Source organism: Martes martes, assembly GCF_963455335.1.
Source record: "Martes martes genome assembly, chromosome: 2".
Lineage (NCBI taxonomy): Eukaryota > Metazoa > Chordata > Mammalia > Carnivora > Mustelidae > Martes > Martes martes.
In genome coordinates, this window is record NC_137889.1 from 158,759,335 (window position 1) to 158,831,423 (window position 72,089).

The 72,089-nt window shown below is 45.2% G+C and overlaps 1 protein-coding gene across 1 annotated transcript; it reads right to left on the minus strand.

Moving 5' to 3' along the window:
* Positions 1 to 6,169: 6,169 nt before the first annotated feature.
* On the minus strand, positions 6,170 to 36,345 carry LGI2 (leucine rich repeat LGI family member 2). The gene is made up of 8 exons (XM_080797162.1): positions 35,878 to 36,345; positions 33,915 to 33,986; positions 32,096 to 32,167; positions 29,981 to 30,052; positions 24,501 to 24,572; positions 23,611 to 23,780; positions 17,741 to 17,905; positions 6,170 to 9,626 (listed from the first exon to the last, which is right to left on the minus strand). Exons 1-8 carry the CDS (start codon positions 36,072 to 36,074, stop codon positions 8,809 to 8,811), a joined length of 1,638 nt encoding a protein of 545 aa, XP_080653288.1. The 5' UTR covers positions 36,075 to 36,345; the 3' UTR covers positions 6,170 to 8,808.
* Between the last annotated feature and the right edge of the window lie 35,744 nt (positions 36,346 to 72,089).

Here is a 72,089-nt window from a genome sequence, read left to right on the forward strand (position 1 = left end):
GTGTGTGGTGGGTGTGGTAGGGGTATATGTGGTGTGTGGTATAGTGTGAGCTGTGGGGAGTGAAGGGGGTGTGTAGTGTGTGGTATAGTGTGTGTGTGGTAAGGGCTGTGGTAGGAGTGTGGTGTAGTGTAGGGTTTGTGTGGTGGGGAATGAAGGGGGTGTATAAGTGTGGTACATAGTATAGTGGTGTGTGTGTGTGTGTGTGTGTGTGGTAGAGGGCGTAGTGGCTGTGTGTACTGTGGGGTGTTGTGGGGGACATATGTGTGCACCTGTTGTGTAGAGTGTGTGTGTGATGTGGCTTATGTGCAGGGGGTGGGGAGTTGGTGCATGTTGGTTCCTAAACTTTCTCCAATTAAGGGTTCATTTGGCAGCAATCTCATTCCTACAAGACATTAAAGATGGTGTACAGGCCATTCATCACTGCACAACAAATCACTCCAAAACTAAGCAGCTTAAAACAGTAAACACTTATTATCTCAGCCTGTGTCCAGAAACCCATGAATGGCTTAGTGACACCGGGTTTCTCATAAGGCTATAGTCGAGATGCTGGCCGGAGATGCTGTCATCTGAAGGCCTGACTGGGGCTGACAGATTCACCTGTTAGATGGTTCACTCACGCGGTGCTGGTCTTTGGCATGAAGACTCAAGTCCTTCCATGTGGCCCTCTCAACAGCCTCACAGCTTGACGCTGGCCTCTCCCTGTGAGCTATATCTTTTTTTTTAAGATTTATTTATTTGTCAGAGAGAGAGAGTGTGAGCACAAACAGGGGGAGCAACAGGCAGAGGGAGAAGCAGGCTCCCGCTGAGCAAAGAGCCCTACATGGGGCTCAATCCCAGAACTCTGGGATCATGAACTGAGATGAAGTCAGTGCTTAAGCTACTGAGCTAACCAGGCACGCCTTCCAGTGAGCTATCTAAGAGAGAGCCAAGGGGAAGCCCCCTGCCTTTGAAGGCCTATTCTCAGAAGTTACCCAACATTTCTGCCACATTCTATTCCTTGGAAACAAGTCAGTGAATACAGCTTGCATTCATGGGAGGGAAATCAGTCTCCAACCTCCCGAAGACGGGGCCCCAAAGAATTTGTGAACATATTTTGAAACCACCATGGGTAAGACAGTTCAGAAAAAGAGAAGCAGAAGAATCTTAAAATTTACTGAAGGTACTAAGGCAGGAATAAAATATAGTAACAATTGAGGATTTAGACATTTTCCCCCTCCACTGTTTCTCCAGGAAAACTGATGTTGAGAGAAGGGACAGAGGCCAGGTAGCAGATGGAGTGGTGGCATATGGGAGGGGGTTTAGAACACTGGAGGATCAGGAGGGGCTGCTGCAGAATGTGAGATGTTAGAGAGCAGGAAGCTTGGGGGAAACTGGCTTTAAGAAGCATCCCAAGTCGGGGGGCACCTGGTGGCTTAGTAGATTAAGCAACAGCCTTCAGTTCAAGTCATGATGTCAGGGTCCTGGGATCAAGCCTGACGTGCTTTTCCCTCTCCCTCTGCCCCCCAACCCTGCTCGTTATCACTCTCTCGCTCTCAAAATAAAATCTTTAAAAAAAAATAGAAGCAACATGTGGAGGGTTATGACCAAGCTTTCTTCTTATTTCAGGGACCCAAGAAGAGACCAGAACTACTTGTAATTACTCCCTGGTTTAGGGGTTGTTTCATTAAACTCTACGCTGTGATGAAACTAGATCACCTGGGTCTTATTATTTATTCAGGCTACATTCACAGTCCCTGAGAATTTCCGCCACAAATGTAAAATAGCAAGGAAGCACTGTTTTTAAAACTTCTCAAATGCTTTTGTATCTTGAGACTTTTGTATTCTCAGGACCTAGCACAGCACTGTTCACACAGCGGGTACTGGAAAGAATCAAGCGAAAATACTAATTTGGATTTTCACATGATTTATGTGTCAAGAAGATGCTATGATCCAAAGGGATAGAGGAACTATGAGAACTTGTAATAAAGATATTTCGAGGTTGCCAAGTGTCCAGAATGCCTAGATGGGTTAGAAGAAACAAGTGCAGGAGATACAGGGTGATTCCACCAGGAATGAATAGAGTGGAGCCTGGGTTCCAGGACAAGTGTCAAGACTACTATTTTCTCTGGAGGCCCCAACCTTACTTTCACATGCTCTTCAGCCCACACAACCCTTGAAAGCAAACAGGGACTAAGTGGGCATCGTGACACAAGCAGGGATCTCTCAGCCCTACTGTTGGAGGTGCCAATGGGTCAGTTCTGGGGATGACACATGGGCTGAGGTGGGGCAAGGAAAGCTGGACAGGTTTCCCTCTGCCCTAACAATTGTTTCTTGCAAGATGAAAGAAGTTAGTTGTATTTTTCCCCTTGATTTCTGGTAGACTTCCTGGAATAGACACCTGGAGACATACGCAGGAGCCTGTTCTCCAGGGCTCACATACAGATTTCAGAAAGTGCTGGGAATTTGGGGGTAGCACTTAAAACCCTATAGGCCTCTCCCTGTGTTGCCTTGGTTTGTTGCCTGGCTGAAGGCAGAGGCTGAGGCTTAATGAGAGGCTGCTTGGAACCGAGGCCAAGAGGTGGGTCTTACCCCAGGCCTGGAGTCTCAGCTCTGCTACCAATTTGTTAGAAAAAGTCATCTGTGCCAATTAGGCTCTGGTTAGTAGAGGGTTGTCCCATCTGGAAGGCAGGTAGAGGAACCAATTGTAAGAACAGTTGATCAATGAAAGTGACACATTACTCATGCCTCCAATTCTTCCTAGACAGTCCTCAATTAGCTCTCCAAGAAATAGAGTGTACTTGCCTTGCTAATGACCACACGGTCAGGACTGAGCAATCTACCCACCATTTTAGCTGCAAGATGAAATGTGCTGAAATATTGGGATTAATGAGTTTCTGACTTGCAGGTCTGGAAAAATTCAGTTCTTTTCTGTACTTCTCCACAAATACAAAACAACAATTTAGTGGTAGAATGATAATGAAAAGGAACCAGGCCATTCTCCCCTCTCCTGGTCAAAAGAGTACTTGCTCTGACCTGAAGTGACCCTTCCTCCTATGAATTTATTATCGGTATTCACAGTTTGTATTTCACTGGAATGCACTGGGCGCAGGTCAATAGTTGTTTATGGTTAATACCTACCTGACCAGCTGGGCATCCATTCTCTTTGGTTGGTGCTTATGATGGACACACCATCATAAGGTGACCCCCTACCCCATGAGTCCTTTATCATCCCCTCCCCTTTAAAAAGTATTTTATTTATTTATTTGACAGTGAGAGAGGGAACACAAGCAGGGGGAGTGGGAGAGGGAGGAGCAGGCTTCCCGCTGAGCAGGGAGCCCGATGTGGAGCTCTATCCTAGGACCCTGGGACCATGAGCCGAAGGCAGATGCTTAACAACTGAGCCACCCAGGGGCCCCTATAATCCTCTCCCTTTGAGTGACTGCAAGACCTATGACTTTTCTTTTTAACTGGCTTTAAGTCTCTGGAGAGCAAGAACTCTGCTTTTGTACTTTTTAAGACTTTATTTATTTATTTATTTGAGAGAGAGAGCATGAGCCCTTGAGCAGGGGGAGGGACAGAGGGAGAGGGAGAATCAGGCTACCTGCTGAGCAAGGAGCCTGATGCAGGGATTCTATCCCAGGAGCCTGGGATCATGACATGAGCTGAAGGCAGAAGCTTAGCTGACCCAGGCGCCCCTCTGCTCTTGCACTTTTTCAAAAACTCCACAGCATATTAAAGTAATTGACACACAGTTAAGTACACAGTCAAATATGATTTGAGTTTTTGACCTCTCCTCTGTCCAATGAAACCAGATGGGTCTAAAGACATACATAGAGACACGAGCGGAGACATGCAAAGAACAAGACAAAAGTCTTGCCCTCAGTTTGTTCATGGTTCAGTTTGTTCATGGTTCAGCCCAATCGATGGGATCTTGTAACCTCATCTTCCCACCACGCAGAATCAGAGGATGCCCAAAGATCCCTAGAGTTTTTTTGTCAGTTTGTCAAGATTATGATTCTGCAGATCAGGTAGAGCTGTAAAGTCCCTCAGTGACTTTTTAGCGACTTTTTGATTTGCAAGTAGAAGCAAAAGTCCCCTACGGGGCTCAATTTCCATTTAAACTGGGAGTAAGCCACAAAGATAAATGGGCATACTCCGCCCTTCCACAATAGCCTGTGAGCCCTCAACTCCGTGACTCGAGTGGGCATATCCGTATTCAAGCAAACCAGAGATCAAAGCCACATTAGGCATGAGCTACTTTTTATTCATAGACTTACAGGATATATCGAATTAAGAGGCATGTTTTTTGTTAACTGTATTTACCAAAAGAGATCTAAATATATATTCAGCCTTAAAATGCATCCATTGTAGCTTGCATACTGCAAAATTTGCTTTCATATACATAGAAACTATTCTTATTTTACCTAAGTTATGCATCTCAGATACATAAAAATGGTACCAAATGGCATATTGGCTTATTTTATCACAGTTCTTATACATTCCTGATAGTCAAAGGGATTGATAGGGAATGCATAGTCTACTAGAAAAAAGGTAGATTCTGATACAAGTAATGGAATAACATTAAGGATAAGAGTGCCTCTCTAGGTTTAGATCTCAGTTAGCTTTACAACACAATTCTTATTTCAGTTAGCATTACAATGGGCTCTCTTCGCTATTAAATAATTGGCTGTAATTTGCCTCCTCTTTCCAACCTCTACTTGCCTGGCTGAGGCAAAGGAAGTCATGATGACCTTTTTCCTTCCAGTTTAGTTCTACTTTCCCAAAAGAGTTCCCTCCATGGCCATCGGCCCGGCTTTTCTGCCCATTCCCTTTAGACTGTCCTAAGTCTGGACCACCTTACAGCACCAACAGCTAGACGACTGCATTCTACTCCAGAGCCCTACTCAAAAGAATCTTTGGCCACTGCCTAATTAAAGAACTCTCTTCCAAAACTGTGGAGCGGAGGGAGGGGCTGATATCTGCAGAAGAATCTGGAAGCCTGGCTAAAGGATTTCCTTTAGGTGGCATGCAAACAGACTCCCCTCCAGCAGACCTTCATCTCTCTTTCATTAGACCCCCAGTCTGAGAAATTTCCATCCTGAGTGTTCCTGGCAGCCAAACCTCCGGCATCCCAAGCTGACTTCTTTCCTAAAAATACACAGCCTCTCACTCCGTTGGGGAAGAAAAATGCAACACTGGCATTTCCAGCATGCTCCCCAAAGGCTGATTATGACCTGGAGCAATTCATCATCACTCGTGCCTTCGAGTTTGTAGTTGTTCCCTCATAGAACTTCTTGTTTATCTTGTGGACGTTGTGACAAGAACCAGATGTGTCTCGACCTCAACATTGCCCCATCGCTATTGGAGGGGTCGGTGTGTGTGGAGAAGCAACCGTGCCAACTAGCAATCCTCTTTAGAACAGAAAATTATCTGAAACTTCTGGAAGACTTTCAAGAGTGGGGCCTCACGTGCAATAGGGGTCCCATAGCGTCTGATTGGAAAAGGGACCAGTTCATAAGATGGTGTCTATTCAGCTCTATTTTCCTCCTGGCTATGCATATGTTATTGTATTTTTTATTTTATCTCAAGGTGTTGCTACATTCTGAATCATGATTTAAAAAAAAAAAAAGTCTTTATTCAGAAGCCATGTCAGAGAGTCACAAATCACAGCCCGCTGTGCAGGGGTAAACTCTGCCTTCACCATTCACTACCAGATGATCTTGAGCAGGCGATCGACTTAGATCTTCGTACTGGTTTCATGCTCTCTGAAATTAGAATACCCGCCCACCAATAAACTGAAGAACTACTTATGGACAAATGAGATGGACACAAACGCACACTGAAAAAAAATCATAAAGGTCTGCTGAGATGCAGGATGGGCTTACTCTCCGTTGCCCGAGAACACCGTGCCATTCACATCTAAGGCTTGTTTTTAGTCTTTGTGAGAGATCTGTTCCAGATCCCATGCTTTAAGGCTGTGTGGCGTGGCCACTTGGCTACGTGGAGTGACCTAGCCTCACTACAGAGATTGCAAAGAAGAAACAAGCTGACAAGAAGGCAACCCATGGGTGATGGGAAGGAGTGGACAAGAGAAGCCCTTCCCAGAACTCTCTCCACAGTGGATGGTCCCACGTGTCTCTCAGCTTTTGGGTTTCTGTTACTGTTGTCTTTTTTTTTTTTTTTTGGTCTTACATTATTACTGGGAAAAAGCTTCTTGCAGAAATTGTTCAAAACTAGAGGGATTCTTGGGATGGAGCAGCGAGATTAATGAAGCAAAGCTTCCACAACCTCGTGCCAAGAACATCTCCGCTCCTTTAGCAAGTTGGCCAGAACAAATATCTCCTCCCTCAGAGCCGAGACTCTTGTAGGCTGCAGACTCTGCTCTTGTCTAATTTCTTAAAAAGAAAAAGAGAGCCTGACTGCAGCCTTGTGGACTACCCAACCTCTTGCCCTCGCCTCGCCCGTAATTCCTTAGATCTTTCTTCCACTGGCCAATGTCTCCCCTGGACCCGGAAAGCACCCCTGTCCCCAGCTCCACACCCCGGGTTTCCTGGTTTTCTGGATTCTAGGCAATGGTTACCAGCATGGTGAATGCAGATGGTTTCTACAGGCACTTTCCCCTCAGAGGGGAAGCTGGGGGGCTGGTGCCCCGTTCCCTAGAGGCAGCCCTGTGAAAAAATTCCCCAGTTGCCTTCCCAACAAGCGGCAGGACTCGGGAACATCATTTCAAACTGGCACGAGTGCTAAGACTGTCAAAATGTCCCCTACCTTGTTTGCTAAGGGCCCGTCTTTCCGCCCAGGCTTGTCTGAGGGGTTCCATGTGCCAGAGAGAATTTCTTGCCCATTCTAATAGAGGAAGAGCAGAGGTGTCCCACTTTCTGCTGCTGATGCGGGGATCTGGGCGTTTGTAGTCAATTCAAATCAACCAGGAAGGCAAAAGAACACGGAAGGGTGATTTTGTGCTTCAGAAATGAAAACAAACCACTTCTCCTGTTTGGTTGGCACCTAGCAGGAAAACTTCAAGCAGCAATGCTGTACTGCGTGTGGGTGACTGAGTTCACCAAACTCCCAGGTGTCCTAGGCTGGAAGCCCTCAGCCCGGGATGTACCCAGGAGTGCTGTTGCAACATCCATGCTATTTGTTGCCTTGACCTGCATCGCTTAAAGCAGAAACAGCACCGCACCCAAACATGTGGCAAAACCTCTACCTACTCATGACTCAGCAAACGATCATCAAAAAATAACGCTCCAGTACCACATGATTGTGCTGGTTTGGGGGCTCCCAGAGATGCTGTTGGGTGGCTCTTTGAGAGCCACTCCTAAAATCCATTTCAGGAGAACCCACTAAACAGGCAGAACACCCACTGGGAAGCTTCTGTAAAACCAGACCCCACGGGCTCCCTGATAATCCACACCAGAGAAGCCCAGTTTGAAATAGACCCTCCAGCCCCCTGAGCACAGACCTGGTCTGTGGGATGCAGTGGGTCAAGCTCCAAAGTGGATCCCCAATGATCGGTCTGAGCCCGGCCCACCCCCACCAGCCTATTCAGGATGAGCCCTCTGCCAGTACATGGTCCCATGTCACAGTGTGAGCCCTCCAGGGGGCTTTCCTTTGTTAAACTACTGGGAAAGGAAGAGGCACTAGCACCAAGGGCATCCCAGGTTCTGCCGTCTGGTGCCTCAGCCCCTCATTGGCAGCGGCGGCAATGGCATATCCGCAAAGCAAGACTGACATGGGAATAGGGAGGAAGGCAGGTGGGCAGGAAGGTAGGCTGGTATTCAATGACTCGAAATAGGAAGCTGCCCAGAGGGCACGGCCATGCACAAACCAAAGGGCCACCTCTAGGTATCAAAGTACAGCGAGACTTGTGTAAAGTCCTCTTTGATCCCACAAAATCTTGCTTCCGAAATCCTACCAAATGCTCATCGGATGGAAAGACCTGTTCTATTACTTTAAAGGATGGGATGAAAAGCACCGTTCAGTCTTTGGCCCGTCTGCTGACTACCCACAAACTCAAAGAGCGGGTTCAGGGAAGCAGCCGAACCATGGAGGGCATCTAACAAGCAATATTGTTCCGGCTGCCACAGGGTCGGCTCTGAACCACAAGGAAGAGGGGGAAATGCCTTTGTCTCACTCATGGGCCTACAGCCTGTGCAGGGCCTGGATGCGTGTCAGCAGAATATTTTCTTTGCGGCAAAGGAAGCGATGTCCAGCATTATTTTGTTAATATTCCCATGACGAGTATCCATAGGAGCCAATGGAATAGCCAACGTTCTGCTGGGAAGGGGGATTCAGGAAACTGAAAGGACTCAAAAATAGCATTGCTGAGTGTTATCAGATTTTAAAACGAATCATCAGCAAATCTTTTTAGCTTTCTTTGACTTTAAGAGTTCTTACCAAAAAAGATTGCTAAAATGGAATGAGAAGGGCCCATAGTTTGTTTGGTCTTTTTGTTTGTTTGTTTGTTTGTTTATTATTTCCATTATAAGAACTGTCCCATCTTATCCGATTTCCTCCTTTCTCACTTAAAAAAAAGAAAAAAGAAAAAAAGCACATTACTTTCCTAGATGGTAAGAGTTAATGCTGTACTCTTTTCTCAGAGATAACAGGCTTCAAGATGTCTTTTTAAATGGGAGAATGGACATGTCATGCAGTTAGCCAATAAATGCAATCCCTGACCAAAATGGGAGTTCTAACATGTTGAAAACTTCTAACTAGTTCCCCAGTGCATTTTTAATTGCAGAGCCCTGAACTTGGCTTTGTACCTGCTTCTTGGTCCTCTCTCGTGAAAGCTAGCTCTACGTGTCTTTAAATTCACCAATCACCCCCTCACAAACTTAAGTCAACGACTATATGTTCAAAAATCTTTGTTTTCCCTTTGAAACTGGATGCAAAAAAGAAATCTCTCCTGTCAGTGGAGACAGCTGTGAAGGAACGAGGTGCCTGAACGTAAATCTCCTTGAATTTTTTGAATAGCTGCTTTTCTTTATCCCACTGGTAGATCTGGGAGAACGTGTAGTCACTCCCCAGGGCCAGGTAGTGGTTATCTTTAAAAGAAAAGGGCTGCAGGGTCATGGCCCCCCGGGACGGAAGAGCCTGGATCTCCACAAATTGCTTATTGTTCCACCTCATGACCCTGGAGTCCCCGATGAAGCGGGTGAGGGAGAGATAGAGGGCGTTCTGCATCCTAAAGCTTTTCACGGCCAGTACGTCCTCCATGTTGGGGATATCACTGTGGGGGACAAACTTCTTAGAGCTTTTATTCCACTGGAGGATGATGGGGACCTGGGAGCGGCTGGACAGAATGAGATGTGACTTCCCGTCTATGTCAACAAACTCCGCATCCGTGTCCCTGAACCACTCATGCAGAGACTGGTAGGAGTAGAACCCTTTGCTGTTCCATTTATATACCGTGGACAGACCAGCTTTGGAGCTGTCTGCGATGATGAAGAACGTCTCGTCCTCGATCTGAAACAGCTCGATGTCGTTGGGCTTGGAAATGCGAGAGACTTCGATGTCCTGGAATTTGACGAATTTGGTCCAGCTCTCGTCGTATTTGTAGATGTGAGAGCCGCCGAAGAGCTGGGCCACCACCACGAAAACCTGGTCGTCGATGAGGATGGCCTTACAGCCCACAATGGACTGACCTGCGCCCCAAGAGAAATGAGAGGGGATTAAGGCACGCAGGTGGAAATGCCCCTCTGTAGCAAAACTGGAACCCCGGTGAACTGGAAAACGGGGACAGATGTAAAGAAATGTGAGAAACGGGGCAGCCGATGTGGGGAACAGCATGGCGGCTTCTGGACAAATTGAACATAGAAATACCATATGATCGAGCAATTCCACTTCCCAAAAGTACCGAAAGTACCCAAAAGTACCAAAAGAGGGTCTCTAAGAGAATTTGCACATGCATGTTCATAGCAGCATTATTCACAATAGCCAAGAGGTAGAAGTGACCCCTTTCCACTGATGGATGGATAACCAAAATGTGGTGTAGACACAATGGAACATTCCTCAGCCCTAAAAAGGAAGGAAATCCTCACAGAGGACACATGACAACATGGATGAACATTGAGGGCATTATCCTAAGTGAAATAAGGTCACAAAAAGATAAATAATACATGACTCCACTTATATGAGGTCCCTAAAGTAGATTCATCAAGACAGAAAACAGAATGATGGGGACGAGGGGCTGGGGGAGAATGGGGAGTTAGTATTTGATGGATACAGAGTTTTAGTTTTTCAAGATGACGAGTTCCAGAGATTGTTTGCACAACACTGTGAACGCACTTAACGCTACTGAACTTAAAAATGGTTAAGATCGTTAAGTTTCATGTTCTGCATATCTTCCCACAATTAAAACATATTTAAAAACTTTTAAAAAATGTGTCTCCATTACATGCTGGTCTCCTAGCCTCTGGTATCTTTAGAGGCAGAAGCACAATTCAGGAAAGGCACAAACACCAAAGGAACTGTCTTCAGCCTATTCAAAAAAGTTGTTTCCCAACTCCCAATGAAACCGATGGGCTTCTGTTTGGGGTGCTGGGTGTAAGGGAGGGTAAAAAGGTAGGAGTCAGGTCTGAGACAGGAGGAAAAGAATGTAATGAGGGGCTCGTGAAGACATTCGGCCCCTTCTGGTTTCCGGAGACAAAAGAAACTAAACAGAGGCGGAAGTTGAACAGAGGAGAGTTAAGCTGTTTAACTCTAGACCAGGTGGCCCAGGAGTTGAAATGCAGCCTGTACCTTATAAGCTTTCTGATCCTGAGCCAGTTAACTGTCTGTGCTCAGGCTCCCCATCTATAAAGTGAGGATGCTATGAGCACTAACCTCCCAGGGTTAGTAAAGACTAAGCGAGAAAATTCATGGTGTTTTTAGAACAGAGCACCCCGAAACAGGAAGTAGTCAACAATAAGTAGCTACCATTACTGGAGAATTGAAACAACTGTCTTGATAGTGAAAAGACCTCGTCCCTTTAAAATCTTCCGCAGCAGCCGCAGTGTAAACACCTGTAGAATGGTCAACGACGGGAATGATCCAGCTCAGGCAGCTTGGAACCGGAACTCTGCTGGACGACGGGAACTCTCCTGTCTGGACCACCTCCTACTGTCTTCCCCCACACCACACCCGGACCCCCAGACTGTCCCCCAACCTCCTCAGCCCACCAGCAAGCAGTAGGATCACCTACAACACAAAACATATTGACCCTCCATGTAGGTCATTGGATGAAAAGTTCTTTCTTCCCCCCGGTTTCCTAGGCGATTTGGACCAAAGTGAATTTGGTCTGTAAATTACAAGGATAATTATTCAATTCCTGTCTTCACTTTTAATTTTGGGGGCAACCAGTGGGTAGTTTTTAGAGTGATACTTACTTTTCTCTTTCACTATTTTGGCCTCTTGCAAGAACTTGGTTTCTTTCTTTTGTTTAAAACTAACTATTCCTTTTTTCTGAGTATAAAAAGTTTTCAATGTTTCCCAAAGCAAATTTTAAAAATAACAGGTCACATTTCTAGTGTGTACTATGACTATGACCAGCACTATACTAAGCATTTTACATGTATTCACTCGTTTAATCCTTACAACAACCCGATGAGACCAGTACCATCATCACCATCACCACCATCATCCCCATTTTATAAAGGGTAAAATTGAGGCACAGAGAAGTGAAGGAACTTATACAAAGCCACACAGCTAGTATGTGGTGGAGGCTGGGATCTAAATCTGGGTAGTCTGGCTCCAGTCTACACTCAACTGCCAACATGCCAAAAAGCACAAGAGGAAAATCAAAATGACTTGTACCACAAAGCTGAAATAACACTTAACGTCTTGATATATTTCCTTAATCGTTATTCTACACACATACTCAAATGTGCTTTTTTTTTTTTTTTTTTTTTTAAATTTTATTTATTTGTCAGAGAGAGAGTGGGAGAGAGAGTGAGCGAGCAGAGGCAGAGGGAGAAGCAGGCTCCCTGCCACGCAAGGAGCCCGATGTGGGACTCGATCCCAGGACACTGGGATCATGACCTGAGCCGAAGGCAGCTGCTTAACCAACTGAGCCACCCAGGCGTCCCTCAAATGTGCTTTTTTTTTTAAGCAGTTCTCAGACTTTTTTTCTTTTAATATTTTATTTATTTATTTGACAGACAGAGATCACAAGCAGGCAGAGAGGCAGGTAGAGAGAGAGGAGGAAGCAGGCTCCCCGCTGAGCAGAAAGCCCGATGCGGGGCTCGATCCCAGGACCCTGAGATCATGACCTGAGCCAAAGGCAGAGGCTTTAACCCACTAAGCCACCCAGGCGCTCCTCAAATGTGCTTTTTAAAAATAAAATTGGAGGCAGGGGGCACTTGGGTGGCTCAGTCGGTTAAGTTAACCTGCCTTCGGCTCAGGTCATGGTCCTGGGGTCCTGGGATTGAACCCCACATGGGGCTCCCTGCACTGCTCGTCCCTCTTCCTCTAACCTCTCACCCCCCCAACTCATGCTCTCTCTCAAATAATGAAATAAAATCTTTAAAAGTAAATAAATAAATAAATAAATAAATAAATAAATAAAGCTGGGCTTATAGGATACATGAGCTTTTTATGACCTACTTTTCTTTTCGTTTGACCATTACCTTGTAAACATCTCCCCCACCCCCCGTTTACTGCACCTTCTACAACTTGATTTTTAAATACTATCAGACATTTTGTTGTATGGGTGTATCCTATTTTTAACAAATCCCCTATTGTTGGACATTGCGGTTATTTCTAGCTTTTCATTATTTTGCGTAACATGTTTCCTTGTAGAGAAATCTTTTTTGAAAACCATCTGGCAGTGTTCTTAAATGTAGGCGTTGCCGGGGTAAACGTTGTGCACACTTCGAAGGCTTCTGGATTTAAACTACCAAACTGCTCTTTGGAAGCCGCACTGCCTCCCTCCCTGCCAATGCTAAGTGCCAGTGGATATTCCGGGTCCCCTTCCTCAGTGGTCTAGCTAGGGAGGCCCATGCCACCCAGGAGTGTCCTACAGGCCTGCCTGCCAGTCTCAGAGGAGGGGTTGTGTAAGACAGAGATGTGCCAGAACACCTCCATCCAGCTAAACAATTTTAGTCTATAGAACTGTCAGTAGCAACAGAGATCATCGCGGGTGTGCATGTGTGTGTGTGTGTGTGTGTGTGTGTGCATGTTTTAATGCAGGAAGAGAGATTATAGGCTGGAACACACCTGGCATGGAGAAATCAAAAGCAAACAAAATAAAACCCAAAATAAAACAGGAGAGCTTAGAAGAGGAAAGAAAGGAGATGGGAAATGCAAACCCTCAGGGTGACCCTGATCAGGGCTTTCCCTCTCCTCACAGAAGCGCAGAAGCAGAGGCATGGCTGGAGCTGTCCCTTCGGCACCACACTCCTGGCTCCTCCGAAAGGCAAAGGAAGACGCACGTCTGTGCCCCTTCCATGGCTCAGAGCCCTGGTCTTGCCGGGTATGGGTTGCCTCAGGCTCTCCTTCACACGGGGCTCAATCCCAGCCAGCTACACTCTCTTCTGTGCAGAGGGATCCTTGTGGCTTCTATGAACACCCTCTTCCCTTGCTCCCTTGCTGGGGGTGGGGGGTGGGGTGGTGGAGGGGGTAGTGTGCTTTCCGTGCTGGTCCCTCCTTTCCTGTGCTGATGAGAGTTGTTGAGAAGTTTACCTGAAGTGAAAGATTTAGGGACTGGGAGTGGGGAGAAAGAGGGTTGCTCCTTTATTTATCCCCAGGTGATAAAACTGACATTTGTTGCGGATTTACTATATACCCGGCCCTGTGCGAAGCCTTATACACATGATCCCCGTTAAACTCTCATGGGTCTGAAAGGATGACGATCCCATTTTACAGATGAAATGAGATTTCATGATACTTCCGTTTTATAGATGAAAGGGGCTTGTGGAACGTAACTAACTTGGCCAAGGTCACCAGCTAGAAAGAGCTGGAGCCAGTTCTATCAAAAACCAGCCTGATGTTTTTGGAACTCACAGGCTGAACTACCCCACTATTGTAACTCTTTCTCAGGCTTGGTTGTGAAGAGGATCTAGGTGGGCGTCATGGGAAGCTTCCCACGACTCAGAAGATTGAGAACGAGTCACTAGAAGCTAGCAAGGCCCAGCCTCGGCTCTGGCCCTGGCCACACCCAGTGCTCCCTCACTGCAGGCTTCCTACACACCGTGGCGGTAGCCTTCCCAGGGCCCTTGCCATCACTGCTTGCTCGGAACCCCTATGAGCTTCTCAGCTAGTCGCTCTGCTTTGGCCTTTGTCCCCTGTCCCCAACTCAGGCTGCTCACAGCCCAGCACCTGTGCCAGGCCCCTGCCTCATCCTGGGCAACCCTGCTGACCTTGGGACAAAGCCTGCTATGGTTCCATAGAGCACTCAGATTAAAAACCCATGTCCTTCCCAGGACCTGCAAGGTCCCTTGCTCAGCCCTCCCTACCTCTCTGACTTTGTCCCTTGCAGCTTTCCCTCTGGAGCATTTTGTTCAGGCCAAAATGGCCCCCTGGAAGAGCCAGACAGGAAAGATAGCTTTCTGCCACAGGACCTTTACACTTACTGTTGCCTCTGTCTGGAACGTTTCCTCCCCAAACTGTCGCCATGGATCAACCCCTCATGTCCCACTCAGCTTCTCCAAACAACCTTCCTCATGAGGACTTTACCAGATACAGTCTAAAATGTCAACTATGGCCCGCTCTTCAAAATTCCCATGCCCCCTTCCTTTCCCTTCTTAGCGTGTTTCTATCTGATGTGTTAGCTGTATTAGAATTATCTTTTTTTTGTTGTCTCTCACTCCCATTATAATGCAAACCCGTTGAGGGTGAAGGTTTTCATCTGGCCTGGGCACAGCAATGGCCCCAGCACCAACACTATGCCTAGCACTGAGTAAGGGCTCAAGAAACCCTTGTGAATGAATGAATGAATGAATGAACGAAGAACTTGATAAACATCGAATGCGATCAGCTGTAGTCAGTCGGAAGGGCAAGGGGAGGGCAGTGCCGTCCCTTCCTACCGAGGTCAACCCGAGAGAGGAAAGGGGTGCCATGCAGCAGCGACAGGCCCTGGGCTCTGCCTCTGAAGTGATTCAGCACACCTGGGCCTTGGTCGCTCCGTCTGTAAAGGTGGGAGAAGGGAGCCAGCATTCATTAAGAACTGCTCACTCGGTGCCTGGCACTCCCTGACTCCTCACAGCAGCCATATAAAGTACATGCAATGCCCATTCTGCAGATGAGGAAACTGAGCCCCAGGGGCCACAGTCCATATTATATCTTGGTGCCTGGCAGAGTCCGGAGTACAATCCATGTTCATCAGTTTCCATAACCCGAGCTCTTTATCATCTCTCTGCCCATTTCCCTCGCACAGAGCTTCTGTGTTCTACCTGCGGGCAGGCACCCCATGCTGAGATCTCCAGCACGAGATAAACCAGTATCCAGGACCTCACCAGCCTTGGCAACTGGACCTGGTGTGGACCCCCTCCCCCGCCTGGCACAAAGCAAAGCTTCCCTCTGGTCCCACCACCCAGCATGGGGTGGGAGGAGGGGAGGCCGAGGGGCTAGCCCAATCATCCCTCACCCATCTCCCAGGTCTGGAAAAAGAGGGAAGCAAAGAGTACGTGGATAGTGGGTCTTCCCTTCCTTGTCCCCTTTAATATGCACCGGGTTTAGGGTAAAAAGGCCTGGGCTTCCTCGCCAGGTTCACCTGAGGTGCTCTGTACTGCATGTGTGCTTGATGGGGGCGGGGTTGCTTGCGGGAGTGTGAGCTCAGCACTAGGAGGCCAGGGGGCCACACATCCGAGGGACATCTGACAGGGCATCTTCAGGGCTTCCGGGGTGTCTGTCCGCCTCACAGAGCTCCCTGTACTGCTGAGATCAGGCTCCATGAGCATCTCTGCTCTGGGAGTGCCCAAACCACACTCTCCTTGCCTCCCCCCACCCCTGCACCTGCTGCAAAACTTTGTGCCTGCGAGCTTCCTAGGAGCTTCCCGATCCAGAATGTTGACCTGACACACTTCTCATTGCAATAGCACAGTACTGCTCTAACTCCAAATCGGGACCCACCGCGGGAAATCCTCTCATGTGGTCACAGTTAGGCTACCGTGGTGCTGTCTCTGAAGTCAATAATACTATCAGATTGCACTTGATAAATGAGAAGTCTTTAAAAGGTTATTGACTTTACCCACTTATTTAAAAAGCAAGTAAAAAAAAGTTAGAAAAATAAAAACCAAGTAGACAGCCCATTTTTAGTAGCATTGAGACACTGGGTTCCTGACAGTGTTGAGAAGCATTAACTAGGTCTTAACCCAAAGGCATGAATTTAGAGAGCCATTTATTCTTACATTTTTTGTATTTATTTAAAGGAAACAGTGATCACCAGGACCTGGCAAGAGGATAGCCGAAACAAGTCATAGAGTGTGCCTGTGTGTACATGCATGAATGTGTGCCTGTGTGTGCATGTATGGACGTGTGTCTGTATGTGCATACATGCTTGGATGTGTGTCTCTGAGTGCATGCATACATGTGTGTACATGTGTGCCTTGTGTGCTTGCATGGATATGTGTCTGTGTGTGAGTGCATGAATGTGTGTCTGTGTGTGAGTGCATGGATGTGTGTCTGTGTGTGCATACATGCATGGACATATGTCTATGTGTGTGTACATGCATGGATGCGTGCATGTGAATGCATGCATGGATGTGTGCCTGTGTGTATGTGTGCATGCATGAATGTGTGCCTGTGTGTGAGTGCATGAATGTGTGCCTGTGTGTGCGTGCATGGATGTGTGTCTCTGTGTGCATGCATACATGTGTGTCTGTGTGTGCGTGCATGGATGTATGCCTGTGTGTGAGAGCATGGACATATGTCTGTGTGTGTGTACATGCATGGATATACGCCTATGTGTGCACGCATGGACGTGTGTCTGTATGTGCATGCATGCATGGATGTGTGCCTGTGCATGCGTGCATGGATGGATGCGTGCCTCTGTGTGGTACATGGATGGATGTGTGCCTGTGTGTGCTTGCATGCATGAATGCATGTCTGTGCATGAGTGCATGGATGTGTGGCTGTGTGTGCATGCATGCATGTGTGTCTGTGTGTATGTGCATAGACGTGTTTTTCCGTGTGTGTGCATGGATGGATGTGTGTCTGTGTGTGCTTTCATGCATGTGTCTCTGTGTATGTGCATGGATGTCTGTGTATGTGTACATTCATGGATGTGTGCCTGTGTGTGCTTGCATGCATGTGTCTATGTGTGTATGTGCATGGACGTGTGTCTATGTGCATGGATGTGTGTCTGTGTGTGCATGGATGGATGTGTGTCTGTGCATGCATGTGTGTGCACGAGCACGTGCACATGAGCACAAGTTAGCATTTTAGTTAACTATCAGCATAGCAAAAGTCTAAGGTATCATTTAGCTACTAAAATGCTGTTGCTGTCGTAGGCTTCCTGAAGTGTTCAGGATTAAGGCATTCTCAGGTGACTTCTCACCACTACTGGAAAATGCCCCCCACTATATCCAACCCATCCTCTCTCCCTCTTCAAAGGATCACCAAGGATAAATAAGATCACCACCCCCAGTTTCTGTTCTCACCAATAACTGACCAAGCTGAGAAGGAATTGGAGAGAAGAGGGTGGGTTGGAACGTGACTCCCAACTCAAAACACGTCCGAGAGCCACACCTTCCCTCCCTGGGATGCCAGAATGCTGCTTCTCTCACCAGCTTGAGACCATAATGAAACGAGGTCAAGACATCTGATCGAAGTCACAACACACCTGTAATGTTGTCATAGCTCCGGAAATTCATTTCAATGTGGTCCCATTCCAGTACCATGCAGTTCTCCATGCTGGGCTGAGCAATGGCCACGTACACGTCATTCTTGGAGTTGAACGTATCCACTGACACCGACTGGTAGGGCAAAGTCTGATGAACAACAAAATCTGGGAATGGGTATTGAAAAAAAAGAAAAGTTTCCATGAGATCCCTTGCGGGAATTATCACCCACCATTACCCTTCTACCCTTTGTAGCATTGGATTGGAAGAGGACTGGGGAGGAGGGAGGATCAGAGAGAAGCAACACACACATCACAGCATGTTTTACTCTGGATGATTCCAGAAGGGTCCTGCCTTGGACAGGATAATGAACGCACAGCTTCGAACGCAGCTTCTTTGAGACCAATAGCTCACGGCTTGGCTACCGGATCTCAACATTTTAAACAAATTTGGTGAAACCTGGCTTTCAAAAACACCAGCGAAAAGATGCCATGGAACAACGTTCCAGAAACAATCATGAAAATCACTCTGGGAGAAGCGCTGTGGAGGTCTCGTTGGTTTGGGAGATGCTGTTATTTCTAGCCATCTCGGGATGGCCCTGGAAGCAAAAAGCCTGTCTGGGTTTGCTTACTGGGGCGCTTCTCAAGCTTACCTGCCCAGGCGATTGTTTAAGTAGCTGTGAAACTCTCACGCTCCCCTACTCCAGGTTCAAAACCAAAAGTAAACTCCCCGCAGGGCACACTGCACTTGTGGGAACCAAACCAAGCCCTCTGATACAGACCCAGAGATTTATGCAGCCCTGAGAGCAGAGAAGTTAACTGAAGCACGTTTATTGGTTGTCGGACTCAGGGGTGAACAACAGCTATGTCTGTGATCTGGACAGTGTCCCGTGGCTCCATGAATAATTACAGTTCTGCGGGATTGTCATGCCACGTGGGACCGTCCCATCCGAGCATGTGTTCTACTCCTACGCTTAACGTTAAGTCAACACTCCTCATCCAAAGGCCCCCTGAGCTACCGCTGACTCACTGTGTTCTCTTGGTAAGGAGGTATCATTTTATCAAGGAACTGGGTGAGCAGTGCCCTGGGATGCAAGGGGAGTTAGTGTGGGGGGGAGCTGGAGAAACAATGAAGAAGGAATTAAAAAAAAAAAAAACCAAAACCAAACACTAAGAAAGTTTGAGGTAAGTGATTTCTAGGGCTAGAAATTCTTCAATGTGCCCGGTTTCTTGGCAAGCTGAACGCACCCAGGGTCAAATGGTGGTGGGCATCTGGCTAAGGGAAGTTGCTCCTCTGAGAAAACCCTGGTGAGCAGAGGCAGGATAAGGCAGATGGGGCAGATGCAGGAACAGAGGGGAGAGACCGAGAGACACTGAGAGGTGAGACGAGTAGAGCGGGGGTGAGAAGAGCAGGTATCCCTGATGATCCCTGATGATATCAGGGACGGGGGAAAAGGGAGCAGGGCTGAGGGAATGAGGGCAGCATGAGACACAGGAAAGAGCCCTGTTCCTGGATTCAGACCCCCTGAAACCTCTCCCTGCACTTGAGGCCCTGGGCTGTGCTGTTTCCCTGACAAGGCCTCAGTTTACTTCAGTAACATGGGGATGATTCTTACCTACCAAGTTTGATGGCAGGGCTGTACCGGTAATGTTGGTGGAAATGCCCATCTCAGGGCTTGGCATGAAGTAGATGCTTCATAAATATGGAATTGAAGTCTGAGAAAGGACAGCCTGCCTCCCCTGTCCCACCCAACCCTGTGCCGTCTCTTGAGGAAATGTCCATCCTAAAGGCATCTAAAACAACATGGCAGAGCTGTGACTACAGTGTCTTGCTGAGTGACCCTGGAGAAGTTATCCCACCTCTGTCTGGCTTAGTGTCCTCATGGGATAGTTTAATTCTACTCGGAGTTGTCTGTCGCACACAGTGAGGGCTCAATACATGTTCACTTTTGGAGCCATCCCTATCCCTATTCTGAGTACACAGTAGGTGCTTAATAAATACTCTGAAGACGGTGTGGGAAGGAGGTTGGGGATGAGCGAATGATGCACGCAGGTACGTGCAGGGACAAGAGGGAGAAGCAAAGAAGAGGCCGCCTCTGCACCTGACAGCAAGACGTGGCCAAGGGAGAGCAGGGACAAGTGACAGTAGTGGATGGGGATCCCCTCACCCCCACAGCCAGGAGCAGAGCATCCTCAAGTGCTGAGGCTTTAGGTAAGACCTGCTGGGCTTCTGGTTCCGCTTCTATTTGCAGCTCTGTGCCCTTGGGCAAGAAACTCTCGAGCCTCAGGGTCTGCATCAGTAAGGGTGACACCTATGTCGTGAGGTTGCCCTAGAGACTAAGTAAGAGAGCGTCAAGTGTTAGCAGCAGAGCCTCGTGTATGGGGAGTCTGATACCATAGCTTTATGTGCTAGCTTTGTATGCTGTTGAACAATGGCCGTGTTGAGTTGGAGCGTGAACACTTAGGATCACAAAGGCTCCCAGCCCCACCCCTTTGTCAACACCACCTCCACCCCCAGCTGCTGCTCCATCAAAGAGTAAACTCAACCAGTAGATAAACAGAAAAAGGGAAATTTTAGCCATCATCGTCTGCTTCCCTTTTCTGGAGACAGAAAAGGACTCTGAGAATACGGCTGCATTCTTTTAATTCTGAGACAGCCACACGCCCCTTCTACTGCTCGGCTGCCTTCTGCTAACGCAAGCCTGGAAGGGTCCGAACACTCCTGCCTTGCCTCCGACCCGCGTCTCCCGCCTGCACGCTGACATCTCAGAAACACGAGCATTCCCTGACAAACGCAGGCTGTTTAAAGGGCAGACCAGAAAGTTTCCATTTTTTATTAAAAAAAATCCCAGAACGAAAGAGAGCTGCCAAAATTAGACAGCATTTTACAAATCTAGCTTTTAACGGTTCTATTTTCATTTGTTTTCCCAAAACATTGGTTTCATAATATTTTCTATATACTGACTGTCTGGTACAACACAGACTGTTAAATCATTTGAATTATAAATCTAATTCTTAATAGGAGAGTCCTTCTCCCCGTCCTCCACCCCCACCCCCAAAAGGGTGGAGAAGGAGGAGGAGAAGGAGGAAGAAATGTCTAAAAGAAAATGATGGATCACTATGTATTGGGTGGGGTGTGCGAGGGGAGGTGCTGGAGGAATTTAAGATACTCTACCGTCTCCATTTTAATTCATCTTTCACAACCAGCAAAAGCACATTTGTTCATGCAAAGATCTCCAACAATATACATATTGATATGACATCAATTTACAAGTGTTAAAATATTAATGGCATTCTCCGCACAAAGCTTGGCCACTTCCATTCACGTTGGATTAAGTTCATGATGTCAGTGGGACGCTTACAATTTAGGCCTTGCTCCCACTGGAATCAACAGATTTTTACATAGCTATTTATAGCCCTTGCAGAAAATAAATTATACATGACGCGGATCCTATTGGGAGAGAAACTGCACATTAATGCATTATTTCTCTTTGCATTTCATCAGCCCAGCAATAGGGAGGCTAACAGGACAATTAGGATGCAAAATTCTCTCCCTCTAAGGAATTTAGCGAATTATCCACCTAACACAGGGAATCATGAGTAGGTAACAAGGATTTTTGAGGTGGTTAAAAATAGACTTGAAAGCGGAGGGTTATGGAAGGACGGTGATTAATCTAGAAGCTGAAACAGTCCGGCGGTGGTTCTGCCTTGTTAATTATACCCGGACGCCAGAACACAATGGCAAGAGAGTCTCCCTCTCTCTGGGAAGAATAAGATTTTCCTCTACCTGAAGGATTTACGCCTTTCCTGAAACTCTGAGCTAAGAGAAAAATAATGCCCTCAGAGAGTGTACTTCTTACCAAAAATGTAGGAAGGATGCCGTCCTCACTAGTCCCCAGGCTTTTACATTGGACTTTCTAGCTGCCATACATCCTCATGCGTTCCCCTCCCAGCTTTTAATAAGGCACCAAAGGACGAGGCTTGATATGAGCGGAAGACTGGAACCAAAAAGACTCAGAATTTATTGACTTTGTTCTTCCAGACTACATCTGGGGGTAGGTCCCGCTGGGGCACACCATTTATTCTTCATGGAGGAAACCATGTGCAAAAGCGAATTTGTTCGTCAGTCTTAAAGGGAGAAGATGGTAGCAAAGATAGAGTCATCACCTGCCTATTACCAGGGAGAAGTGCTGACGATCTAAATTTTAGTAGGAAGGTTTCTAGCAAAGCCAAATATATATAAGAGAGGGAGGATGCCCTAAAATGTTAGCAGGTTCATGCTGCCCCATGGGTTAGGACAGGTTTCCAGACGTGGCTACCTTGGTTCCAAGCCCCCTTTCCTCTCGTGACAATTCTGACAGCCCAGATCATTTTCATGACCATCCCCAGGGTGCAAAAATCAGAAATCATGTTTTCTCATATAAATTATTCCCTGTTCCAGGCCCTGGATAGCCCATGGCATGTCTCCCAGAGACTGGCCAAATTTTCAGCCACTCTGGCCAGGCGTGAAGAGAACAATGAAAAAGCGGCTCACCTCACCCGGGGCTTAGATAGAGAACTCTCTAGAAAAACTGGAGCAGAGACAGAAAGGCGCCCCAGTGAGCTGTGATTTGGCATTTCACACCAAATGGCCTTGAATGCCACCTTCCGGTGCAAATGTCATTAACTATGACCTCTGATTTATTGCACTGCTCTGCGATATAATAAATATCCGGCTCATGGCCTCTGCTGGCCAATGGGCACTGGCCAATTACACAGCTGAATAAGGCCCTACCCAATGCTGGGAGGCAAGGGCAGCCACACATCTGCACCTTTGCTCCTGGTAAAGACAGAACTTGTCAGGTCCCTTATTTACTCAGATATCTAGAAATAGTTTTTACTCTGTGAGTTCTTGTTTGTTTATTTGTTTGGAGGGCAGCCGTAAGACTGGCCTAAATGTCACAGTTTGTTCTTGGAGGTTCATTTTGTTTTTGCCTTTTGAGTCTCTGTCGCTGTTTTCTGAGTTCTCATGCCTGCTGTTCCCACTGACATGCCTTGAGGCTTTGCAGATATCAGCTCTCAGCTGAAATGTTTATTTTTATAAGTTTGGTAAGCAGGTTTCATACTGGGGATTGATCTGCTTTCCTTTAAACCTGGCTTTAGAACCTGGAGAGACTTCACCAAGGCCTTTCGGACGGAGACACTCCCCTGCTCCCCCACGAGATGTGACAGGGGAGGCCGTTAGTATTCTAATTTTGTCTTATAACCTGTAAAATGCATAAATGGAAACCTTGAGGCAGGCTGTGGAAAAATGCAAAATCAAAATTTCTTTACATTTTTCCTCAACAGGAGTGGTTTTCTTTAGATAGCTAGTTGTTCCCTTACATTTCTATTTTGCCATTGGTTCTAATTCACCAAGTTATCTCTTGGTACGTAGAACCACAAAAGGAATTTATGGATGTTAAAGGCTGGCATTTACTAGCTGGATGGTCAGTAAACTTCACATAATTCAATCAGGAGAAGTGTGACCACAACGGACCCGAGAGCAGGAGCGCGGGCCTCTCTGTGCTCCACCTGACTTGTACATGTACTTATCCCCAACTTGCCAGTTTATACTTTGACCCTTAAAAAAGCAAAAAAACAAAAAAACTTCAGAGAAATTGGAATTTTGTAAGGAACCAAAATTAAGGCAAGGGCAGTTAACAAAAATCCTTGCAAACTTCTGAGATACTTTTCTGACCACACCATTTCTTTTAGAATGTTTAAACGTCGCCTAAAATAATTTGGGTAGAATGCCTCTACACCCACTTTTCTCCATTCCCCGTGGATGACCTAGAAGAAAAACAGAGCGATTATCCTCCATAACGGTCTTCAGTGACAGAGGTTCGGAATACCTGTAGTGGTACATTCATAGTCGAAGCTGGGCACATCATTTAGCTTCTTTTCCTGATACTCTGGTGGACCAATACAGAGGACATCGGAGACTGTGGAATTGGTCATCTTCAACCACAGATACAACCATTTGGCTTTGCAGTCACATTCAAATTTATTGCCCCTTAAATCGCTAAAAAACAAAACAAAATGCAAACACGTAGATGGAGAAACAGACAGGCCTAACATGTTTCAGCAGTCGTATGAAACTCCAGCATGATTTAACATCCTCATGTATTAAATACCCCCAAAAAGTGATATTTTAAAAAAAATGTTTTTAATGCATCCTATTTCTTGTACTTATCACTGACTGTATTTAATGATCTTCGGTGCCCATGGTTTTAACTAGAGCGCGCACAGAGCTCACAGAGCTAACCTATCACCATATCCCCAAACTCTTCTGAAACTGTCACCAGCCATGCTGGAAATGGGGAAGAGGGGACAGGGTTGACAGAAGAATACCAAGCCCCAAGATGCAGGTCCTCAAAAACAAAATCAGAGCATTCTAAGAAGATAGTTTTCATGAACATGATTGAAACGTTAAGATCTTGTTAAACAATGTCCAGTAAGAAGTGACAGACACTCGAAGATAAAGCAGAGGGATCCGCCATCTTGAGAAGGGAAACCTCACACCAGCAATCCTACCTTGCCAGTGGCCTAACGCCACTAAGTGTATTCCAATAGGGCAAGACCTAACGAATACAATATCAACTGTATGCTGTTTCCCACCATGCACTCTTTGTCACCGATTTCTAACCACAACATAAAAGAAATGCAGCTTAAAGGGGGCTTAAAGACAAGATTAACTGAGGCACAATGACAGGCACACATAAACTTAATTTTCCTTACTTACAGTTCAATCAGAGAGTCTAAATCACTGAAGACGTCCCTTGGGAGTGCTTTTATGTGGTTATTGGCCAAAGAACTAGAACAAGAAAGTCATATTTTAATGTGGTTATTATCCTCATGCCCTGTCATTCTGAAGTCCCTGAAACAAAGCTAATGATTTAAAACAAAGCTCTAACCCCCTTCGGCACAACACGGTTCAATTTCTGGCTTGGGTGCATTGGTACTGAGATAAGGAAATGAGTTTTGTTGTACAAAGACAGTATTAGAGATGCTAGAGTACAATGTAAGTTTTTTTCTTTGTTTTCTAAGGAAGCATTTATTAAGCTCTTTGTTTATATACATTTCTGAAACTTTGGATGGCATCTTGTGTTTCTCAGAATAAAAGCCAAATCTCTTTGATGGCATACAAGACTCTCCATTGTCAAGTTACCCTGATTCCCACTTACTGATGGACTAAATCTCTGACTTCTCAGAACACCCACACTGGCCCCCTGCTACAGCTCAAATGTTCAAGGCACGCTCCCACCCCAAGGCCTCCGAACTTGTGATTCGTCTGCCTGAACATTTTTCCTCCAGCTACCCACACAGCTCATTCCAACACACAGCTCGCTCTCCTTTAGGTCCGCCCTCAGCAATCACCCATTCCCTGACCTCTACCATCTCCCTTCCCTGTTCTGTTGATCCTCACTGCACAGCTGTCCCTTGGCATACTACCTATTTTAATGATCTATTCGTTTATTGGCTGTGTGTTCTCCCTGTACATAAGCAACACAGGGACAGAGATTTTTGGGTTTGTCCACATTTGCATCCCTAGCATCTAAACAGTGCCTGGCACATAGCTGGTGCTCACTAAGTTTTTGTTGAGTGAATGAAGGAAACACTCAAGTGAGAAAGATAAAAGAAAGGTGTACAGTCTTGTCCAAGAAGCTCCCTCACAGTCTAAGTGAATTCTATGACTTGTGACTCCATAAAGGATTCAGTAAATTACTCTTTGACATAAAGATGCTCAGCTGTAACCTCATGATAAGATAAAAATTGCAATGAACTAAAATGTTTAGAGAACAGCTGACTGTGATCAATTTCATCTTCTCACTAAGGTAGACCAGAAGCCATTTTGCATTTTTGCTCTTTGTGTTGAAGATCTTTCCAAAACGTCCTAGTCTGTTCTCCCTCTCCAGGAAGAACAAATATCATCAACCCTTTTTTCTGATGATTCAGGATCATGCAGTGCCCTGTCATCATCCTGCTGAAGACGGATGTCCGTGGTGCTGGGCTGTTGATGTAGAGAGGCGTTGGGTGTTGAAAGACACACATCAAATCTGTGCTTTCCCCCCTGGGCATCGTGTTCTAACGGGAATCAGCCAGGAAACCGATGCCTGCTTTTGTTTTCTTTTATATGGGTGAGTGCAAACAGCAAGACACATAAATCATAAACACACAGGCAAGTCAGCGCCAACCTCTTTAAAATATATGTATGAAATTAGCCTTTTGTAGCTTCATAGTGATCCACGGCAGAAAGAGAAATTACAGAAATGGGCCTTCTTCTCTCCTTAGCATCAGCTCGCAGAGAAAGCTCTGAGCCCATTTTAACCCGAACATGCTTTCTACAAGATACCAAGAGACTCTGGGGAGACCTAATCATTTCAGAATTATGTGCCTTCCCACCTAGGTAACCACAAATGGATTAAAATACAATTTCATCTACTCTTTTATCTTCCTTTCCTAAATGATTTATTGGTACATTTTTAAAGATATTGGAAAATAGGCTGAATATGGAATCAGACTGAACATGTCCTAGAAGTAGCTTTCTAAAATTCAAAAAAAAAAAAAAAGTTTGTTTTGCTTTTTTGTTGGTTGATGGTCACTTCTTCTTGAAAGCCCAAACAGCTTTTTTAGCTAATTAAAGGTTAATTATTCAGCTAAACATCTTTAGTTAACTGAAACGTATTGTACTGAAGTGACAAGAATAGATGGGCTGGTCAAAGCTAAAAAAAGCGGTATATTTAGCAACCTTTCCAAGTGTTCAATTTAGATTTCAGAAAGCCAAATTATTTAGATGGACTATTCACTGCACTCACGCTAAGTGCATAACATCTCACTTTCCACTTCATTTTGTCTACAAATTTATGGCACTTACTTCATTTCTAAAACTACTTAACGGCAACCTGTCCCTTGGGCTTCATAGGACTGCTGGAAAACAAATGGCCTAGATTTTAGTTACCGATTGGGATTGCTTCTTCAATGCTTTGAAACCTGATATGTGTTTCTTGAGAACAAGAATGTGAGCCTGTAGGTGTTGGAAAAAGCCTTAAAAGATAAAAACCAGATAATTATACAAGCAAATTCCAGATAGTGACTTCTTGCTCTCTTTGCTTAGAAGTTTACATAAACTGGGATGAAGTGGGGAGGACTGGTTCGTTCTTTAAATAGTGTATTAAATGCTTTAATTACTATCTATACCTCCAACCTGAGGAGTTAATTTTGAAAGTCCCTTAGCTTGCCCAGAAGCACAGTACATAAAGAAAATCCAGCTCAGTAAGGAACCCATTGATCAACCAGGGAATCAGAAAGAATGTCTTGCTGGCTTTCAGCCCTGAGCTAGATGCCGGGGAAGAGCAGCGCTAATGAACCATCTGCCTGGGCCCTGCCCTCAGGGAACTTTCAGTGCAGCCAGAGGGGGATCAAACTGACATCATGAAACAGTACCAACGGGTACAGCCCCTGCCATGGTCAGGGGTTGGGGGTGTGGAGTCACAGCAAGGGCTACAGGAAGGGCAGAGGGGAGATCAAGAATGGCTCCGGGGGGAGACAGAACTTAAACTGGACTTTGAAGGAAAAGCGGATTACAGGAGGTGGAGGGTAGAAGAAATAACATCTGGGGCGAGGGAGGGATGGGAGTAATAGGATGAGTTGGGTGTGCACAGGGGTCCACAGAGAGATCAGTGTTCTGCAGACATTTCAGGAAATGAGGCCGGAGAGCTGGGGAGAGGCGGGTTCCGTAGGCTTGACTGTAGGATGGCACTGCACACTGGGACAGGTGTATTATTGCATTGGAAGTACTCTGGACCTGGGGCGCCTGGGTGGCTCAGTCAGTTAAGCATCTGACTCTTGATTTCAGCTCAGGTTATGATCTCAGGGTCATGGGATCGAGCCCTGTGTCGAGCTCAGCACTGGGCATGGAGCCTGCTTGAGTCCTCTCTCCCTCTCCCATTATCTCTCCCCCCATCCCACAATGCACGTACCCTCCACCTCAAAAAAAAAAAAAAGTACCCAAAGGACTCTTGCTTTCTACATGTCACACAGAATAGGAGATGCCTCTACATATGCACACATTACATACACATGGGGTCGTGTGGACAGATAACAAGCACGCACATAGTTATGTACACACACAGTATATACACATATCTACCCATGTATCAGAGTCCATGCATCAGAGCAAATGTGTGCAAAGATATGCAATTATACATGCACAATACCTGCACAGTCACACCTCTGTTCAGACCAAGGACCTATAGTCAACTGGTCAAATAAAAATTGGGTTAACTCAGCCAGTCACACGGTCTTTGCTCAGGTTCATGATCTGCCCAGAGCTATTGCTCAAAAACAAAGCCCCTCATTCCTGACTTCTGGCAACCAGATCTATCTAGCCACAGCTGTTCCTCTCCAGACACCCCCAGCTGTCTTCTTAGCAGACCCTGTCTGGCAACTCTCACTGCCAAAGGTCCTCAGCAGTCCATGAAGAAAGTAGAGACTGCTTAATGAGTGAAGGGAGGCAATGATGTTGCTGTTGATGATGATGGTAACAACCCCAACCATACCTTGAGTCCTTGAGCATTTACCAAGGATAATGGTCCAGATGATGGCAGGCAAGCATTAACCCACCATGTACAATAGTCCTGTGGGGTCAGTATAATCACCCACATCGTTGGGATAAGGAAACTGTGGCTCAGAAAGCCTAAGCCATGTTAATACATGATGGCCTTGAGATTTGAACCCAAGTCTACATGACTCCAAATCCATTATCTTAACCTTTACAGGAATATGGGGATTTGGTATCTGGGTTCAATCTGAAAACAAAACAAAACAACAACAACAACAACAACAAAAAAGCAAGACTTTTCCAGAAAGGAAGGAAAACCTGCAGCTATAATGGCAACAAGAGGCTGATACTTCCTGGCATCGATGGTGCCAGTCCAGATGTTCGGACCTCCCTCCCACGCGCCTCCCTCATCTCCTTAGTCTGCAAGCTTTATTTAACTCCGATAGGACTTCTGCTTGGTAGGATTCCAGAATCAAGGGCTCCCTGAGCCTGCTGACAGACACCTTTGGCTGTATCAAGACTGAAATGTTTATCTCCTTAGACGTATGCAGTCAAGGCTGCACCTGCTGAAGTTTCTAGCACCCCTGCCCCAACCCCACCCAACATTGTCCGATTCTCCCAATTTTCTTCTTCTTTTTTTTTTAATATTTTATTTGTTTATTTGACAGAGATAGCAAGAGAGGGAACACAAGCAGGGGGAGTAGAAGAGGAAGAAGCAGGCTTCCCACTGAGCAGTGAGCCTGATGTGGGGCTCGAGCCCAGGACCCTGGGATCGTGACCTGAGCCAAAGGCAGACACTTAACGACTGAGCCACCCAGGCGCCCCCAGTTTTCTTTTTATTACCAAAATGAGACACGTTATCTTACTCAATCACAAAGTATCTCTCATGCACATGGGACCGGCTCCTGGCTAATAAACTGCTCCTACCAAGACAATAACTATTTTTGCATTTTCCTAAACACAGTCACAATTTTTTCCGGTTTCCTAAGTTTTCCAAGTGTGTGCACTTGCTTCATTCTGATATGCCAATTCAAATCAATTTGTTTAATTTTTTTTTCCCTCCAGAAAGCTATTAAAGAAGCCAGAGAGCTTAGCTTAAGCTGCAGATTAATCCAACATAAAAGAAAAAAAGCTATTTGCATTCAAATTAGAGCCGCCACAGAAATGTCTCTATTCCACCTCTTCCTAATTTTGATCCCGCATTCAACACCCTTCAGTGAGTCATGGAAGCCTCAGTTCCCAAATCTGTAAAATGGAAATTTTCTAAGTATCATGAGAGATAAAGAAAAGAAGCCTCACGAAGCACGCACGCCTGTGCCCGGGAAGGCAGCAGAAGTAGGTGTGTGAAGGTTTCCTCCCTGTCTCCTCCCTAAGCTGCCCCCCAATCCCTAGCAGCTCAGCGGGTTCCTTATGGCCCATACAGGCACGTGGTCCACACCAGCCAATCAGGATGATCGAAAAGATCATAAAGCCAAGTGCATGAGTAATGACACTGGGCTGCTGCCCATCACCAACACAGAAAACTTTGGGGCCACCTGGAAAGTAGTTTCCTTGAGAGAATGTTACCAACATGGACAGCGCAGTCAAGAAAGAGCAAGGCACCGGGAAGTGGACTTTATTCCACCCATGAAAGGGCCTGCAACATGTTTCACGGGACTTACAGGTGAGTCAGGTCACGGAGGCCACGAAAGGCATTTCTTGAAATGGTTTCTATTTTGTTCCCTTCAATGAACCTAAAGAGAAGAGCAGTAGCATTCAAGTGAATTTTTCTCGACTTGGTATCTCTAAAAAATGATATTCAAAACAAAATCTGAAAGCATGCATGAATTTGAAACATTCGTCTCTGAGGGTTAGGTCAGCCGCAGCGGCTGCCAAGTGGGAGCTGGGTTTGTGTGCAAGAATGCGTGCACACAAGCGTATGTTCGGCGCTCCTTCCAGAAGTGGTATGGAAGGCTTCACATTCAGAGCTGGCAACGCGGGTAAAAACATCTTGGGGGAAAAGGGAGGAAAAAAAAAAAAGCCCTATACAAAGGCAAGGAAGTCTTAAACCTCTGCAAGACTGGAATGCTTCCAGACATCTTCCCCACTCCAACCTTCTTACATTTCACAGTCCCTGGCTATTAATACTTTCATTAATATCGTTGTCTCTTGGGGGGAGCCCATTGTTTTACATCTCTGCCTTCAAGTTTTTGCCGAAGGAGAATTCCATTAAGCTCAGCTTCTGGCAAACTTGACTTCAGCATGTCCTACACAGTCTAATCTCCGAACAAATGGATAACAAGGCAAGGATTCTCTCAAGATCTCTAAGCCACTAGAAAATAGGAAATATAATGAAGTTGAGCATGGGCCAGACTTCTTGCTCTGTGCTAACATGGCTCAGGGCTAGCACACAGGACCTTGCAGTAATAACTCTGACCATGCTTCAAGACTTTACGGGAAATACATGAAGTGAATTCACTCCCAACTATTCTCTAGGACCCCAGGGAGCTACATTTTAGTTTAGGGCATCTCATGACAGCAAATGTAAGAGGGCCTTTGATGAGATAGTCCAGGGGAAAGGCTTTGCAACACAACACAATGCCACTCGTTAGTGAAATAGTTCTTGATTCTCGTGCTGACATTTTTTGATGTCTGTTTTTTGTTTTGTTTTGTTTTTTTTTAATCGGGGGTCTATTCGGTAATAGAATTCAGAATAGACTGATAAGCGAACTTCCCCTCAATAACCTTGGCAGTAAGATGAACTGCTCACGAGAGAAAACTGATAGCTTTACATTTGCTACCACCATCGGCTGTTCCCGTGTTTTGATAGAACCCAGTAGGGCTTAGAATTTCAGTCATACCCCACTTTCCATATTACATATAATATCAGGCTGTTGTGAAAGTATACATATTATGTGTACACAGGAGGAAGAATTCCTTCAGGGACCTCCGTCCTAAGGACATAAAATCAGCAGAGTTTTCTTAGACCCAGGATGCATTTAGAATTCAAACATCTACCTGTTAACCTCAGATAAGAAAGCAGAGAGGAGGCTTTAAAAATCCTTCTGAAGGCTAAGTAAGGAAATCCCATCTGATAGTGGGATTAATATTATTACAAAGTTACAAAAGACAAGGATGAAAGCATTTAAGGGGGAAACGGACAAGAAGGGGGCAGGGAGGGGCAAATCGGAAAGGAAATCAGGAAACGAAATCAGAACACAGGCAAAGCTCATTGCTAAGGGAAGAAAACTGCACACCTGAAAAGGAAACAAAACAAAACAAAACAAAGCACCCTCTTCTTTTAAAGAAGAAAAAATAAAATTAGACTCTCATCAGCAGCTCACAGGAGATACTGCAAATGGGATAGAGGAGAGTCAAATTAAAAACATGAAGGTGTATCCCCATATAGGGAGACTTTCCTTAAAAATAAGTAACGCTCAGAATCCTTCAGCTTTATTTCTGGCTGATCAGCAAATTCATGCCTAGTTATGAGAGGTAAAAATATCCAATGCAATTTCCAATTGTGCTTACTACATGCCAAATTAAATGTCAGCAGAGAATGAATGAATATCTTTCCTTCTTTGTTTGCTTTCACCCGCTTTGTCTCCAACATCCTACTGTCCCAGCATGTTTATACACAAGTAAACTATAAAAGGTCAGTGCTGAAAAGAGAAGGGGGTTTTCTCCATTTTCTCCACCCCTAAGATCTCTGGGAGATGCTGTTCTGCTTGGCAAGCAATACAGAGACTCTATGGACATACCAGATGCTCAGCAAAGAGACAAAGCACTGAACTTACAGGTATTCAAGATGGAAAAGTCCAGCAAAAGCATCATCCCGGATGACGGTAAATGAGTTAGAATTCAGCAATCTGAAAGGAGAGGACAGATCTCAGCGCAGAGATGGATACCTTAAGCAAAATAGCGAAACCCTTTCTGTTTCTTTTGTTGTGTTCTGATCCAGGGCAAACATGGGCTCTTCTGAGCCTAAGACTGCCTCCTTTCCCCGAACTCACAGACACTGATGGACAGTGGCAAGTGGATTCCTTTTGGCTAGATTTTCTGGTCACCCCCTGCTTCACTCTTTCTCCCCTGTGGGTCTCAGTAAATAAGACCTGATAGCTGTTCTCTCAAAACATTCCAATGCTCAGCACAACTGACCAGCCAGTGAATGCTTTATCATGCACAAGTAACCATGAGATGGAAAAGAACCTAATCCAACTCTGGGAAATTTGTGCCCAGAGAAGTTAAGTGACTTGACCAAAGTCACACAGCTGAGATCAAAACAATAAAAATTTAAAAAATTAAAAAATCCTTTCTTCCATATTATACGTTCCTATGGGAAAAATTAAAAAGCTTAAGAAATCTTCAGAAGACTCCTTATCAGCACACAGGTTTCTATTAGTCACCACTTAAGTCTATTTGGTGAGATACCTAAAATTGTATTTCCAGCATATGGAAAATATGTTTTAATAGAACTACAATTACCAAGACATTACAGATTTTAAAATGTTAAGTACATGTTATAAGTAGGTCCATAACATTTCAAGAACAAAAATATCAACACTAAGTTTAGTTAGGAGGAGAAGTGACCTCCTGATGGCTATTTCCTCATCTTTTTCTATAGTGCATTGCTGATTTTTAATCTCATCTCCAATTTAAGAAACAGGACAAACAGAATGAGCTATGTACTCATGGCGTTGCCTATCACTGACTTGCTTTTGAAAACTGCTTTTTGGACATTTCTTTTCTTCAGCAAACAATCACTGAACTGGGATACCAGGCATGACAGGAGTACTAGCCAAGAGTGGCTAGATGCGGAGCAGCTATGAGTGTGGGGAGAGGGGTGCCTGGGTGGCCCAGTTTGTTGAGCGGTTGAGTGTCTGACTCTTGATTTCCTTGATTTTGTTTGGCTCAAATCATGATCTCAGGGTCCTGACATGGAGGCCTGTGAGGCGCTCCGAGCTCAGTGGGGAGACTTCTTGACATTCTCTCTTTCCCTCTCCCTATGCCCCTCCCCCAACTCATGTGTCTGTGCGCGCACTCTCTCTTTTTCTCAAATAAATAAATAAATCTTAAAAAAAAAAAAGAATTCTAGCTGGGATTTTGGAAAAGTTACTCAACTTCTCTGCGCCTTAGTCTTCTTGTCTGTCAAGGGGGAAATAAAAGGACTCTTGCAGGGATGATTAAATAAAATTTTCCATATAAACCTATAGTATGCTGCCCAATCGTTTATATACTCAGTCAACTACAAATGCTTCTATTTCCAAAGACACATAAAGAGTTTAAAATGTAGGTTTTCTTTTAGAGTGAGGTGTCTGGGAAACACTTCATTTAGGTGAAATTCAGGCCATCGCTCAGTGTAATCACATCCCCCAGTTGCCAAATACAAGTGTTGGGATCTATGATAAAGTCCTTGAGGAAAACGTGTGTCAGAAGAAGGAGGGGACACTGAGCAAAGAGCCTGAGACTCAGTTAGGTGGGGACACCACAGGACAGTTAACACCAAGAGTTTATTGGGGTATGTAAGGAAGGACTGACACGAAAGAGGCAGAGATGGCTTCTCCCAGGACTGCACCTTCAGGATCCCCATTTTCAGAGAGAACGTCCCATACTCACAGCAGCTGCAGGGAAGGCAGATGGGAAAACATTCGGTCCTTGATTTCCGAAAATGTTCCATTTACCAGGCTCCTATAGGCAAGACAGAAACAAAACAAGGCCTGGGGTTTTTTTTAGAAGGGATTGCAGGCTGGGCAACCAGTATTATCCTCCACCTGTATTTCAAACTCCTCCATGCAGGATGAGGCTTAAAATAGTCAACCAGGAGCTTCTCAGGGGTAGAAATGAGAAGAGTCAAGCCTTCTTCCAATGAACTGGATCAATATGAAAACTAGTCTGAATAATAGAAACCTTTACCATCAGCCTAGCTTCTTCCACAGACATTATCTCAGCAAGTTTAAATCAATCCCCTCACTTCCTTTTCTTAACTACAGGAGGCCCTGGTCGAAAATGGATAATTGCCTCACCTCTGGCCATGATTCTGTTTGTGTAGACACAGCATTAATGTTGGCAGGGGAAACTCCGGGGTAGGATTAAGCATTCCCCTTGGGAGCACATCTCTGAAAGACGCTCAGAGCACTTCTGATTAAATGTACTGTGAAAGCCTTGGGGGAAAACTCAAGAGACACCTGAACTTGAATGTGCGATGGGAGGCAATGCCATCTGCCAGATATAATGGTCAATGCGGGGGGCAAGCTGCTTGACTATTTTTGTGACCAGGTCCACTATCCTTTCTGGCCACAGCAGGACCTCCATACATTAGTTCGAAATTATTTCAGTTAACATGCAGATCAATTAAGCAGCTGCTGTTCTAAAGGATTTAACCAGGGGAATTCCAGTTTCTGGAATCCTCCATGTCACAGGACTTAGCAACATTAGGAATAAAAAAGGCCCTCCTTTCCTGCCAGCCAGGTCATCCAGAGTTTTTATAGTGCAAATGGGAAACCCTTCACTCCTGGACCTTGCCCTGGGTGGGAAGGAGGGGATTTGTAGTACAGGGACCTGAGCAACTTCACCCCTGGGATTCCCTGTCTCTGACTGAGTGGGCATCACCCCAGCACCCAGCCCTGGAAGGAGGAAGTTCTTTCAGCAGGAAACATTTCCCAGCAGTAAAGCTACGGCCCCGTTGCCCCTTCCACTGCCATTAGGAGAGCCCACTGTAGGGCCTGAATGGTTGTTTGAGGGCAGGTGGAAAGCATCTCTTAGCACGTGAAGAAGTAAGGTGGAACCCTTCCTGTCAATTCCTTCAGCGCTGAAAAAGCAACCACTCTAATGTGTGGTGGGGAGAGGGGCGAGGAGCTTGTGAACTCCCGGCAAGAAGTCAGGCTGCGTTCCAGAGCTTGACCGGTGGCCTGGGTGCCCCACATGCCCCAAAGCTCTGCCAGCCCTGTGCTCCCCTCTTCCAGGCCTCAGGAGGTGGCCCCCCACTTCCAGAGGCTGCCTGCCTTTACTCGGGTTCCTCCCAACCTGCTGGGTGGACGGGTCGGGAGGAGGCCACGGTGTAAACCACCGCCCCAGGAGCGAGGTGGGACGGTGAGGCCTCATCCCTCCCCTGTTTACGCTCATTCCACTTACGCTGGGCCGCACATTCACGCCCCTACCCAACCACCCTTACCACACACCCCTCCTCTCAAACTTTAATACGTCCCCAGAATCACCTGGGACGCCAAATGCAGACTCCAAGGCTCCACTCCTAAGAGCCCCGCTTCATTTAACGCGGGCCCGGGAATCTGCATTGGCACGAGCTCCCCTAGATGGGTCTGAGGCGGGTGGCCCGCAGGCCACACTTTAAGAAACACTGCCACGGGGACTTGTCTGGGTTCTCAGGCTCTGGGGCTCGGGTTCCCTCTACCCTCCCCGGGGCCCGAGACTCCACCCACGTCCCACAGCGCGCCCCCACCCAAACGCCGAAAAGAGGCTTGGAAGTGGGGGGTCAGGGTCGCGAGGTCCAGCGCCAGAGGCAACTCCCCAGCGGCGCCGGGCGCCGGGTGGGGCGGGGACTGGAGGGGTCCCACTCACTCACAGGGAGCTGATGTCGCCCGGCACGATCCTGGGCACCCAGGAGGAGCCCACGCAGATGATGGACTCCTTGGTACAGCTGCAAGTGGCGGGGCAGCGCGCCAGCCGCCTCACCTGCGCGCCCGGCGGGATCAGGCACGCGGCGCTGAGCAGCAGCAGCAGCCACCCCAGTGCCCCGCCGCCGCCCCGCCGCAGCGCCATGCCGGGTCCCCGCCGCCCGCTCCCCGCCCGGGCGCCCGCCGCCGCCGCCGCGCCGCGCGCTCGGACCCCGCGCCGCTGCAGACGCGGCCGCCGCTCGCTGCTCCGCCGCCGCCGCCGCTGCTGGCTAGGACGAGGGCGCCGCGGGTATGGGAGGCCGAGCCGCAGCCGAGCAGCATGCTGGCCGCCACCCCCACTCGCGCCCCCCCACCCGAGCCCGGGCTGCTGGGCGGCCGCCGCCGCTGCGCCCGCCGCACTCGCGCCCGCCTGACATCAGCACTCGTGCCCGCAGCCCGCTCTGGCCAATGAATATTGCCGGGCGGGTGCCCGCCCCCGCCGCGCCCCGCCCGGACCCTCCCGACCCTCCTGGGAGCCGCGGACCCGGGGGGGTTGGGGGAAGTTGGGTGACCTTGGGGGAGGGGCTGCCCTGGACGGAGACACCCCCCCGCCCACTCTCCCGGGGGCCTGGCTGGGCGGCGGGGGGCTCAGATCTCCGCAGTCCTTCCTAGGGCTGCAAATGATTTGGGGGAGAAGACACTGGGCTCCTTTCAGCTTGGGACAAAGTGTGAAGCCAAAAAAAAAAAAAAAAAAAAAGAAGTAGCACCGGGGGACCGTCCTTGATGGCTGGGTGCTTTGAAGAGTACAGAATTTTGAGCAGCCTTCACTAATTTTTAGAGACGAAATGAAGTGAATTTTTGCCCTTGAGTTCGGCGGGATCTGGCGCGGGTTCCCGCAGCACCCGGGGGTGACTGAAGGCAGCCACCTTTCCCAGCTGGAGGAACGCAGGATCTAAGAGCGGCTGCAGCAGTGCACGCCCCTGCCTGCTGCTCCGGGGCCGGCCTCTGGCTTGCTACAGAGCAAGAGAGGCTGGGAAAGTTTTCCATCGCTCAGCGGGCTCAGGGGCAGCGCACCGACCCCAGTGAAAGGATTACTGGAGATTGACGGGCCCATACATCCGAGGCGCCGTGCATTTCGTCTTCTGCTAACTTTTTGAGGCAGGTCCTGTTCATCTCCCCAATTCACTGATGTGGAAACCAAGGCACAGTGGCTGACCGGAGGTGGAGGATTGAATGGCTGGGCAGGGATGGGGATCAGAGCAGGATGGGGACTGGGACCCTACGGAGCCCCTCTTTCCACTCAGCACGTTTGATACACTGAGCTTGAATCTTACCACAAGGTGGTGTGACCCCAGGAAAGCAAAGAAAATGGCCAAAGCAGAACCAAAAATAATGGCGAAGAGCCCAAACTGCTGGGGCTAAAGAATCAAGGGCACCATACGGGCTACTAGCCAAGGAAAATCATTTTGTATGTTAAGATGTACCCGGAGGGGTACCTGGGTGGCTTAGTGGACTGAGCTTGGGACTCTGGGTTTTGCCCCAGGTCCTTGTCTCAGGCGGGTGAGATCCAGCCCTGCATCCGGCTCAGTGTGGAGCATAGAGCCTGCTTAAGATTCTCTCTCTCCCTCGTCCTCTACCCTTCCCTGTTCTTTAAAATCAAATAAAGAAACAAAATCTTTAAAAAGAGAGAGAGAGAGATACCCAGAAAAGGCGGTACCTAATGGAAAAGGTTATTACTATTGGAATCATCAATTATCAATCCCTCACAAATATTTTGAGCGCAAACTGGGCTGGCCACTGTGGGAGGAGACAAGAGGACCAGCCCTTGGGATCCCCAAGGAGCTTGAAGTCCAGCAGGGCAAAGAGCCCTAAAGAAGTCACTCCACACGATGCCTGGGGGTTCCAGGCTGACCAGGAGAAGTTTGGGAGCTGAGAGCGGGTTTGTTATGGGCAGCTTCACAGAGGGAGTTGGACGTTCATTGGAGGGCATTGTTTCTCCAGCACCAGCATCCCTGTCCATCAGTTTCCATTCATCACCATCTCACTGTGACATGTACTCCAGGAAGGGGGTCTTCCCATTTAAAAGATGGGAAAACGGAGCTCCGAGACAGTCTTCTCGTGGCCAAGCTCCACAGGACACAGCCAGAAGGTGTCTCCTCTGCTGTGTCAGGCCCTCACTGCCATATTGGCAGACCTTGGATGGAGACTTTCCTCAGCAGCGTCCAGTGCTGGGAGCTGAGGACACAGACTCTCAGAAAGGCAACAGGCACATGGACCCACCATCACGGATGTTTGTCCTGCACATCTGAAAGACACCAGGCTTGGGAGGGATGGGCTACTGCTTTATGGAGAGGAGGGATGAGGCTTTCCTAGCACAGGGTCTTCCTGCTCTCCCAGGAGAAGAAACTTGGGTTCTCAGTCCTGTAGAGTGGAGCGAGGTGGAAGGGTCGAGAAGGTAAACCCTCTATCACCAACTTGCCCTGCATGGGGTGTAACTGTGGGCAAGTGATAGCCTCTCTAAGCCTCAATTTCCTCACCTGTAAAAAGGGAGCTGGTATCTACCTTTGGGAGTGAATGGTGACCAAGAATGCGCAGCACCCAATTCCGCACAGGAGGGACTGGATGTTTGTTCAGGAATCTCTGTGATCTTGTGGGAGCAGTGCAGTTCTCAGCAAAACCCTGGGTCTGGAGGTGAGAGACAGAGGCCAAGAGGGGCTTTAAAAGGAGAGGAATTTTCCTGACTTTTGTGCCTCCATTTTAATCAGGGACAAGGACACGGTCTGGCACTGTGGTTCTCAGTCAGTAGTGACACTTGGCCATTCTGGGTTGTCACAGTGGGGAGGGTGCCACTGGTAGCTAATGCGTCGAGGCCAGAGATACTAGTAAACATCCCATAATGCACAGCAAAGAATGATCCAGACCAAAATATTACTGGTACTGAGGTGGAGAGACCCTCGCCTAGTGTCCTGGAAAGACCCTTGGCATGAGGAATTCTGGAAATTAAGATTCTGGACCTGACTTCACTATCCTAAGCAAGCCTTTTCTATCTTTCTATCTTTCTATCTTTTCATTTGTAAAATGGGGTGGTGGTGGTGGTGGTAATCAGACCTTCTCTCTTTCTTAAGTAAATGTGACATATCATCATTATTATTGTCCTTCCTTTCCCTAACCTGAAAAACTAGAAAGTTCCTGAGAGGAAGAGTGCAGAGAGAAGACTCGGGTAGGGTAGCAGAGCTGGCACGGTAAGAATTTGTTTCGGCTCTGTTAGAGACACCAAATGAAAGCTTGTAAATTATAAGGTGCAGTTTATAAATTAAGATATAAAAATGGAAATGCAGATTACTTTGGTTTGGTTCCAAGATCTTCAGCAGTTAAAAAAACAAAACAAAACAAAAAAAACCTAACAGACAATCAGAGAGACACAGTCTGTTTCCAGGAAATAGCAAGAGTTTTTCAAAATGTAAAAATCCTTGTTCAGATGTACACTTACTCAAGCTGTGGCTTCCTGACATGAGAGATTCCTGCGGGGGTTGGAATGGCAGGTGTAGGCAGCTCAAGGCATTGTTCATTCATTCCCCTTCTCATTCAACCACCTGTCAGTTCCTTTGGTCAATGTTGATTGAGAGCCCCCTACATGCTGGGCTGGATTTAGGCATAGAGTCGAAGAAATGTCAAGAATGCCTCCCAGGTTCTAGCTTGAGCCAGTGGTGGATGGAAGGCACCATTTCTTGAGATGAGAAAGCCAAGAAGAGAGCTTGGCTGGGAGAGTGATACCAGCAGTTTAGTATTGGAGATGTTGACTCTGAAACGTCCAGCGGATACCCACGTTTGGCTAAATTGGCAGCTCACTGACCAGTGGGGATAGCAAGGAAATGAAGGGGGAGCGGGGATGGGAAATCTTCATACCCTGGATGAAACATTGATTCCATCTCAGCAAGCATCCAACATAAAATTGGTTGATTGGATGAGGGAGTGGATGAATGACATTTTGCACATACTGACATTCAAGAGAAAAATATCTCTCAGGTACAATCAGCAAGGAGCACGAGAAATCTTACAGAGGGTGTGAATCTAAGAATATTGCTGTTTGGGGATCTATTTTTAGACTCAAAATGATCTTCAAATCCTAAGCCGAACTGTAAATCTTGTAAGAATCTCAGAGACCTCATCATGCTTCTAATCCTCCTCCCCTATTTCCAACCAAACCCTACCCCCACCCCCAGCTGGTCTTCCCCAGAACCCTAAGCTTTGGAAAGGCTTCCCTAATGTCAAACATTTCTGGCTCGGAGGCTTGCTGTCAGCAAAGGAAGAAAAATTATTCATCCAAACCTCAAAAGCACTTGGTTTGAATGGCTACAAATTGGATTCCCTGGAGTAAAAATTTTAAAAAGTCTCATCCATCTTTTTTTTTTTTAATCAAAGAGTGTGCCAATCCCTCTTTGACCACATCACCCCAATATACCACTCTTGTGGTTGGCTGCTGGTCAAATGTGGATGCCGTTTCTGCCTTTCGCCATTTCCTCTTTTCATAAACTCAGTAGGTGTTACAAGTCTGGAATTCATTCCAAATTTGCCCCAACTGGCCTCTTGAATTCTGTCATGTTCTTGAAGGGCTGCCTGTGGATTTCTCATTCAACTTCCTAAATAAGAGGAAAGGCCCTCAAGACCCTGCCCGTGGTGTCTGGTGACCCTTGCCACCTCTGCCCCAACACCAGTGTGGGATGTTTCTCACCCAGCACCAATTGCTCCTTCTTCTGACAGTAGGTCATGATTTTGCTTTGGAGGAAATGACTCCTTCTCAACATTCAATCCATGTGACTTATTTGATAAATACTTCCATCTCCTGTTGCAAATGTCAGGACTAGAGCTTTCCAGAACATTCCATCCTTCCAGCTTCACTGACTGGCTTAGTGAACACATTACAGCTGGAGCAATCAGGGCTAACAAAAATCCCTTGTCAGGGTTTTTGCTTGAAACATCAGGAAGGAGCCTCGCTTTCCCACTTGCCCAGGAATTGTGGTCACAAGCCTAAGAACTGAACCTGAGAACCTGCCTATCCTGAGAAAGACATCCACTTGGGCGAGAGATTTCTATGGCTTTGTTTGGGCCTCCTGTCAAACTACCCCGTTCAACTCTGCAATGAGGTAGAACCGTAAATTCCCTTACTTGCTTCATTAGTCACAGTATGGGTTTTGCTCTGTTGCAACCAATCTTAACTAGCCCATCAGACATCAGGCCTCATGCTGTCAAGCTAGGATAAAACCAGGAAGCAGGTAAATCTCCATTTCCCTAGGTGTGTCCTTCAATGCTCTTTGCTCTCATTCCCCAACTTTGTGATGTCCTTTTTCTTTCCCTTTGCAAGGAAAATTTTTAATTTTTGCATCGTTTGGGTCATTTTTCTTCTTGCTCAATACTGCCAGAGTTTTGTCTGTTTTTTTTTTTTTTCGTTTTCTCCAGGAATCAAGTTATGCCTCTGTTGATTCTCTCTACTCTGTCTTCGTTTTCTCCCTCATTACTATATGTTCTCATCTTCATCATCTGTTTTCTTCTACTTATTATGCAATGTTATGCCTTTTTTTATACAAAGTTAATGAGTTAGAGTAAATTTATTTTACAAGTCACTTTATTTGACAAGAGTCACTTGTAAGGGCTAACTTTTTGTGCTAACTTGACTGGGCCATGAAATGGCAGATAATTGGTAAAATATTTCTGGGTGTGTCTGTCCAAAGGATGGACAAAGGATGTCCAAGGATGTCTGTCCGAAGGATGTGAACTGGTTGAATGAGTAAAGATCACCCTCACCAATGCTTGTGGGCTTCATCCACTGATGGCCTGGATACAACAGAAGGAGGAGGAGGGATGAATTGGGAAATTGGCTGTCTTGTTTCTCAGGCTTGTGGACTCAAATCGGGACTTACCCCTGTGTGCTGGTGTCCCTCTCCTACTCCCCATCCCCACCCGCAATTCTTGGGCCTTCAGACAAAGCTGAATTACAGTTTTCCTGGGTCTCTGGCTTGCAGACAGCAGATCATGGGACTTCTCAGCCTCCAAAACTGTGTCAGCCAATTTCTATAATAAATCTTCTCGTATGTATATTATTGGTCCTGTTTCTCTAGAGAACACTGACTAATATATCTCTTTGTTTACATTTACAAGACAAACTGCCTGAAACTCCATTTCTAGTTCCAGGAGCGTGAGTCCATCTATGAGTTTTGTTGAGCTGATTAGAAGTACATCTGTGAGTCACAGACAGTGGATCTGTACATGAAGTCTATCCCCTAAGACAAGGACAGTTTTTTGTGTAACAAACTTTCATGATCTCAAGTGTATAAGTCAGTATGATAATTTTACAGGAAATCTCTTTGCTCTTCTTAACAAACAGACTAGACAGAAATTCTACTTTAAGAGGACGAGTTACCAAATGAGTACAGATTTAACTAAAATGTTTAATAATGGATCTGTAAATATCCTCTAAGCTCTTCTGTTATCCATTAACAATGGTTAATTCAATGCTTCGTACTCTCAGGGAAAGGATATATCCTTTCCAGATTCCTGCTATTGAAGCCTGTGGCCTCTCATCTCAACTTAATTTTAGTCAAGACTAAATTAAAGATATTTGGGGCTTATAATTTTCCCATTCCATAGTATCTGAGTTAATCTGTGGTCTCCTACCTCTCTGCTCAACTGGCCTAGCCCACATCAAAATGTGTTCTGATGGAAGTACCTGAAATGCATCCACATTTCATCTCAATGGCTGTTTATTCATTGGGCTGTCAATCCCAGGGACCTTTGTGTTTGAGTGTAGCTCGGAGGCATAGGCTAAACACCAAGGGGGAAATTTCAGACAGAGTCCGGAACTGAGAAAATGGGCTAAGGCTTCCCCCGGTATCCACAGGCCTAGCTATGGGCCTCCTCTTCACCCCACCCATGTCTTCCAGGAAGAGCGGTTCCAAGGAAAAGTGTCCAGAACTTGTCTTCAGAGCCCTCCCCATGCCTCCTTTCTCACACTCTTCAGAATCCGGTGCTAAGAAGCAGGGAGGCAGTGGGAGGCATCATGGAATGTGTCGTTGGAGGGCCTGTTTAGAATCCCAGCTTCATCATTTATCACCAAAGAGACCTTATCTGGTCACCTTTGAGAGCTGTGATTTCCTCTCTGTAAACAGGAAAGGACAGGGGACATCACCCTGGGTGGCTTGAATCATGGAATCAGTTGAAGAATGTGAAAATTCTTCTAAGTAGTACAAGTTTGTTAATTAAGCATTTCGCTCCTTGGTCTCTATCTGTTCACTGAGGACCATATCTGTGGCTACAGATATGGCTACAGGTATAAATAGATCCTCTTCAGGAAGCTTAAAATGTACCCCAAGAAATAAGACGTTTCTATGTCAAGAAAGCCTGCTAGTACCTTAGAAATGTCTTGGTTCTTCCCCAATACTTTCTCTCCATAGCCCCCAAGAAACAGAATCCACGCATTTATCCAAAAGCTGGAAAGACTGGTTTAATTGTTCAGGGAATATTTACTCTGTGCCTCCCATGGGCCAGGCTCTGTGCTAGGCTCTGGAAATACAATGACAGCCATGGAAACTATGGTCTAGCTGTGGATTCCTGCTGCCGTTGGTCTGCCCTGTGCATGCAGCAAATCCAGGTGACATCCTATGCCCTTGGATTAGCAGCCCCACTCCCCCCCCCGCCCCCGCAACTGGGCAGGATCTCAGGCTCCTCACCAAGGGGTGAGAGGGTGGTATCTCCAGTCCAGTCCCCTCTCAGAGTACTCCCCTTACACCAGGGCAAGACCAGCTCCAGGCTCATGCTAGGACAAATATCCATCCTTTAAACCAATCTCATGCCTCCTTGTTCTTGATCGTTAAGAGTTTAGAATTTGTGTGGCTCCTAGAGACTGCTAGTTCAATAGGAGAATGGATGATCCATCATTTAAGGAAGGGAAAGAGGGTTTGTCCACCTGAATGCTGACACTCAGGCGTGGTTATTTCAGGAGAAGGGCAGTTGTAAACCCCGCGATTGCCCTCAGCAGGCAGTCTTGGTTCATGTCAGGCAAAAGCCCAGAAACAAAGTCTGGGGAGGGTTTCTATCTCAAGCATCCCTGCTGGGATATTTCTCTTCCCTGGCAGAAGAACTGAAGCAGTTCTGAAGGGTGCCATGATGAGGTCTGACGTTCACGCAGAGGTTTCACGGTTAACAAGGCCTTTTCACTCCCATGATCTCAGCTGCAGCCCCCCGATAACCCTGCAACAGAAGACATTTTCAGAAGGAGAAACTGAGGCCCTGACAGGTTACACAGCCTACCCAAGATCAAGCAGCCAATGTCCATGTGTCAAAGACTGCACTGAATAGAACTGTCCTACCCCATCCCAATCCTGCTGGAGGAGTTGGGGCAGGGATTAGGGATGAGTTGGAAATAAACGGATCAATGCTTTCCATGAGAGTCTAGAAAGCAGAAGCCATGATATCCCTTCCTCTATCTTGCCCAAGTTATTTGAAGACATCTTCCCCCCCTCCTTTTCCACTATTGGTGGGAATATAAATTGGTACAGCTATTATGGAAAACAGCCGTCCCACTAGTGGGCGTATAGCCAAGGAAAATGAAATCAGAATCTCAAAGAGATATCTGCACTCCCATGTTTATTGTCATATTATTCACCATAGCCAAGATATGGAAACTACCTAGGTGTCTTTGATGCAATCTTCTCTCTCATGTTGGACAATTGTCCAAGAGCTGTAGTGAATAGGACCATTCTTCAAGCCTTCAAGAGGCAGGTCTAGATGATTTCTAGATGATATATGTGACATTATATGATGAACCTCTCCAAATATCCCCAGAAACACTAGCTGAGGGCAAAAGAGCAGCGGGCAGAATGAAGGCCCCCTACAAAAGTCCTCTTGTTGCCAAGGAGGCCTGGCTTGTGGCAAGAATTCCCAGGAACCGGGGCACCTAGGTGGCTCAGTGGGTTAAGTCTCTGCCTTCAGCTCAGGTCATGATTTCAGGGTCCTGGGATCGAGCCCTGCATCGGGCTCTCTGCTTAGCAGGGAACCTGTTCCCCCTGCACCCCCACCTGCCTCTCTGCCTATTTGTGATCTCTGTCTGTCAAATAAATAAATAAAATCTTAAAAAAAAAAATTCCCAGGAACCGTGAGAGAGCTGCTGAAGGGAGACAAGGGCAGAGGGAGGAACAGACATAGTCACTCTTGAAGAGCAGGGTAAGTCATGGAGACTGCAGACCACCCCACGGCCAGCTGGAAAAGCCACCCCTTGCCAGCCTCTGCATCCTTCCCCAACCCGCAGGTCCCCGGGGGTGGACACTCCAAGACAGCACTATTTATTTTTATCTATATCTCATCTGAGAGGAATAATGGGATTCATCAATAATGTCTTGTTTCTGGACTCATTTGGGAAATCAGAAAATTTTCCACAAGAATAGCGTACTTTCTGATCGATTTTACTATAATATTCTGGACAATGTAATTACAGCTGGATCTCCCCATAAAAACCAAAGGACTGCTGCTGTCCTTCCTGGTATATGGACAGGCCACTGGACAGGCTTCCAAAGGCTGAAATTGGTGCTGTCGTCTCCCCTCAGGATTCTGTATCTCCTCACGTGCCATAAATGCTCATGGCTCCCGGAAAATGAGGTCAGCCTCCCTTCTGGCTCCTTCTAAACTCTCTTGGGATGCTGGTCTGCAGTGGTGTGCTATTTGGAATCTTTGCAAAGCAGAAGCTGAGCTGGAATAGAAAAGAGTGCAAAGGCTTTTTTTTTTGGTGGTGGTGGTGGGGGTGGGTAATGCCGTAAAAGAAAAGATAGGGAACAGGCTGGGGCCGGAGAGCCATTAGATTGTGATGTAGACCCCACAAAGATCAGCCAACCCCTGGCAGGGGGCTCTGAAACAGAGCTAGCTGTTACTGGAGTCTCCCAGAGGCAGAAATGGCCAGCCCTCCTACCACCGCCCTGCCCAGCCAAATCCAGGAGTTTCTGGAGGGAGGAGTGACCTGGCTTGCAAGCCGAGGAGGATCCCAAAGGACCTAACAGCTGCAGACCCGTCAGCAAAGCACACTCCTGGCCTTTCACAAGGAGAGACCTGGGCTGTGATTCTCGGGGTCAGCTAAAAATAGTAAAAGAGACATCTGGGCTTTGACAGTTGACATGAGCCAAGGGGGGGAATGTGGCACAAAGTTGTTACAGAAGATCTCTAGGCCTTTCTGGATGCAAGAGAATATTAGCAGTGATTGCTTCCTAGAAATTTGTTGCCTAGCAGGGGCTGATGTCTGCCGCTTATTAGATTCCATTCTTTCATACGTCATCAGTTGATTCAATAAACGTACATGGGGCAACTTTCAGCGTCTATCTATTGAGCTGCTTGCATATGGCAAAGCCTGGGTAAAGGACTAAGGCTATGAAGTTTGCTGACACTGAAGCCCCGCCCTCCAAGAGCTGGTACTTAGGGGCACCTGGGTGACTCCGCCAATTCAGCGGCTGACTTCTGATTTCTGTTCCGGTCATGAGGTCATGATCTCAGGGTCATCATCTCAGGCGTCTTGAGACTGAGATCGAGCCCCATGTTGGGCTCTGCACTCAGTGCTGAGTCTGCGTGTCCCTCTCCCTCCCCCTTGGCTCCTCCCCCCAGGGTGCTCTCTCCCACTCTCTGGCTCTCTCATGCTCTCTTCTCTTTCGCTCTCAAATAAATAAATAAATAAAATCTTTAAAAAAAAGAGCTGACACTTAAGCAACAGATAAATAATGGGAGAAATGAAAGAAATCATATGACAATTGCTATTGAAAGGAATGACATTTGGGCTTGATCAGTTAACAAAAACTGAAAGGAATTCCAGAAAAATTGCTATAGGAGATCTTCAAATCTTTCTGAACCCAAGAAACTATTATCAGTGATTTCTTCTTATACATTCACTGCTTAACAGGAGTTAATAACACAGAGAGCTGGAAACGCGCAGAAGAGGGAGTGATTTCTTCTAACTTCCCAGGACGGGCTTCCCTGGGCCACGATCGCCGGAGCTAGGCCATGACGAATGGGTAGGATCTGAACAGACAGATATGAAGAAAGGGACATTCTCCCTGGAGGGAATAGAATGAGCAAAGCCACTTATAATTAACAAAAGCAGGAATAACAGCTAGCACTATTCTAATGCCTATTTACACCAGGCACTTCATATAAGTTTATCTTACTTAAGACTTGATGTATCTCCACTGAGGAGGTGTTGGGATCCCCAACATGCAGAGGGAGAGTCTGAGGCTCAGACAGCCTCTCAGAGAGACCCTCTGAGGGTCTAGCACTGGAACATCTGGGTGGATGTGCCCAAGGGCCAGGTGGAAATTTGCATCTGAAATGCAGGGAAGACAGTTGGGTCAGGGAGAGGTTTGGAAGAGATGAAGAAGAGATCACTGCTGTGTGGAGGTGGACATCTAGGGGTTTTCCATGGAGAACAATGGGTCTGCCTGCAAAAATAGTATGAGTATGAGACTACAGAGGTTGGCTAAATGCCTTATGGGAGGAGAGGAGCAGAATATGTTTTGCTGGGGTTAAAGCAGGCTAGAGAAGGAAGGATGGAGACAGAGAGATGAGGAAGTTCCTGCTAACTAGGAGCCCTTCCTCAAAACTCCTTGATCTTTGGAATAACTACCCAAAATACACAGGTTTCAGATGAGTGATTTAATTTTAATTTTAATTTTAATTTTTTTGGTAAAAGGCAACAGAAGAAGCTTTCATGTCACCCACACTGGGTGACACAGAGACTCTGGCTCAGAGCAGGGACCCAAGATGGAGAGACCTTGACAACCCAAGCCCTGGGAACTGGCAGCAATCGTGGGGAGAGCTCTGGCCTTTCATGAGCTGCAGGTTCAAGTCAGACGTACCAAATTCTCTATGGAACAGGGAGGCCTTGCTTGAGCAAGAACTGGCTGAGAATGGAACTGTAGTTACCCCTAAGGAGCTATAACAGGGGCCAAATCCAGGGAAGAAGACAGCAAAAGGCAAACTAGAGACAGGATGGAGGTGACTTTGAGCAGAGGGAAAAGCCTGGGGCCTGGCTCTGCCCTGAACTGATTGCTGAGCACTGGAAATCTGGGTCTCGTGTCTCCACGTAGAAGCTCCAGCAACCCCGGCACCCAGAGCTGTTCACTTTATGACATGTGGGCTTTCCAGAAGATTGAACAGGAAGGTAGGAGCAGCATCAAGAGCCACATGTGCTGGACAGACAGAAGGACGTTAGAGGAGGCAGTGTCCATGGCTGAGACTGAGAAGGTCACAAGCTAAGAGCTGCCCCCTGAGCTTGGTGGAGGGGGATGCCTTCTGGGAGAGTAAGTAATAGGTCCAGGTGGCCGTTTTCCAGCCTAGGAGATCAAATGTCCACGAATCCCTTTTTAATAAGGTGTGTCCAGTTTGGAAAGTATCTGTGTACCAGGGTTGTGACCCTGCGGTGCGTGCTGGGTGAGCCTGCCCACACGGTAGGCAGCACATTCTGTCCTGGCTGCTGACCCATTTCCCAAAGCCAGGTGACAGGAACCCCACTGCTCAAACTCATGGCCCCAGGGATAAGCAGGTTCCAATCATGCAGCTCTGGGAAATGATGCTCCCCTCTCCTAAACGGATGAAGGGCTTCCAAGGGCTGGGAGGACTGTGATCTCCAGTGGCAGTCAGTGTCCCTTCTGTTACTCTGACTTTGACTCTTCCAGCTGGCTCTCCTCAGTCCCCAGGGTGTCCTGTCTCCAGCCAAAGAGGACACTGGGCAACATCACACACAACTTCATCAGCCAGGAGGCAGGCAGAGGGATTCTGGGAAGACCCACTCCTCTCTGAGAAGCACCTCCCCCACTCAGGCACCCCAGGTACTGAGACAACACAGGACTCCTTCATTGTTATGTCTGCCCTTGGGTGGACTAATAGCCCATCACTCGTCTTCATTCATCAGAGGCTCCCCCCACACTTCATTCTCATATCTTCTCCCATATCCCATCTTCACCGAGCCCTCCCCACCTCCACTCATCTAAAATGGCATCTCCATGACCCTCCATCTGTTCACACAGCTTTTCCTTCATAAGCACTTCCCACTACTCACCATAGTATATATTCACTGGCTGTTTTATTTGTTTAATATTGTTTTTCTCATTAGAATGTCACCTCCACACAGGCAGAGACCGTGCCTGTCTCATTCTCTGCTGTCTCCCGAGGGTCTAGAAAAGCTCCTAGCACTGACTAGTCGCTCAGTAAATAATGAAGATTGAACGGATGAATGGATGGCATTGAGAGGTATATTTCTGGGGCCCAAGGACAGAGACGATCATCTTTAGTTTACTCTTCTGGTCCCAGTGCCTCACACAGTCTCTGAATGATAGATTCTCAAATATTTATTGGATGAATACATGAAAGAAGGAAGGAAGGACCAATGTTCCTGCCGGCATCCCTGTCGTGTGACTGAGGAAGCAGCCTGCACAGCGTCGGGATTGGAGCACTTGGAATGGACCCTAATGAAGAGGAAAAACCTCAAAGAGAAGTCAGGGAGGACCAAAAATACTCTAGACGCCTGGAGTTGCTCAGATCTCTGGTCTAAGATGAGGAGGCTCCTGTCACATGGCGTGAAAGTTGCTGCACTATCATCATGGGGACGGATGCTCCAGACAAAAACGATAGACTCTGCCACCAACTGGCTCTGTGACCTTAATCACTGAACCTCTTTGGGCTCCATAAATGGTTACTTGAATCAATTATTGAATGATGCTGTAGGAACTTTCAGTGGTTCAAACTTTCAACAGAACATGAAAGGGGGATTAGATTGACTCCAAGATGTTCTTCTAGTGCTAACCATCTACATTTTCATTTTTCAAAGTATAGAGGAAATTCTTTCACAAGAAATCAGATATATTTAAAGGTACAAGACTGAGCTTGGAAATCAATATATAACTCTTCTTCTCTCTCTCTGTCTTTTCATTCTGCTACCTTCTTGAACAAATTTCCTAGCTCATCCATATTCTTGGCTTGATGTATTGGGTTTACATCCTCTATTTGGATGGATGATGGGTTCCTCTTCTGGGCACAGAGATTAGATCTGGGGGTGTCTTGTTTGGCTTCTAGTCAATAAAACCCTTGTGGGGTGATTGGGATTGTTATCTCCAATTACCCAATACAAACAGGTCCCATTGACTATCATGAAAAAGACACCTAGAAGTCACAATCACCACTGACTCATGGGGGTACACTAGAGTTGTTGCGTTTGAGTGATGATGGGGGAATATTTTAGTAATTTGAAATCATTAAACTCGGTAACAGGCTCATCTTATCTTCCATGTGTGTCTGAATGGCTTATTTACATCTGTGTTTATTAAAATTATTTACTCATACTTTCATTTGCACCCAATGTTCCCCATCAACTTTTTTTTTCATTTTTTTTTATATCTTTTCAGCATAACAGTATTCATTGTTTTTGCACCACACCCAGTGCTCCATGCAATACGTGCCCTCCTTAATACCCACCACCTGGCTCCCACAACCTCCCACCCCCCACCCCTTCAAAACCCCCAGGTTATTTTTCAAAGTCCATAGTCTCTCATCGTTCGCCTCCCCTTCCAATTTCCCTCAACTCCCTTCTCCTCTCCATCTCCCCATGTCCTCCATGTTATTTGTTATGCCCCATCAACTTTTGACTCTCTTTTGATTCTTCTTTACTATTCTACATCCATGGTGTTGCTCTGTGGCAACAGGGTGGGATTATAGGGAGGAATTTACCCCCATGGAGGCTGAGTGCACCAAAGGAGTGTTTTGGCAATTGAGGGCATGTCATTACTGGGGACAGCTCAGGCGAGAGCCATGCTTTTTTCTGCCTGAGTGTTTGTGCAAACCATTCCCTATACTTGGAGTCTGTAAGGACCTATTTAGCCAGAGCGACTCCATCTTGGTTAAAAGCCATTTTGTTGTTTGTGCAGTAAAACTTAAACTGACCCCTTCCCCCTTCCCCCAGAGAAACTTACTTAGAAGCAAGTCTGGGAAACCAGTAAAATATGGTCAGCTAGTTCCTAATAACAGAGCCCAGAATACAAGGCCAGGTCGGCCAGTTCTTGATAACAGAGCCCAGAATACAAGGATGAGTCGGGCCAGGTGGAGACATCCAATCAGTAAGAAACACACATACTTTTTCCCTAACCACCAAAGAATGTAAACCCCACCGTTTGGGTGCCAACCTTGAGCACCAGTTCTGACCAGAGTAATAGGTTAGGTCAAACAGCTACTATAGGGTAAATTGTAATTCAATTGGCCACCTGTGTGTGACCTAACATGACTACAATCTCATTGGCCACCTATGTGTGGCCAGACTTTTGCTCTATAAAAGGTAGTCTGTAAGATGGGGAGGGGTCGCCCTCTTCGGAGGTGGCCCTGACCGGTTAGTCAGTCAATTCTTGAGCCTGTAAGCTGGAGGTGATCGCTCTCTTCAGAGATGGCCCTGACCGGTCAGTCTGACTTCTAATGCTTAGCATAGAATAGAGCTTTGCATAACTTTCACCTTGTCTCAGTCTTGTTCCCCTGGCCAATCAGTCTGATTTCTAATACTTGGCATAAAATAAAGCTTTAAATAACTTCCACTTTGTCTCAGTCTCATTTCGTGTAATAATGGACCTAACAGAGTCCTCTGTCCTTCCACACCCCACTCAGCATTCCATCACTTAATAAAGCCCTAGAGATGGTCCAGGCCTCAGTCTAAACTCTAAACACCACTTCTTCAAGAAGCTTTTCCTGAGCTCCCTTAGGTAGGTCAAGTGACCCTGTCTTTGTGTTTTTAATACCTGTGTTATCCCTCAGAGAAGCACTGTCCTGTAGAAAGATAATGCAAGCTATGTGTGTAATTTTAACTTCTTATTAACTACGTATTTAAAAAGTAAGAACAAAACTGGTGAAATTAACCTTAATAATATATCTTATTCAACTTGACTGTGTTAGCTCCTCAAGGCTACTATAACAAAGCACCACAAACTGGGTTGCTTAGACAACAGAAGTGTTCTGTCTCATAGTTGTGGAGGAGAAGTCTAAAATCATGGTATCCAGAGGGCGGGTTCCCTCTGGGGTCTAGGAAGGAAGGGTGTGGTCCATGATACTCTCCTGCTTCCAACAGTTTGCTGTCAATCTTTGGCATTTCTTAACTTGCAGGTGATATTCTTTCTTGGGTCTTCACATTATCTTCCCTTTGTGTGTATCTCTTCCTCTCCACATGCTGTTCCTTTTATAAGGACACCTGACAAGGTTATCCTATTTCGGTATGACCTCGTTGTAACTAATTACATTTGCAGTAACTCGATTTCCCAATAAAGTCACATTCTGAGTACTGAGGACTAGGACTTTGATGTAAGAATTTGAGGGGACACAGTTCAATTCATAACATATAACAGTTCAATTCATAACATATATTAATTTATAAATATAATTTATAATATTTAAAATATTATTGTTGCATCATGTAACCAAAATAAAAATTATTGAGATATTTTCATTTTTCTCCATTATCAGCCTTTTGGAATTCAGCGATATACTTTACACTTATATATATACTGGTGTATTTTATAGCTCAAATAATTTATTCTTATAGCACTAAATTTTCATCAGAAATATTTTATCTATATTTAGAGTTCATAAAATTTCCAGTGGAAAGTAGACTCATGTGTCCAAATTTTACAAAGCAGACTTTAAAAGTTTCACAATAACTGAATTAAGTACCAAAAGAATCATTTTCCTTTGGTATTAGCAGAGTGCAGGCACACAGTTGGTCTTCCATCTTGAAGGCAGATGTGATCAGTGGTCTATCCCACTGTGGACGTGAGGGATGTCCCTTTCACTCACATTATCGGCTGAATCTCTGACATTCCATACTTCTGGATTTATTTTTCATTGTTCCATGAGCCAATAAAGTATATTATTTTGTTTCTGCTAATTTGAGTTGAGTTTTCTGCTACCTGCTATGAAGAATGCTATCACAGTCAACAAGATCTCATGAATTCACACGTCAGGAGTCACCATGTTCATCCCACAGATAAGGAGAGAGGCTTAGAGAGCTGAAGCAACATTCCCAAGTTCACCCAGCCAGGAAGTGGCAGCGCTAGGATTCACCTATTTCTTTCTTTTTTCTTTTCTTTTTTTTTTAAGATTTTATTTATTTATTTGACAGACGGAGATCACAGAGAAGCAGGCAGAGAGAGAAGGAAGCAGGCTCCCTGCTGAGCAGAGAGCCCGATGCGGGGCTCGATCCCAGGACCCTGGGATCATGACCTGAGCCGAAGGCAGAGGCTTTAACCCACTGAGCCACCCAGGTGCCCCTCACCTATTTCTTTCTGACTCCAGTGGGGGTGGCATTTCTGACAGTCTCCACTGCTGCCTAAGTGCAAGACACATACCAACCAGACAAAGGAGGAAAGGCAACAAAATGGCAAATCAGACTGCAGAAGTGTAAGGTGATGTGGGGGGGGAGGATTTACTTCCTGTGCATCAAAAAATGGAAATTAACTACATTCCTGTACATGGAACGAAAAGAACTGGTCCTAAAATAGGGAGGCTGAGTAAACACTCTTAAGAGATGTGCTTTAATGAGTGGGGAAAAGTAATTAGGAATTATTATGTCAATTGCATATAAATAGAGGCTCTTAAAACATTCAAGAGTATTGAAAATAATTTGAGGTTTTACGTGACTTTACCATTCTCCCTGGATTTGCTCTTTGCCCAACTAGTAGTTCTGTGCTTGCTGATGGCTCCTTGTGATGCCCACAGAAGATGGATCCATTTGAAAATTTACACTGGGACCCTGAGCTTTGTCCTGCCTGCTTGATGAATCATTTGGGACACACCAAACGTCAGAATGAAGTGGAAGGACCCCCAGAGAAAGGAACCTGTTCATCGTAGAGGATAGCAGGCCAGCCATGGAGACACAAGCCCCTTCCCTAGCAGAGCCTAGGAGGTCTGTTCTCACAGAATATCTCTTTAGCCCTCACATCCTTCTCCCGGATGGGGAAACCTCACACCCTTCTCCTGGATGGGGAGACTGAGGTTAAGAAACTTGCCTGGGTCATGCAACGCATAGGGGACAGAGCTTGGTTTCACTGTCATTTATAGGCCCAAAGACCTACATTGAGAGAGCCTGATGGTTTTTCATTTTGCATTTCTTTCTTGTTTTCCTTTACATCTCCCCTAGTGCTTCGTTATGTCTGCGTAATTCCTCCATTCCTTCCTTGTGTTCTCATAAGGAGACACAGACACTAATGACATAATTGGGAGGTCTCCGACATGTTGACAAACAGGTCCCCGATGCAGGAGCTCTGGAACCCTTGAGACGTCAGAAAGCTTCCTGGTGGGAAGTTGGAAGGACACCCAGCTCCCAAATTTATTTACTGCTCTGTTAACAGAGTGTTCCAACAGCACTGAGTGAACCTAAGAACCTCCTAGGGGTTTCATGAGAAATACATTTTTCTGGAACAACATGGCACTTTGGAACTTCCAGTCCCTGCTCCCCAGTTACAGTTGGGTGAGCCTGAGTGTTCCCCTTACTCTTAGTGAGAATCAATTTGCTCATCTGTAAAGTAGTCAAACAATCCCAACCTCACAGTGGTTGTTTAGGTGAATTACATCTGGGTAATGTTTAGACATTTTTCTTCCTAACTGCCTCCCCTGTGAAATCTGTCTGTGTATCTGTGCTTTATACATAAAAATAGGATGTTTTCATCACCCAAGAACTAGTTTGCACATTGAGATCAGCATCGCCTCATGCCATCCTTCCGTATCAGCCGCTGGATCACAGCTCCAATGCATCTGTTTCCAGAACAAACCATCAGTGTTAAGACTTGCTACCCAGGCTACTTTACTTTCAAGTCACTTTCCTCAAGTGCCCAGGAAACACGGCGGCCGATCTGAAGACCTCTAAGGCACATCCTTGTGCGTGTTGTAGGTTATACATACTGTACCTCTTTGTGGAGTTATAGAGCCTGTCTTTTCTGGCTTCAGATTTAATTTCCTTGGCACTGGCATTCTTCTTCATTTGGTCTGTCTGGGCTTTTCACAGGCAATCATGGGGCTTAAGGAGGTTTTCCTCACTGGTGTTTTGGGGGTGTGGGACATAAACGCCTGTCTTCTGTCTATTCTGTCCATTGTGGCCCACAGGTCTATGGGACGGGAGAATAGGTTTCTAATAATAATAATAAGTTTCTAATGCTTTTTTGGTGGTGGTGTCAGACAGTTATAATTCAAGCATGCACAGTGAAAAATTAGATATTCATAATATGTTATTGAAGTATAGAAGTGGGTTTCCTTGAATTGAAGGAAAAAAAAACCCTCACTGTTGTGAAGAATTTGCTCATTTATTTAGTAGATATTTATGGAACACCTGATATGGGGCAGTTTCTGCTCTAGGCCCTGGAAATGCAGAAGTGAAGGAAGCAGTCAGTGTTCTTAGAACTTCTGTAAGTGCGGGAGACAGACAATAAACAAGTAAACGCCCGGTGGTCAGTATCATGAAGGGAATGCAAGCAGGCAAAGTTTGGAGAGTAGGAACAGAGCACTGCCTTTGAGGACACAGCATTTAATAAGGCAGGGTGGTTGAGGGATCTGGGACATGGAAACGTCAGGTGCGAGGGCCAGGAAGCCAGCAGAGCTCTCTCAGGCCACAGTAGGAGGCTTACGTTCATTTTAAGTGCAATGAGAAGCCTCTGGAAGGCAGCGGAGGGACAAGGTCTGGCATGTAAAGATTGTACTGTACACAGTAAGCAAGAAGGGGAGCAGCCTGGAGAAGGGACTCTGGAAGATGTGCTGGGGGTGCTCCGACAAGTCATGGTACCAGGAGGCTTGCGATCTGGAAACTGTACTTTTTATATATGTATGTATGTATATATGTATGTATGTATGTATTTATCCGGAAGCTATATTTATTTATTTATGTATTTATTGGAACCTGCACTTTAAAGAGTTATGAAAAATAGGCAGTCCCAACATTTTACATTCCCACCTTGTCTCACCAATCCTGAAGGCACTTGCAACAGAGAAGAATAAGAACACTGCATGAACAGGACCATTCACTGATGGCAGGAGGCAATCCAGGTGAGTCAAAAGCGTGCCAAAGAGAGCAACATACATTTCAACCTTGACTGAGTGCTTCCCATGGACAGATCCTAAGCAAGCTGTTATGTCATCTTATGTCTAAGCATCTTATGTCATTTCTGAACTTCACTTTAGCCTTCCAGGGATGAATCTCCCTCCTAATCTCCCCAAGTTAGCAAGTACAGCATTGGAGGTCTAGCTAGTAAGCAGCAGACCCAATCGAACCCAGGCCCATTTGACCCTTAACTACAGCCCAGCTGGTCAGCTGAATGCTCTTTCATCTGAAGATGCTTTCCGAGGTCGTGTTCAGGTCTAGGCTTTGTGAGTCTATGGTGTTGTCCCAGGTATCAGGGTGTGCCGAGGTTCCTGGCCCTATGGAGAGAATTTGTGCATACGAGCAGGGGAAAAGGCAGAAGGAGGAGGAGACGGGGAGAGAACCTCAAGCAGACTCTCCACGGACCGTGGAGACTGACATGTGGTTCCCTGTAACAACCCTGAGATCATGACCTGAGCCCGCATCAAGAGTCAGATGCTCAACTAACTGAGCCACCCAGGTGCCCCTGAAATGTGTCTTTCCTACCCCTAACCCCCACTGGCCAGCACAGTACCTGGTTCATGGTAAATCCTCAGTGATGTCTGTTCACTGAGGAAATGAATGATTGAACAAATGAATGAACTCAAGTCATTCACTATTTTCCAAAGCAGAAGCAGTTCTGCCTTTTTGCATCACGTTGCTCGGGTGTAGATTAACAGGTAACTTGCCTGGAGTTGTGCTGTAGCTGGGTGGAAATTTTCATTCATTTATTCATACATGAATGTGATAGATATTTAACAAATCATGCCACGCATAAATTTTTGTTGAGTGAAGGTGTTCTCCCCTTTCCAAAGGATAGAAAGCCACGCTGAAAAGCAAAAAAACCCCAAAACCTGAATATAGTGCTGAAAAAATTCAATTCCAGAGTTCCAGTTCAGATGCTTACCACCTGGATGAACTTGATCTACTGAGACTCAGCTGCTTCAGCTGCAAATTGTGACTAATCATACTTCTTTCATGAGGTCATGAGAACCAAAAGAAAAGGGTATGTACAGTCCTCCCATAGCATAGATTCTAGAGAGTTAAGTCATATATTATTATTGCTACTACTACTGTTATCATTAGTCTGTTATCTCTTTCTTTTTTTAAATCTAATTTTATTTTATTTAAATTCAGTTAATTAACATGTAGTGTATTATTAGTCTCAGGGGTAGAATTTAGTGAGTCATCAGTTGCATACAACACTCAGTGGTCATTATTTGAAGTGCCTTCCTTAATGCCCATCACCCAGATATCCCATCTCCCCATCCACCTTCCCTCCAGCAACCTTCAGTTTGTTTCCTATGGCCTAGTCTCTTATGGTTTGTCTCCCTCTCTGATTTCATCCTATTTATATTTCCCTTCCTTCTCCCATGTTCCTGTTTTGTTTCTTAAGTTTCACAGATGAGCGAAATTATATGATAAATTGGCTTTCTCCAATTTACTTATTTAGCTTAGCATAATACCCTCTAGTTCCATCCACGTCATTGCAAATGGTAAGATTTCATTTTTCGATGGCTGAATAATAACCACATCTTCTTTATCCATTCCTCTATCGATGGACATCCGGGCTCTTTCCACAGTTTGGCTATTATGGACATTGCTGCTATAAACATTGGGGTGCAGGTGTCCCTTCCGATCACTTCTTTTGGGTCAATACCTGGTAATGCAATTGCCGGGTTGTAGTGTTATCTCTTATTTTCAAAAGAATCTCTGTCCTTATTTTTGGACTTTGTCTTTCTCTTCCCTGCCTCCTGGGGAAAGAAGAAAAGAATGTCCATGCCATGAGCCCTACCGTTAATTAGATTTAAAAGCCTCTGCAAACACATGAGCTATTATTTTATTAAATATGCTTTCCCACTTAATCTATCTGAATCAAGCCCATTTCATTTAGTGAAGACACTCCAGTAATAGCATGAAACATTTTATAGCTTTAATAAATACACCAAAGTAATGTCAACCACCCACTAAAGTAAAGCAATTATGCCAAAGGGTCGAAAAGGGACATCTGTCAGAATGCAGTGGGATTGCCTGTTGCCTAGAGGCATTCAACTGCATACCATCTGTGGGTGCAAATCAAACTCTAACACAAGACGGCTGTAATGTCATTCAGTGTAAACAGTGTGGCTTGTAACTCTCAGGATCCCACGGAGTCACTACCGTTATTTGCTTAGCCTTCGACTTTCCTGGAGCTTCCATTGCAGAGAGATACATTGAGAAATGAGTGGGAAGGAAAGAGCACCGTTTCCCATTTGTGCTGTTTGCACATCATGTCCGCTGGAGATATAATAATGTTGAATGTTTTATTTTGCTATTTGCAGTACAATGAAAAAAACTAATAAGTTTTTTATTGCCTTGGTAGGAAATGACCACAAACTGAGTGGCTTCCAACAACATAAATTGAGTATGCTACAACGTTGGAGGTCAGAAATGTAAAATCAGTCTCACTGGGCTAAGGTCGAAGTGCTGGCAGGGCCCCATTCCCTGCTGGAGGCTCTAGGGGAGGATCCTTTCCCTCCCTTTTCCAGCTTCTGGAGGTTGCCTGCATTCCGTGGCTCGTGGCCACTGCCTCCATCTGCACACCCATGGTTCCAGCCTCTGCCTGCATCGTGTCTCCTTCTGAATCTCTGACTCTCTTCCCTCCCACTTATAAGGCCCCCATAATTATGCCAGATGATCCAGGATAACTTAAGAAAGTCACATTTATATCAAATAAGTTAATAGATTCACAGTTTCCAGAAATTAGCATGTGGACATTTTTGGGCAACCATTATCCTGTCTGCCACAGAGGGAGGAATAAAATATATATATATATATATTATTTATAAATATATATTTTATTTATATATAAATATATATAAAATATATATGTCTTATATATTTTTATTTATATATAAATAAAATTATATCTTATTTTATTTATATATAAATAAAAATATACTTATATATTTTATATATATACACATATGTATGAATATACAAGGGAATGATTCCAAATCTTCTGGGAAATAAGTAGAATGCCATCTGACCTCTAGAGCATTTTTCCTGCAATGTGTCCCCATGATAGACCCCAGGTCCTGGGCAATCAAGTTCTTAATCCATTCCTTGCATTTCCCTGTTCTGTCCCCCGGAGGTGGTTTCTTGGGCTTCCCTGTGAGGAAGCTGCTGGCTGAGCTCAGCTAATGGGAAGGACTGAAGGAGATGGAAGGGGACAACATGGGAGAAGCTGAGGCATTCCTCCCCTCCCTTTCTACCTCAGGTAGAATCTCCCACTCCATAAGCCCACCATGGTTCCAGCTTCTTGTTGGTGACCCTGACCTCTGACCACCACCTCCTCTCAAGCGGTGGTCGTGGCCTCCCGCTGCTGCCAATCTCTCGGTTACCTCTCTGTGTCCTTTTGGCTTCTCTCATCTGTGGAATAATAAATTCCTGCATTAGTTTCACTCTCTATATATACCCACAGTGGTTTGAATTTCCCTAGTTGGACAATGACTGACACAGATGGGGAGAAATTATTTTAAGTAGACCTTAGAGGAAAATAGACACTTATTCTAATGATAATATCACTACTCAGATTAGTTCTGAAATTCCTTTCTCTTTGAGAAGTGTCTCAAAACCACATTTTCAAGCCAAAAAATAAGCCAGTGTATTAAATTTCTGGAGCTGCTGTAACAAATTAGCACAACATGGCAGTTTAAAACAAAATAAACTCATTCCCTTAGTTCTATAGACCAGAAACCTGCAGTCAAGGTGCCTGTCGGCAGGGCTGTCCTCGCTCTGAAGGCTCTCAGAGAACCCTTCAGTGTCTGCTCCAGCTTCTACAGGCTCCGTGTTCCTGGACTCATGGCTGCTTCACTCCCGTCTCTGCCTCTGTCTTCACATGGCATTATCTAGGCTGTGTCCCTTGTCTCCTCCTTTCTCTTCCTTAGAAGATACTTGTCATTAGATTCAAGGCCCACCCAAATAATAGAAGATGATATCATCCTGAGATCCTTAATTATCTCTGCAAACACTTTTTCTTCAATAAATTCACACAGATTCCACTGTTTAACCCGCTATGACCAGATCTTCATCAGTTTGGAAGATCTTGTACACACATATACAAACGTGTGTGTGCGTGTGTGTGTGCACGTACACACGCATGCACACACACTCATTACCTTACTTTATCATCAGGTGTATTCAACTTAGTTCTCAATGTTTTTTGCTGTCTCCCAAAATTAAATCAAATCTTAAAAGACCTGAGGAGTAATGGAATGACAAATAACGGAAAACCTTATCATAGCAGCATAAATGGAGACGAAAAACGATTTGCCGACATCGCAAAAGTGGTCAAAGGAAAAGGTATGCTTTGAAGTCTGTCCTTCGCTATGGCTGACTCTGCCAATCAGCAGGAAATGAATTTAAGTCTCTTTTCTTGAAAAATGTGCTCAGTCCACTTTATACTCTTTCTCTGCCCTCACTCAGCAGTTGCTTTTTCTGTTTTTAATCCAAATATATGTTTCCTCATTTATTCTTAGCACTTATTTGTCTACCAAGTTAAATATGTTTAAGACAGCCCTTGGTCTTGTGATTATTTTTGAGGGTACTTTAAGAGGTCCTTCAAAAAGCCATGATTTTTCACGGGACCATCTGAAGGCTTCCTTTATGTCATTATCCGCATCCCAGTTCAAGTCGATGAACCACAAACAGTGACAGAGATGAAGACTTCGGATGACTAACTGAGATTATACTCCAGTTCCTGGTTCAGAGCAAATAGAATCCTTTCCGAAAATATAGCGGCACTGACTAATGCTCACCAAGAATAAACTGGAAAAGAGCATTAGATGTAGAAATAGAACAAGTAATTGCCCTGAGTTTAAAGAGAGAGAGAGAGAGATGTGCTTGGTAGATGAGTCAAATTCTGTATAATTTTTAATGTACATAGGACTTTGCTTCCCCATGTAGACTATCCATAGAGTCTTCAGAAAGTGAAGGAACAAGGGAGCTTTAAGAGTGCACCCTAGTGACGGGTTCAACAGCGCCTCTCTGCCCGTGACGGTACTGGTGAAGGCTAGTCTCACAGTATAAAGATACAAGAAAAAGGTTTTGAGCAGCATTAATTAAAATGTAAAGAAGATAGAGCCCCTCAAACCTTCTTTCCTTTTTAAAATTGTGAGTAGCCAAATGTGTCACTGACCATACAAGGATACAGATTATTCTCGCAAAACCCTCATCTGACACATATTTTATGAAACTCATAATAGACTTTCTATTGATGAATTAAAGCCACGAGTCACTGTGCGGAGGCCATTATATATATCTCCAATATTTACGACAACTCTGCCCTTTTATAGATAAGGAAATTAGGTCTCAGAAAAGCAAAGACTTTACCCAAGGCCACAAATGGAATTACCTCAATTCTAAAATGCCATTGACTGTGGGACTCACCATTGATTTCATAACTGCTTCACAGGGACCAACAAAAAATACACTTCATTAAGTGTACAGCTCAGTTGTAAGATCAATTGTGCTTTCAAAAACATTAAAATTTGAAGGAAAAAAAGAGCATTTGAAATCCATGGAAATGTGGCAGAACACTAGCCCCAAGAAAGGGCTTCGAATCAAGGTCTCTCTGGACCCAAGACCCAGGCTCCCTCCACGGCCACCTGCTTGCCTCTGCTGCATGCGTCAGGGCCAATGGCCAAGAACCATAACCAGCACCACACTGGACAACAAAACCACATTTTCAGTCCTCTGTGTCTCTTATTCGTTTTTTTTGTAAGCTGTGGCAATAAGGACTTTTAAAAAAATCTAATATCAGGCATCAGTGATTCATCAGCATCCTCCTCATCCACTTCCTTATTCTGCAGATATTGTGAGTCAGAGCCCATGCTGAGCCCTGGAGGGATAGCAGAGAGCAGAACTCTGTCCTCATGGAGCTTCCATGTGCATTGGAAGAGGTGGGAAGTTGGGAGGCAGGGACATTAGCAAGTAAACACCCAAACCGATGAGAGGCACAAATGTGGTATGTGCTGTGCAGAGGAAGTTCTCCGTGCTCTGGAAGCCTCTCTGAGGGGATTTGATCTACTGAAGGAGATCATGCATGGCATTCCTAAACCAAGGTCCAGGAAGTGAGGAGGAGTTACCTTCACTAAAAGGGGAAGGAAGAGCATGCTCAGTAGATGGCATGCAAAGGTCCTGTGGTGATTATAGAAGAGGTAGAGTAAGTGGAAGCAGGCCACTGTCACTGAAGTGCAGGGAATGAGGAGGTTGGTGAGGTGGCAGGCACATCATGGTGGATTTCAAAGACCACTAGGCTATTGTCCAGAGCAGTAGGTAAGAGTGTGGCCTCTAGCCCATCTCCTTGTGTTCAAGTCCCAACTTTACCACTTATTAGCTGTGTTACTTAATCTCTCTGTTTACTTGTGTGAAATATGAGGATATTAATGAGAGGATTATGTTAATTAATACTGGTTTATATAAAACTTCTTAGAATAGTCTTGGGGTGTGTGTGTGTGTGTATACACACATACATATACATATACATATATATATATGATTATATATTGGTGTGTATATACATAGATTGGTGTATATATATATATATATATATTGAACTATAGGGAGGCAAGAAGCTTCAGGTTGACCAGTTAGAATTGTTGCAATACCCCAGGTGATATTTGAACAAGGATGGTGGAGTGGAGGCAGACAGAAATAGAAAGAATAAAGAGACAAGAGACAAAATCAGCAGGACTACAGAGCAAGAGGAAGGGCTCATCCTGGTCAACATCACTATTTTCACCACTTGACAGTGAAGAAACTGAGGATGGAAGACTTAAGGCAACAGAAGAAAGAATTTTTTGAGAAAGTCAGAAAATAAAAAACCCAACAGGCATATAAAAGAAAAAACCTAGGGGCACCTGGATGGCTCAGTCTTTAAGCATCTGCCTTTGGCTCAGGTCATGATCCCAGGGTCCTGGGATTGAGCCCCACATCGGGCTCCCTGCTTAGTGGGGAGACTGCTTCTCCCTCTCCCACTTCCCCTGCTTGTGTTCTCTCTCTCTCTCTCTCTGTCAAATAAATAAATAAAATATTTAAAAAGAAAAGAAAAGAAAAAACCTACAAAACTACCAAGTTTACCAACTTTGCACTCGTCTATTCCTGGTGGAATGAGAGCAATTTTCAGGTAGGACTACCATCTTTCTGTCTGCAGAAATCAGCATTGCACAAGTCAGAGAGAAATGCATTTTGCTGGGTAATCAGCAATGGGTAGGAAATGCTCAAAGAATCATTTATGTTGGGTACTAGAACTAGGCAGGGTGATCCTGTTCTTCTGTTTTGTTTTGTTGTTGTTGTTTTATCTCAGGATGTGGAGTTTTATGTTTTTTCCGCCCATAGGGCATGATGGGTACACTTATTTATTCCTAGTGGAGGTGTGCAAAGAGGCAGTTTTGCTTCTGCATTCTCTTTCCCACTTCCTTCCACCACCTCCAGTGCTGAGGGGCTTTTACTCTGCACATCCATCTTCAGTATTTGCTGGATCCTCCTGCCATTTGCGAGGTCCTCAAAAAGCTCCCTGGGCTCTTTTCCAGCACTGAACTTTGTACATGTAAAGGGTTTTGAGCAGCAGAAATCCAGGACCATTGTGGAGGAAGGTGCTTAGAAAGCTTCTGGCATGATCCAGAGTTCTAGCAAGGTAGTACAGTGGCTTGAAGAGTATCCTCAAAATTCATGTCCACCTGGAATGTCAGAATGTGACTTTATTTGGAAATAGGGTCTTTGCAGGCATAATTTAAAAATCATCCTGGATTTGGGGTGGGCCCTAAATCCAATGACTTGTATCTTTATAGGATAAGGAGAGAGAGAGAGATACAGAGGAGAGGTGATGTCAACACGGAGGCAGAAATAGGAGAGATGGGTCTACAAGCCAAGGAAGGCCAGGAGATTGGCCAGAAACTAGAAGAGGCAAGGAAGGGTTCTCCCCCCAAGGACTTTGGAGGGAAGGTGGCCCTGCCAGTGCCTTGATTTTAGATTTCTGGCTTCAAAAACTGTGAAAGAATAACCTTCTATTTTTTAACCCACCATGTTTGTGATAGTTTGTTACAGCAGCAGAAGCAGAAATACAGGTGGATTGTTGGGGCAGGAGATGGAGAGGGTCTTCAAAGAAAGACAGAGGGATGGGTGGGGATCTCAAACCACAACCCCTCCTCCCTCCCATCCCAACAGATTGACTTTCAGGATCAACCTAGAGCAGATTATGGTTTCAGAATCAGAGAGAAGACTGTTGAACAATTCAATACAACTTAGATGGTAGGACAAAAGTTGCTTCTACCAATACCTTTCCTTCCCTTCTTCTTCTTCTCAGTAGTAGAATGGGCCCTGCCAAGAGTTAGCTGGCTACATGGCCACCCAGCTTCAGACTACATTTCCCACACTCTTTTCCAGCATGATGTGTCCACGTGACTGGATTCTTATCAATATCAGGTCAAAGAAAGTGACATGTGATTTGGAGTTTTGACTCTACATCTGGGAGATGCTCCCCTTGCCTCTTCCCATGAGCTGGAATCCAAAAGTGATGTCAATGAACCAGTTTTAACCAGGCAGACAAGAGCAACCCTCTAGTGCTTCACCAATATGAGAACCATTAGCCACATGGGCTATCAAGCACTTGGAATGTGGTCCCTCCAAACTGAGATCTCTCTAAGTATGTAAGCTACACTGGATAGCAAAGGCTTAATACCGAAAAAGAATGTAAAATATCTCATCAATACTTACTTCCATCACATGTTGACATGACAAACTTCCAGACATTTATTGAACTTTTAAAAATGTTGCTACTAAATTAAAAATTATGCATGTGGCTCCCATTGTCTTTTAATTGGACACCACTGATCTAGCTCAGAGTGAACAAAACTATGTATGTCCCACAGGCCAAATCCCACCCACCACCTGTTTTTGTAAATAAAGTTTTATTGGCACTCAACCAGGTCCATTTGTTTGTATATAGTCTCTAGTTGCTTCAGTGTTATAATAGCAGAATTGACAAGTCACAACAGAGACCATTTGGACTACAAGCTGGAAATATTTATTGTCTGGCCTTTACAGGAAATATTTACTGACTCCTGATCTAAAGGGATCTCAATAGACCAGCACTCTCCACCCAACCTATACCATCTTCCTCAACTAAAATGTTATGTGAGGTTCTGTATCTTTGCAAGTTTGGTGCTACCCAAAAAATTATGGAGAGTCCACAAGATGAAAGCTACAGTGAGAGGACCCCAAAGACAGTCCAAAGATGGGTATTTAGGGGAGGACAGCGGAGTGGAAGTTAGAAAAAGACATTTTTCAAGCTTTGTCCCCTGGGGGACTTAGGCCCAGAATGTTAATTGTCACCATAGACTGTGAGCCTATAATGTAGGGTCGAAACTTCATCTGGGCTTGGCACCTAATTCTGAGAAAACCAGTGGATAATAGGGGTCGTGGAGGTTAATTGCCAGCTTTTACTAAACAATCACACTCTTGGCATTTTAAATCCCTTTGTCACCAGGCTACCGCTTATTTAAAGCCCTCAGTAATAATGACAGTGCTGTTTGGAAACAGGCTCCAAAATGTGCCATCAGTTCTCCGTCCTGGGCTTAACCAGGGCTGCGTATCTGGACTCCCCAGGGGACCGTGCCAGAGTCCCCAAGTGACAAAAGCCCAAATACATAGGCTAAGTGGTCCCCCACCCCACCCCAGGCCTTGAGTTCTCCTTAACACCTCTCTGCCTGCCAACTTTGAGCAGAAGCATGTCCCCTTCACACCACATTTGCAATGCGGTTATTTACCTGCATTCCCAATGACAGCAGTGCCTTGGGTAATAAATTCTCCTCTCTCCGACATGCCTGAGAAGGCAGCCTCTTCAGCTGATGGAAAAATTAACCTATAAACTGAGGGCCTTATTACCGGACACAGCTTGCCGCCCTACAAGCCAACCCCCACCCCTTGCCTTTTTTCTGATTATATAAAGAATGTCACAGTAATATATGGAACTGTTTTCATGGGCATTCAGATCAGCTTTGCAAAGGGCCTCTCATTAAAGGATGGCAAAAATGGATGCAGGGTGCTTAGGGTAGTGTGGTGTGCATGTGTGCCTCGCACAACCAATTTCCGGTGTCCAAAATTATCCACTCATTTCAGGGAGGGACTACTGTGGCTGTTTGCAGAAAATCCGTATTTGGCATTTGGACACCAACTGCACCCTCTCATCCATAGCAGATTCAAAGGTGGTATTTCATGAACTTTCATTTTTCCCACTGTCACTATGGCAGAAACTGATAGAGAAAAGTCTAGAATGAGGTCAGTACCAGAAACTTAGGGTCTCGGGAGTGGACTGAGCTGCCCAGATGCATTCCAGGGAGGATGAGAGGTTTTGTTTTCATTGGATAAGGCTGACACCAGGTGTGAAGGTATTCTTCTGGAATTTCTATTATTTGAGTCCGAAATCTATTTTTCTTCCCCAGTATCTATTTTTACTGCCTTCCTCTTCAGTACCTCTCACATTCTTGAGTGCAAGTGCCAAGGGTATTCAAATTATTTCTTCCCATTTGTCTCAAAAAATTGCAAATCCAGGAATTACATCTTTGGCTATCCTGGCCTCCGCAGCCCCAGTCCTTCATCGTCTCTAATCCTTCCCTCACCTTTGCCTTGGGCCAAACCTCAGCACAAACCTCAGAAAGTCTTGGCTGGTCTCTTGCCTCATGAACTTCCTGTAACAGAACAAATGCTTCCACAATTCTGCTTGCAAATCCAAACTGACTGTCTACTGCCTGATTCTCAGGATGACACCCAAACCCTTCTTGTGCCAATTGGCTTCTCCCCTTTCACCTTTCCTTCCTACCCCAATGAGCACAATCTAAGCTCTCACCCCATCTAACTCCTTTCTATTCCTTAAATGTACTCCTTCAGGTGTCTCTACATTTATACATCTTTCTGCCTGGACTTTTCTCTGCTCTACCTGGAAAACTCCTATTCCTTCAGGATCCTGTTTAAGATATCACCTTCTCTTTAGAACTTCCCTGACACCTCCAGGAAGACTGGCTCCTTTCTTATCTGGTTTCTTGCTTTTCCTTGTACTTAACATTGTGATTAGCATTTTTATTGCATTGTATCATAATTGTTGCATGGTGTGAAGCACTGTAATTATGTTACACAGTAAAACTGCCTAAAACAGGTTATTTTCAATTTTTAACTATAAGTAATTCCAAGATGGTTGGATTTCTGCTTATTTACTTTGGATAGATTTTAAAATGTGAACAAAAATCATACAGTTTTAAGACCCTTGATACATGCCACCAAATTGTTTTCCAGAAATATAATAATTCATCCTCTTACCAGAAGTGATGAGAACTCCCTTTTCATACCACACCCAGCAGCATTTTTTATTTAGAAAACAAAACAGAATGGTTTGCCAGTGTAATTGGGAAAAAAATCTTATTGTTTTATTTTGCTATCTTTAGTTACTGATGGATTGAAAATTTCCCATATATTTTATATGAGTTTCACATTTGTATCATTAGCTCATATTCTCCCCTGGACTGTTTGCCTTCTCCTATTTGTTTGTAAAAGCTCTTTATATATTAAGAATACAAATCCTTTGTCATATTTCCTTTTGCAAACTTTCAATTCTAGTTCATTTCAGGTTAATTTTAATACTACATTTGAGCTTTAAGTTGTGCAAAGATGTTTTTCTTTTCATCATATGTTTCATACTGTAGGAAGTCCATTTCCATCCCCAAATCCTATCAGCTTTAACTTATACTGTCTTCTAGATTTTCTGACTTCTTGAAGGGAGAGGTTAATTCTCCAGTCAGTAATTCTGGTCAAAAGTATGAGGTGAAATCTACATTTCTCCTCTGATAATTAAATAATGGTCCCAATACTATTTCTTTAGCTATTTTTAACCTATTTTTATTTACTCTTTTATTATGTTTATCAAATAAAAATCTTATTGTAGGCTTTATTTCTGGGGTAAATCTTCTGCTCCATTCATCCATTATTCCAGATGGATTTTAGAGGCAGATTTTTACTGTCATGTTATGTTTTCTGAAAGTTAGATTTCTCAAACCTCCTCATTGCCCATCTACTCACCTATATTATGGGACTATTCTCCTGCCTGGTAGCCTTTATTCCATATCTTTCTATTTGAGTACAGCTTCCTTGGGAGGCTTCTCTCGACCCTGATCTAATAACGTTCCCCTCTCCAGGGCTCACCTCATAAAACATTTTATTGCAATTCACTACATAGAATACCTTACCTCTTGGTTCTCTTGCCTATTTATTCCATTAGACCATCAATGCCTTGAGGGTGTGGGGGTTATTATAATTTATTTATTTTGTATCCCAATTACCTAGTAAGTACAATGGCTGTATATATTTTTTATTATTATATTTATTTATTAACATATAATGTATTATTTGTTTCAGGTCTGTGATTCATCAATCTTACACAATACACAGCGCTCACCACAACACATAGTACAATGCCTTTTTCAAAGTAGGTGCTCAATAAACGTTTATTGATTTAAATTGAGTTAAATTGAGTTGAGTTGAATGGAACCAAACTATGCCAGATTGGATTGCTAATAGTGTATAGATTGAGCTGGATCCCAGATGTCATTACTTAGCAAATTGGCTTCCTTTTCTGTATCAGTCAGGCTCCAGCCAGGTAAACAGGAACCACTCTAAGTATTTGAAACAGAAGGAATTTAATACAGGGGATTGGTTGCCCAGTTGGTGGGAGAGCTGAGAAGCAAAACATGGGATAGTGAGTCGTCCCCTACGAAGGAGAAACAAAGGGGAAAAGTGGTGTTACCAAAGCCACAGTTCCCTATAGGACCTTGGTAGATCCCTGGAGAATAAGATCATAGAGAAGAGGCAGCTACTGTTAGGATCACTGGGGGACAGAGAGGAGTAAGAAATGTCCTGCCTTCTGACTTCTTTTCACCCTCACAGCTCCCACCACTGCCTCCCTCTGGCTGAAGACGGCGGAAGTCAATTACATGGAAATCTGGGAGCCCAGCCTGCAAGGGCAGCTCCCTCAGATACAGAACAGAGCAGGAAAGGGAATGAATTCAAGAGCAACAGGACCAACGCATTTTTTTTCTTTTTCTTTTTTAGCTTAACAATATTATTTATTCCTAAATGGACCAGCTAGGGAAATGAGATAAGGAAAGTCAACAAGTGAAAAATCAGCCCACAGTGGAAGGCAAATTAACAGACTGCAGTGACTCCTAATGGGCTCTCATCTCCAGCAGCAGAGGAGTCTGTTGGGATGACCAAGTGCCTGGGGAAACAGGGGTCAAAAGGGGCAGGCCATGACAAGTTAAGTATGGCTGTAGTCTCATTAAAGAGCCAGGAGTGACGATGGTCATCAATTTCATTTTTCCCAGAAACTTTCTCAGATTCTGTGTTTTGTGGAGATGGATGCCTGGAATTCTGGGCAGGGGGAGGGCAGGAAGGAAGTCTAAGAACCCTGATATACACCCAATCTGCTGGGTCTTAAACTGGGCCAGATTCCCACATGAAAGAGAAGAGAAAACAACAAATATGCCGCCAGATGACTAAGGAATGCTAGGCTCTTGGCTTCAACATGCCAAATTAAGATTCAGAGGAAGTATGGAAGAGGCTTTAAGAGTTTTGTTTTGGGAATTGGAAATGCCAGGTTCAGTTTTAAGCTCAGGTGCTAACTGGCTGTGTAAATTTGGACAAATTATTTAAATTCCCTATGACTCAGTTTCTTCATTTGCAGAATGGGAAAATGAGTAACACCTGTCTCCAAAGGGGGCTATTCTGAAGATTAGATGAGATCATACATACAAAGAGCTGTCCCTTATAGTAAACATTCTGGGAGTGTTGGCTACCACTATTTTTGGTGTTGTTTTATTATTTTCATGTGGGTCTTACAGAGCTGATCCATACTTTTGCATGTGCTGTATTTTCTGCCTGAAATGTCTTTCTTTTTGGTCTCTTCACCCTCCTGAATATCCACCCCTCCTTCAAGACCCAAGTCAAATGTTACCTCCTCCAGGAAGTCTTTCTTCCTTGATTTCCCATGAGTCTGAATTTGCTGACCCTTCTCTGTGTTCCCATGGCATCCTGTTCTTACACTTATATCACTTCCCACATTATATTGTTTTTAACACCTTGCTTAGGAGGCTACAAGAAACTCTAAGACTAGAACTGGGTCTCTTCAGTCTTTCTCTTCAATCCCTAGTACATGGACCAGGACATTATAGGTGCTCAAAAAATGCCCATTAAATAAAGGAATTATATAGAGTAATTTCAAGAATCACTGGAAAACTCCTTCTCCTTTCAGAAGTGCCTCTGTCAGTACCTAAAATTCTGCCATCAGAGCTTTTGCTTCTAGCTAAGAAGCAACCCTGCATATCACCCACCACTGCCTGCCACCTGCCACCAGGATATATGTGGTAGGTGCCCAACTAATATTTGAAGAAACTAATGGATTGAGAGTTTGGGCCCTCTAGGGGGAAAATGCAGACATCAACAAATCAGAGAGGAGAGGTTGGTGTGGGGGCAACAGAAGGCACCTTCTCCTTAGGAACCTATCACTAAAACAGAAGCCGAGCTCCTCCCACTCAGGGCAAAGTTCAAGGAAAGGGAAGGTTTCTTCTGGATCCTCTGCAGCTCCCTTGGGTTGCATTTCCCCCTGGCCCTTCCCAACGTTCTACTTCATTTCCTCAGGAAGGCTCCTGGTACCTTGGGCTGCTCCATACTTTCAAGAGGACAGAATTTGCTGGGGAGCAATACTTCACTCGCAGGAATAGTGATTTGAATGGAGTAAAGGCATGTACTCTACATACAATTGGTTAATGTCTCTAACAATCCAGAAAGGTAGATGTTACTAGCTCCATTTTACAGATGTTGAAAATGAGGCTCAGAGAGATGAACACCTTGCCCAAAGCCACACAGCGAGTAAGTTGTAGAACGTACACACCACAGCTCTGAGCATCTAAAAACCCTACAGTAAATGTCAGTATTTTATTTGTTAAATCTTGTTACCCTGCTCTATTTCAATGGTGGGTAAAAAGTACTCCCCTTGCTATCCTAAGTCCATAATGTGAGAAGTATCCTGGCATTTTTCTTCTTCACACTATTGCTGCTCTATATCCAACTTTGCTTTCCTCAGTTCCCAGATTTATGTGCTATTTCTTGGAGTTTTTTCTATACCTTCCACTTCAAAGTTTTAAAAGGGTTATTAAGTACTGGACTAACTCTATGTGTGGTGATGTGTGTTGTATGGGTACAGAATAAAGAAGAAACACTCTTTCAAATACTTTTTTTTTTAAGTACACACACAGTTACTCAACAGGAGATAGTGGTGGGTGATATGCTAAGAAGAAATGACATCATGTTTAGACCAAAGACAGGAAGAGGCACCCTTGCTGGGTGACAGCCAGTCGAGACAGCCATACCTAATGGATAGTGCAAAAGCATTGTTTGGGGACACTTACTACAGAATACGATGGGGTAAAGGCACTAAAGGTGAACAAAATATCATCCTTCATAGGCAGAAACACAGGCAGTGACAGAAAATAAATTGCTGGAGAGTTGTCTCTTAAAGAATAGGTTTAAATGTCTGCGTGATGTGAGTACTAGAGGCTGTTAGGATTTTTATCAACTGGATGGATGGAGTTCAGCAGAAGTAGTTTATTTTTCTTTGGGGGGGGCAGGATGTAGAAAAAGCCAGTTGAGTATGGAGAAACATTAAAATGCCTACCTTCTTTTGTGGTAAGCATTGTCTTTTATTTTATTTTTTTTAAGACCGCATGTTGATCTCAAATGAATAGTTTGGAAGCAATATAGGATAAAGTGACAGGAGTACAGTACAATGTTGACAATCACAAAATTTGGTACCAGAAAGAGCTAGGGTTGAACCCTGACTGCAGTGACTACTAGCTAGAAGATTTTTTAAAGTGGCTTAACTGCTATGTATTAGTCAGGCTAGGCTAGGCTCTGCTGCAGTAACAAATATGCCCAAGA

Excerpts from the sequence above, each read along its gene's own strand:
- LGI2 (XM_080797162.1), bottom strand. The coding sequence starts at position 36,074 with ATGGCGCTGCGGCGGGGCGGCGGCGGGGCACTGGGGTGGCTGCTGCTG. Across the intron at positions 30,053-32,095 it reads CTTTTCCATCTTGAATACCT|GTTCATTGAAGGGAACAAAA; the intron begins GTAAGTTCAGTG and ends TCTTCTCTTTAG. Across the intron at positions 9,627-17,740 it reads GAGCTATGACAACATTACAG|GTCAGTCCATTGTGGGCTGT; the intron begins GTGTGTTGTGAC and ends CTTGGGGCGCAG.